The sequence below is a fragment of the Capra hircus genome, chromosome 29, assembly GCF_001704415.2.
Source record: "Capra hircus breed San Clemente chromosome 29, ASM170441v1, whole genome shotgun sequence".
Classification (NCBI taxonomy): domain Eukaryota; kingdom Metazoa; phylum Chordata; class Mammalia; order Artiodactyla; family Bovidae; genus Capra; species Capra hircus.
In genome coordinates, this window is record NC_030836.1 from 47274581 (window position 1) to 47332706 (window position 58126).

Genomic DNA, 58126 nt, shown 5'->3' on the forward strand with positions numbered 1-58126 from the left:
TGTTCTGGACATTTCACATGCATGGAATCATACTTTGTGTAGGCTTTGGGGCCAGCTTCTTTCACTGAACATACTGTTTTTCATGTTCATCTGTGCGGTAGTATATGTCAGTATTTAATTCTTTTCTATGACTGAATACTGTCTCACTGTATGGATATACCGTGTTTTTTAAAAAATCCATTCATCTGTTGATGGATATTTGATTTCTCCCCACGTTGGGGCTATGCACCATTTGATACTCCCATCAGCAGTACATGAAGTTTCCACGTTCTCCCTGTCCTCAGCAATACCTGTTACTACCTGTAGGTTTGATTATAGCCATCCTCGTGGGCGTGAAGGAGTCTCTCATTTTGGTTTTGACTTGCTAAACAGTTCATCTTTTGGCTGATTTTTTTAAAGAAGATTTTTTCCTATACATTTATTATTGTTTTATGGCTTCTGAATGTTGACTTAAAGAAAAAAAAATTGTCTCTACTCTAGGATCACAAAGAAGATTTCCTATATTCCCTTCTAATACCTTTATATTTTAAAGTTTTACGCTTGAGACTTGGATCCATTTGGATTTTATTCTGCCATGTGCTGTGAAGTATGCATCAGCTTCTTTCCCTTTTCCAGAAGTTATACTGTGGCTTGTCACCTGTGGGGGGTGGAGAGAGGATTTTGATCAGGAGGCTGGGAAGCCCAGTGTAAGGAGGTGACATTGCATGAAGACCTGGATGAAGTGAGGAGAAGCGAGATCAGCATGGCTGCAGGTGGTGGGGAGGCCACAGGTATGAAGATGGCTAGGTCATGTAGGGCCTTATAGGTAACCATGTGGAATAGGATTTCATTTGGAGTTTAATAGTACTGAAGAGCTAAAGGTAAGGTCTTTATAGCTGTTTACTTGATAAAATAATACCTGGAAAGGAAACTTGAGTCCAAGGTGGTGTGCGTGCCTGCTCAGTCATGTCTGACTCTTTTCAACCCCATGGACTGTAGCCCGCCATGGCTCCTCTGTCCAAGGAGTTCTCCAGGTAAGAATACTGGAGTGGATTGCCATTCCCTTCTCCAGGGGATCTTTGTGACCCAGGGATCGAACCGGGGGCTTCTGCATTGCAGGCAGATTCTTCCTCATCTGAGCCACCAGACGCCACTCTCCCTTCCCCCTAAGTTTATGTTATTTTAATACCGTTTGCCATTTTATTAAATATTTTTGAAACATGGTTTAGTTACTGAATTAAAAAAAAAACCTAATTGGGGGATAGTTGACAAGTAACTGGGGCTTCCCTGATGGCTCAGCTGGTAGAGAATCTGCTTGCCAATGCTGGAGATGCTGGTTTGGTCCCTGGTTCAGGAAGATCCCCTGGAGGAGGAAATGGCAACCCACTCCAATATTCTTTCCTTGGAAATCTTATGGACAGAGGAGTCTGGCAGGCTATAGTCCATGGGGTTATAAAAGTTGGACATGACTGAGTGACTGAGTATATATATATGTGTGTGTGTGTGTGTGTGTGTGTGTGTGTGTGTGTATAAAACAAGTAGCTGTGAAAACTAATAAAGGGAAAGCTTACTTAAAATGGAGTCCTGGGACCTCCCTGGCAGTCCAGTGGGTAAGATTCCAAGCTTCGGACACAGGGGGCACAGGTCTGATCCCTGGCCAGGGAACTGGGATTCCGCATGCCACACGGCATGAATGGATGAACAAAGAAATAGATAGAATGAAGCTAACTCTCCAAGTGTGGCTCAGATGTCTCTGCTTGGAATAAGGGCTGGCTGTTCTGGGGAGGTACGTTTGTGGCCGTGAAAGCAACAAGCGTTAACCTCTGATGGGATCGCCTCTTCGGTCGGCCCCGAGGGTACTCTGTACCTTGGGAGGGTCCCTCCCAGAGGAGGCTGTGATGGCACCAACAGCCCTCCTCCAGCCATGCCCCACCCTACAGAATTCTGAAGATGTCTACCCCAAGGATGGCGAAATAAAAACCGTGGATCAGCTTTCTGGAACTCAAGAGACTTCTCTCATGGAGTCTGGGCCTCCAGGTATAGGGTCCTCCGAGAGGCTGAGAGCAATTCTGAGGCAGGTGGAGGGGAGAAGCAGGCTTGAGGGCGTGAGACAAGCCACCACAACCTAGGTTTATTGGGCTTTTGAGTTATTTTGACCTAGAAGCTGAAGCTCCCATCCTTTGGCCACCTGATGTGAAGAGCTGACTTATTGGAAAAGACACTAATGCCGGGAAAAATTGAAAGCAGGAGGAGAAGGAGACGACAGAGGATGAGATGGTTGGATGGCATCACCGACTCAATGGACATGAGTTTGAGCAAGCTCTGGGAGACGGTGAAGGACAGTCCATGGGGTTGCAGACAGTTGAACACGACTGAGCGACTGAACAATAACCAAAGCCACTGAGAACCATCAGACACAGAAAAAGCTCTAAAAAGCTCTAAAGACAGGGCACAGGTTTTCCTTTTGTAAAGAAACTTTATGTTATTTTATACCACACTGCTTAGCTTTCAGGATCTTAGTTCCCCAACTGGGGATCAAACCGGTGCCCCGTGCAGTGAAAGTACCTAGTCACTGAACTATCAGGGAATTCCAGAAATTTTTATTTATGAAGGCAATTTCTTTTTGTAAAGAATCTCCCACTCCCATCTAGGAAGCAGGGGACTAGAAACTCTCATCAATGGAGAAGGTAAAACTTAAACCTGCAGAGCAAGCCTCACTAAACAACCCTCGATTTTCATTCTTTTCCCAGTCACCTTCTTACAATTTGTATTCACCCAGCCAAAAGCCCAAATACTCTTTTCTTTGGCTTTAAGCTTGGATAGCATTTAAGGGCAGGTTCTAACCACCCCAATGGGTTCCTCATCACTGGTGCTCCCTTCGGTCCCTATGAGACGCCCAGGCTAATAAACGTCTTTTTGCTTTTTCCTTCTCATTCTCATGTTTCTGGCCCCACTGCACGGCATGTGGGATCTTAGTCCCCTGTCCAGGGATCGAACCCCTGGTAGCACGGAGTCCTAGCCACTAGACCACCAGGGAAGTCCCACCCTTTTCTTATTAACCTGCTTTTGGTCCATCTCACTTATAGGGTCCCAGCTGGAGAACTAATAATGGCTAGAGGAAAGCATTTTCTCCTTCCCTGCCAGCACAAACCTCCCCAGCTTGGCTTGGGACCTAGGCCACCTGGCCTCAGGTCCAGGCACCTCTGCGGGTGCCTATGCTAGCAGTGTGGCCTTGGCTGTGTTTCCTAGCTTCTCCCAACTTCTACTTCCTTATTTGTATTGATAATTAGAGGATAATAAAAGCCTGCCTTGTAAGATTATTGTGAGAATTACATGGGTGTGATGGTTAATTTTAATCTGTCAACTTGACCAGGCTGAGGGATGCTGGTGAAACATTACTTCTGGGTGTGCCTGTGAGGGTGTTTCCAGGAGAGCTTAGTGTTTGAATCACAGAGTGAGTAAAGAAGGCGGCCTAACCCCCACCAGTGAGGCAGCGCCATCCACTCTTTCAGTTCAGTTCAGTCCAGTCGCTCAGTCATGTCCAACTCTTTGCGACCCCATGAATCGCAGCACACCAGGCCTCCCTGTCCATCACCAACTCCCGGAGTTCACTCAGACTCGCGTCCATCGAGTTAGTGATGCCATCCAGCCCTCTCATCCTCTGTTGTCCCCTTCTCCTCCTGCCCCTAATCCCTCCCAGCATCAGTCTTTTCCAATGAGTCAACTCTTCGCATGAGGTGGCCAAAGTACTGGAGTTTCAGCTTTAGCATCATTCCTTCCAAAGAAATCCCAGGGCTGATCTTCAGAATGGACTGGTTGGATCTCCTTGCAGTCCAAGGGACTCTCAAGAGTCTTCTCCAACACCACAGTTGAAAAGCATCAATTCTTTGGTGCTCAGCCTTCTTCACAGTCCAACTCTCACATCCATACATGACCACTGGAAAAACCATAGCCTTGACTAGACAGACCTTAGTCAGCAAAGTACACATCTAGGATTATTATGTCTTTCTGATGAATGGGCTTGTTATTATAAAAGCTCTCTCTTTCTGCTAATTCTCCTGTTTTGGGTATATTCTGTGTGCCACCATTATAGCCATTCCAGCTTTCTTCTGATTAGTATCTGTATATTATACCTTTTCCATCTTTTGACCTTTTTTATAAACATTGTTAAAAAAATATTTATTTTAGTACAGTCTATCGGCTCAGATGGTAAAGAATCTGCCTGCAACACAGAAGACCTGGGTTCGCTCCCTGGGTCGGAAAGATCCTCTTGAGAAAGGAACAGCTATCCACTCCAGTAGTCTTGCCTAGAGAATCCCACGGACAGAGGAGCCTGGTGGGCTACTAAAGAGTTGGACATGACTCAGCAACTAAACAACAACAACAAAAGCTCAAAACAGTTGGTTCAGGCATTCTAGGATCTGCACACCCCTTAAATACCAGGGAAATCACAAGAGGAAGAAAGCCCCAGTGGTTGGCAAACTGGCTTCCCTTGAAAAGTTTTTTTTTCTTTTTTAAAAAAGATATGTATTTATTTGGTTGCATAGGCCTAGTTGCCTCCTAGTTGCCTCCTAGTTGAGGCATGAAGGATCTTTGTTGAGGCACACAGACTTTCTAGGTGCAGTGCACAGGCGTAGCGGCCCCATGGTGTGTGGGAGCTTAGTTCCCCAACCAGGGATTGAACCAGCATCTCCTGCATTGCAGGTGGATTCTTAACCAGGGGAGCACCAGGGAAGTCCCCATCCTTTTACTTTTAACCTACCTGTGTGTTAATATCAAAGTGCATCTATTGTAGGCAGCTTGTAAGCTGCAGTCTTGTTTTTTTTCCCACCACGTGACCATATCTTTTAAATGGCATGTTTAGTCTGTTTATTTTTAATGAATAATTAATATAGCCAGACAGAAGTCTACTAGCTAACCAGTTGTTTTCTCTTTGTCTTATCTGTTTCTTGATTCTCTTTTCCTGCTTCAGCAAAAATAATACTATCATGTTTGCCTTAAACAGACAATTAGAGGGCCTGAATTGAACAAAAAGGCAAAGGAAGGGCAAATCTGCTCTCTGCTTGAGCAGGAACATCTTCCCTGTCCTTGGACGTCCGTGTTCCTGGTTTTTACCTTTGGATTGGGGCTTACAGCATTGGCTCCCCTGATTCTTGGGGCTTCCCTGGTGGCTCATACCGTAAAGAATCTGCCTGCAACGCAGGGACCAGGGTTCAATCCCTGGGCTGGGAAGATCCCCTGGAGAAGGAAATGGCAACCCACTCCAGTATGCTTGCATGGAAAATCGCATGGACAGAGGAGCCTGGTGGGCTACAGTCCATGGGGTTGCAAAGAGTCAGACATGACTCAGCAACTAATGCCCCTGGTCCTCATGCCTTCAGGTTTGGGCTAGAATTATACTCTTCTGGGTGGCCAGCTTGCAGATGGCAGATTTTGAGGCAGACTCCATAATAGTGTGAGCCAGTCTCTCATAATAAATCTCTTTCTCTATATCTATATATATCTGTTCTGTTTGTCTGGATAGCTCTAATACAATGGGATTATTTTGGGGATTTTATTGTTAACCTAAAACAATAAAATAGCCAGGTATTTATTTATTTATACCAGCAAACAGGTTTATTCAAGAGCAGCAATGAATTGCAATACAGTGGGACTATGGCAAACCACATACAAGTCCAGACCAGAGGAGAGCAAAGTCTTTTATAGAGAACAGGGTGGCGTTGGGAAGAACGGTTGTAAACAGAAAGCCCATTGGAGAAAACTGGGGGCTGGAAGTGTAGTGTCTTTTCATTGGCTGAGTTATGACAGTCTCTCATTGGCTGAGCTGTTGCCAGGCGAGGAGAAAATCTTTGTTCCTCGGTCTGGAGGTAGTAAGCAGTGTCACTTCCTACCCAGAATCTGAATTGGGGTCAAGTGGTGAGTGCTCCCCCTTGTGGCCTCCTGAATCCGTTTTTAGTAAGGTTTCCCTTTATTGATTTTCCCGATGTGGAAGCGCATGCAAAGTGCCTGGCGCAGCGCCTGGCCTGGAAGGGAGTGATGGAGTGGGCTCAGCTTGGCTCGAGGCAGAGTCAGACACCTTGCAGAGGAGGAGAGAAGGGCAGGGGGTGTGTAGGGCCGCTCCCACACCTGCTGTGGGCCACTAGGCAGTCCACCTACAAACTGACCTCCCAGCGCCCTCACCCGCCAGGTCGTCTCCACTTCCCAGAGGTGGAAACTGAGGCTCAAGACCCATAGCCGTAGTAGTCGGTATAGGCTGGGACCCAAAGTGGTCCGGGTGCGTCCGGGCACGGGGTGAGATGACTTCCCTGGCGGCCCAGCAGTTAAGACTCCACCACCCCACTGCAGGCCCATGGGCTCAATCCCTGGTTGGGCAAGTAAGATCGCACATGCCCCCAGGCGCGGTGGGTGTGTTTCTGTGGGGCGGACACATGCGGTTTCGTTTTCGCAGTTAGGTATCTGTTTAACGGGCTTCCCTGGTGGTTCAGACGTAAGGAGTCTGCCTCCCAGTGCAGGAGACGTGGGTTCGATCCCCTGGAGCGGGAAACGTAACCCACTCCAGTGTTCCTGCCTGCGAGATCCCCCGGACAGAGGGGCCTGGCGGGCTGTGATCCACGGGGTTGCAAAGACTCAGACATGACTGAAGTGACTTACCATGCATGTGCACAATAGCTTTACAATAAGTGAGTAATTTAATAAGGAAACTGTTTCCCTGTGTTCTGTGAGCTTTGCCAGTGAACTGTGGACTCTGAGGATGGACTTACAAGAAACTCCTGTTTATTGCTGTTGGTCAGAAGCACAGAAGCCCTGCACTGGCCACGGGCTCTGAGGTGGGACTGGGTCAGGGGTCTCCCCAGGCTGGTGGCATCGGAATTCAGCTGTCGGACCCCCAGCTGGTGTCCTGAGTCTGAGGACTGCTTGGTGTGGTGGGAGCTCCGCGCCCCGTGGCCAGGTGTGCCGTCCTGAGCGGACAGCCATGTGATGGTGCGGCGGAGCAGAGAATCAGAGAGGGGTTTCTTCTCTCCCAGGCCTGTTACTTTTTTTTCTCTGTGCATTTGGTCGTTTACTTTCTACCTTGGCATTGTATTCTCAGAGGCATAGAATTTCACTTTTTTTTTTTTTTTTTTTTTGCCTCACTGGGCGGCTTGTGGGATCTTATTTCCCCACTCAGGGATCAAACCTGTGCCCCTGCAGTGGAAGCTTGGATTCCTAACTGCTGGATCAGTGGGAAGTCCCAAGATGTCTCTTCTTGGTGCTTGCGTTTAGTTGCTCAGCCGTGTCCAACTCTTTGTGACCCCCTGGACTGTAGCCCACCAGGCTCCTCTGTCCATTGGATTTCCCAGGCAAGAATACTGCAGTGGGTTGACACAGGGATCAAATCCATGTCACCTACTTGGTAGGCAGATTCTTTTTTTTCCCCCTCACTTGAGCCAGTAGATTTTTTTTGAGTTTCATTAATTCTCTCACACGGGCAATACTTGCCCCTGGCAAAAATTCCAAAGATACTAAAGGGCAGATGCTGTCACTTCAGACACGTAGGACTCTTTGCAACCTGCCATGGGATTCTCCAGGCAAGAACACTGGAGTTGGTTGGCATGCTCTCCTCCAGGGGATCTTCCCAACCTAGGAACCATGTATCTCCTGCACTGGCAGGAGGGTTCTTCCCTGGTTCTTTGCCACCAGGGAAGCCCAAGAGTTCCTGAGAAGACCAGAGAGGACACTTTCATCCCCAAAACATAGGCAAGTTCTTCCTAGGATGACTTAGTTTCCCCTTTGTTTAATATTTACAAGCCTTTGAAGATAAACAGGGAGGGCCTTAGGAGTGGCCGAAGGATCTCGGGAGCCACCGTCCTGGTCCTGTAAAGACTGCATTTGTAAAACAGGCACAGTTTTGTTGTTTAAAAACAAAAACACCCCTCCCCCCAAAACAAACAAACAAAAAAACAAAGGCAGGTCAGTTCAATTCAGTTGCTCAGTCGTGTCCGACTCTTTGCAACCCCATGGACTGCAGCACGCCAGGCTTCCTTGTCCGTCACCAACTCCTGGAGTTTACTCAGACTCATGTCCATTGAGTTGGTGATGCCATCCAACCGTCTCATCCTCTGTTGTCCCCTTCTCCTCCCGCCTTCAATCTTTCCCAGCATCAGAGTCTTTTCCGATGAGTCGGCTCTTCACATCAGGTGGTCAAAGTATTGGAGCTTCAGCTTCAGCGTCAGTCCTTCCAATGACTATTCAGGCTTGATTTCCTTTAGGTTTGACTGGTTTGAACTCCTTGCTGTCCCCAGGGTGACCTCATCTTATCTAAAGTGTTAATCACTCAGTCATGTCTGACTTTTTGTGACTCTTTGGACTGTAGCCCGCCAGGCTCCTCTGTCCATGGGATTCTCCAGGCGAGAACACTGGAGTGGGTTGCCATGCCCTCCTCCAGGGGATCTTCCCGACCCAGGGACTGAACCTGCGCCTCTTGCATCTCCTGCAGTGGCAGGCGGGTTCCTTACCATTAGCACCACCTGGGAAGCTAGTCCCATCTGCAAATGGCCTGCCTCCAAACAAACCTCATTCTTTTTTCTTTTTAATATTTATTTATTTATTTGGCCGCACCAGGTCTTCGCTGCAGCTTGGGGGATGTTTAGTTGTGGCATGAGAAATCAAGTTCCCTGACCAGGGATCGGACCTGGTCCTCCTGCACTGGGATCTGAGTCTTAGCTGTCGGACCCCCAGGAAAGGCCGAAAGTCACGTTCTTAAGTTAGGATTTCAACGTGCACGTTTTGGGAGGATACCCTCCAGCCCGCCGTGGCCACCCACCATTCTTTTAGCCAGGCTGTCTGATTGGGCTCCCTCGTCCACGCCCGCCCTGGTGATGTGCCCAGGCTTCCTCCCAGGCACGGGCTGTGGCGGGCTGCAACGCCCAACTGGAACTCCCTGACAAATTGGCATGCCACTTCCCCTTGAGGAGCCAGAGGCCTTGGACTTGGGTCTCGGGTGATTGGAAGACACTTGGGCTCTGACCCCCTGGCATAGCGGGCAGTGCCCCAGGGCACTGGCTGCAGTCTAAGAACCACATAAATCTTTTGTCTTCTCACCTGTGAGGCCGTGAGCAGAGTTCAGGAGACTCAGCAGAGAGGCTAGCTCACCTGCCCACAGCTCTTGGTTCCAGAATGTGAACAGAGAGGTCAGATATCCTTCCATTCCTGTCTGCACACACCCAGGCCTGGATGATCAGCAGGCATGCATTGTGAGTCCTCCGCGTGGGCAGGCCCAGCTTCACCAGGAGCTGGGAGCCTCTGGGTCCCACCGGGATACCTCGCTGGGCTGTGCTCCGGGAGGCAGGCCCCAAGCTGTGCCTTGTCCTGCACGAGACTCAGCATTTTATTGAGGTGCTCCCTAAGCAGAGGTGTCCACGAGTCACTGCACATTTGCCTGAAAGCCCGTATTTCCCGCTTCCACTAAGAGATTTTGGCCCTGCTGGCGGGGGATGGAATTGGCGCTCCTTGCGGTGACTGCCAGGGGAGCCCCTAGATTTCCTTCTGTGAGTCGAGGTTTCAGGATGGCCATCTCTCAGGCTGTCTCCTGAAACTCTCCTTCTCTCTGCAGCGGCTGTCGGATGGACAGTTCCGAGGACATGTGAGCTTTTTCCCGCCTCTGGAGCTTGGGGAGCTTTGCGCCTTTTACTCCGTGGGTGGTGTCATGTTAGTGTCGTGAGGCTTCCTGGTCCTCCATGGGGGGTGCTCCCTTCTGGTCAGCCTCTGTTCCAGCTTCCTGTCTGCTGCTGCTGGTCTTAGCGCTCCCCGAATTACCTTGTCCGTTCTGTGCCAACCGCTTACGTGGTTGATGCCAGGGCCCCCAGCACAGCCCCGGGGGGTCCACAGGAGGACTCTGGTATGTGGGGGTTGGGGGGGCTGGTGGATCCTGACATAGGTTAGAGGTGTCGCCCAACCTGCACTAGGCTTTGTGTGAGCGGGAAATAGAACCCCCCTGTGCGGAGCCCTGGAGGGAGGGGCTGATTTGTTGTGGTGGGTGGCAGAGTCTGTGCTGGCAACGCTGGACCGTTCTGCGGCGCAGCTGGTGTCAAGACCTGCCATCGGTCTTCTGTGGTTGACTTGCTTCGTGTGTAAAGTGGTGAGAAATGACGGTGCCCACGCTGCGGGGCTGCTGCTGGAGACACAGAGGAATCAGCCCCCGTGCCTGGTTCAGCGCCCAGAGCAGCTCAGCAAACATCACCACCGTCAGGGTCTGGGCACAAGTCTCCTTGGGGCAGGGGCTGCGTCTCACCGCCCCACTTTCAGAATTTCCATTCTGGCCTGCTGGCTGCAGGCAGGCCCCGCGCCAGGTAATTGCACTTGAGCACGAGTCTTCACGACGTGCTCTGTGTCCCTCTGCAATTGTTCCAGGACGCCCTGATAATGGCTCTGCCAGCCCTGGGCGCTCTCAGACCCTGGGGTAGGGCAGGGCGGGGGTGGTAATGTTCTGCACACGGAGGCCTGGGCACGTGGCCCGGGCTCTAGGGCATGGTTGGTCTCTGGGAGGAGGGAGAGGACCAGATGGCAGGAGGCTCTGTCTTCCCCCATCGCTGCCACCATGCCTCCCAGGAAGTGGGTCAAAGGGCACCCGGTGGCCGGGTGTGCCACCCTTATCTCCCTGCGGGTTTGTGTTCTGACTCAAGAGGAAGTGGCCCCAGGGATCCGAGGTCCCCCAGGGTCCTGACAGCTGGGCTCCTCGCCTTCAGGAACCAGAGCAGCAACCACCCACCCCGCACCCCCCACCTGGCATTGCGATGTAATTTACAACTTTTAATTTTTTAAAAAAATTTTTGAGCGGGCTCGACCTGGTGCTCTGTGGCAACCTAGGCGAGACGGGATGGGGGATAGGGGAGATGCTGAAGGAGGAGGGGACACACACACCCTCATGGCTCATTCATGTGGCTGTGTGGCAGAACCAACACAGCGTTGTAAAGCAATGATCCTCCAATTAAAAAAAACCTTTTTTATTTTGGCTTCATTGTGAAGCATGAAGGATCTTAGTTTCCCCACCAGGGATCAAACCTGTGCCCCCTGCAGTGGAGCACAGAATTCCAACCACTGGGCCACCTATGAATTCCCAGCCATTTATATCTTCAACGCTCGTCAGCTGTGCCTGAAGGTGGCCCCGCCAGACACCAAGAGCCCCAACTCTTCCATCAGACCACCGGCCAGCGGCCTCCCTGACGCAACTGGGTGGGCTCCCCCCAGCCCCCATGCCGCCCTCCGCACTGCCTGGAGCCCAGCCTGGGACCCACTGAAGGTGCCACTTCAATGCCTCCCTGTCAGCAGCCGCATGGAGTCAGGGGTTCTGACGGAGACATTGCTGCGTTTACCTCTGTCCCTGTCTCGGGTCAGATGCTGGGTGTCCCTTAGTGAATAAAACAGATGCCTCCCCTTTCTAGAGCCGGTGGTCTGGGCTGGGAAGGGGAGAAACCCGGACAGGGCAAGACCTGTGCTGACACCAGGCGGAAGACAGGGAGCAGAGACAGTGACCGGGGAGCGGCCTGCTGAAACAGCCCCTCTGAGCTTGCGATATGCTGCAGCAACGGCCAGGCCCGCTGGGCAGGGACGGGCTGAGTCTGCTCAGAGCCTTCGTGCCCTGTCCCTCGGCTGCCCCGCGCCCCGTCACCTCCTTTCATGCCCTCCTCACGCTCTCACCCCTACTATCTCGTGGGACCCACTGGGAGGTTCTGGGGGGATCACCATCTGGCCCAGAGAGGGTGAGCCCCCTGGCTGGTGGACGAACTGAGGCAGAGGACGGAGGGGCAGGCTTTGAGGGGCAGGTGGGCAGGGTCAAAGTGGTGCCCGGGGGTGGGTGGCTGGGTTACCGGTGGGGAGTGGGGGGGAGAGGCAAGCCGGTGCTCGGAGGCCAGGGTGGAGCCCCTACTGCTGAAGGAAGCGAAGTGAAGATGCCAGTCGCTCAGACTCTTTGTGACCCCGTGGACTCTAACCCACTGGGCTCCTCTGCCCATGGGATTCTCCAGGCAAAAGTCCTGGAGGGGGTAGCCTCCCCTGCTGCTGACTGAAGAGCAAAGTGTTCCTGTCAGAAAGGGAACAGACACTGTCCTGGGAGGCGGTAAGGGTGGTGCGGCCGGAGCCTCCTGCCAGCCTCAGGCGACCCAAGGCTGCAGTGTCCAGGCACCGCTAAGAGTGTAATAGCTTAGTCATCAAAGTCACGGGGATCCAGTTTTTGTTCCTTTTTTTTTTTTTAGTCAAGTGACGTGACTCATTAACCTAGTGAGGTTGTTTTTTTTTTTTCCCCCTATTTTGAAAGAATTGTGATGAAATATATACATAACACACAATTTGCCAACTTAACCACTTTTAACTGACAATTCATCACCATTAACGACATTCACAACGTTGTGCAACCATGAAACTCTCTACTTCTGGACTTTCTTATGACCTCAGGCAGAAACTCGGTGTCCTGGGAGCAATAATCCTTGTGTTCCCCTCTCTCCCAGCCCCTGGTGACCTCAAGTCTACTTTCTATCTCTGAATCTGCCTATTCTGGGTATTTCATATAAGTTGCTGTTGCTAAGTCATGTCTGACTGTGACCCCATGGACTGCAGCACGCCAGGCTTCCCTGTCTTTCACCGTCTCCTGGAGTTTGCTCCAATTCATGTCCACTGAGTCAATGGTGCCGTCCAACCATCTCATCATCTGTCATCCCCTTCTCCTCCCACCTTCAGTCATTCCCAGCATCAGGGTCTTTTCCAATGAGTCAGTTCTTCGCATCAGGTGGCCAAAATACTGGAGCTTCAGCTTCAGTATCAGTCCTTCCAACGAATATTCAGGACTGATTTCCTTTAGGATTGACTGGTTTGATCTCCTTGCAGTCCAGGGGACTCTCAAGAGTCTTTTCCAGCAGCACAATTTAAAGTATGTATTCTTCGGCACCCAGCCTTCTTTATGGCCCGGCTCTCACATACGTGTGTGACTGGAAAAACAGCTTTGACTCTACAGAACTTTACTGGCACAGGGATGTCCCAGTAGAACCATACGACGTTTGTCCTTTTGTGTCTGGCTTCTTCCACTCAGCAGTGTCCTCAAGGTCATCTGTCCTGTAATGTGTATCAGAACCCCATTCCTTTTTTTGGCCATGCTGTGTGGCTTGTGGGATCTTAGGTCCCTGACCAGGGAAGCCCCACCATTCCTTTTTATTGCTGAGTAATATTCCATCGTTAGAATTAATATTGCATTGGAGAAGGAAATGGCAACCCATTCCAGTATTCTTGCCTGGAAAATCCCATGGATGGAGAACCCTTGTAGGCTACAGTCCATGGGGTCGTAAAGAGTCAGACACCACTGAGAGATTTCACTTCACTGATATTCCATTCCAAGTATAGGCTGCATTTGTTTATCCATCTCTGGATGGACGTGAGTCACTTCTGCCCTCTGGCTGTTGTGAAGGATGCCTAGCCTGGTTCCTAAAAGGAGTAAACTTTCGCCAGTGCATCGCCGGAGTCAGTGCCCCGTAAGCACAGCACCAGCTCCCCAGAGCCCAGTGGCCTTGCCTTGTTCTAGATCACAAACCGGCCGAGTACTGGCTGGGCAGTTACTGTTGACCAGGGTCCTCCACAGGAGAGGGTGCCAGGCTGGCCCGGAGGACTGGGAGAGCCAGGCTCCAGGATCCAGAACCCTGACTCTCACAGAAGTCCACAAGAGTTATGAACTATGGTGTGTGGAGTCATCCCAGGTCCCGAGGTGCCTGGGTCAGAGGGACAGCTCTGCACGCGGAGGTGGACCCCCGCCCCTGCAGGACCACAGCGAGAACCGCCAGCCAGAATCCGGGATCTCCACACGCAGAACTGCTGCCCCCTGCTGTACAGGGAGGGCACTGCCGTGTCCCTCAGGGTTGGACCAGCGGGCATTCCCCAGTGCCGCGAGGGTGACCGGTACCTGAAGAGGGGCAGGGAGGAGGGGTAGGTCTCCTGAGGATGGGCCTCAGCCTTTCTCAGCCCCCCACCCCTCGTCACAGGGACGACCCTCCATGGACTTGCAAAGCCATCTTGCAGAATAAACTGTTAACTTTATCTGGCTTGATAAGGCTTTTTGTGCTGCTTGAAAGTCCTAACTTTGCTCTTGGAGCAAAGCCCGGTCTCTGTGAAGGACACAGAACCAGGGGTCTGGACTGTCTGGGAGCACCCTCCCAAAGTCCTTCCATCTGCCCTCCAGCCCTGGCCACTCTGGTTCGGGACCCCTCCCTTTGCACAGGGGTGAGCTGCCTGCCTGACCCACTCCCACAGGCCTGGGCAGCCCCCGCCCTCCTGGGATCCCGAAAGGCTGCTGTCAAGGTCTAGTCTGGAACTGCTCTGGCCGCTCTGCTCTGAAGTTCACGTCCAGCTCCCAGAAGGTGCTGTGCCGCTGCCCTGGGGCTCCAGGCGCACTGCCTGCCCCGGCCGCCTGCTGAGCTGTGCCGCCCACCGGCACCGTGACCCTCCTTCCCTGCTGGACCCTGCGGAGCTGAAGGACGAGGGTGGGGGCTCAGCGCCCAGACCCCTGGTTTGAATCCCAGCTTCAGAGAAAAGCAAACCACTAGCAGCAGTAATTGGATTACCCAGGAGATGGCACTTTGTTTCATTTCGCCCAGAAGCGGAATCCAGATCGTGTTTCTTGCAGTCAGCTCTGGGCCCTAGCTGTGCCCCACATCACGCCCGTGGCCCCGCAGTGCCGGGGGGAGGGCGGCTGGTAACGCCAGCCTGTCTTTACAAAAGCGTCCAAGCTCCAGCCCCAGGAGGGCCATGCTTGTGATTCTTCCCGAATTCCTGGCCTCTCTGGCTCAGGGAGGCTGCTGCTTACTAAGAATAAACTCTCAGTCAGGGCGCTCAGTCTAGAACCACCCACAACAGGATTTAGCTTTTCGTATCAGAGTTTTCTACAGCAAAACATAGAAACCTGGTCTCTTCAGAAAACAGATTTATTTTTACATTTCTATAAATATCAGCTGGACGATCAACACAGACAGGGAGCAATCTCGATGGTGTTTATCCGGAGGACAGTCTGCGGGTTCACGATGACTATGAGAGAGAAAAGGGCCGGGGCGTCAGCGTAGACCTCGATGCTGTGAACGAGCTACCGTGAGACCAGCCACCGACCGCTCAGCCCACGGCGGTCAGACTCAGCGAGGTCCTGCGTGGTTTGTCCCTGGGCACGCACACCACAGGCCTCACCACTGACTCCCCGAGCCCCGTGAGACGCACCAGGGGCTGTGACACCCCGGGAGCCCTTGCCGCGGCTCCTGGCCTCGCCCCTCCATGTGCCTGGAGACCCCCGCATGGCATGGTGCAGGGGAGGGTGGTGGCATCTGATGACCCGAGGCTGCTGGAGGAGAGCTTTCCTAATGAGCTGACTCTAGGAAAGCTGAAGCTACATTGCCAGTGCGTTTTGCCACCTGTGACTGAGGACTGGACTGATGCACATCTGCAGGGGGTGGGCTCCTGAGGATTCCAGCACCCAAGGATGCTCCAGGCCGTCACACTAGATGGCGAAGTGTCTGCGTGTAACCTACACACTCCCTCCCGTACACGCTAATCCATCTCCAGATCACGTGTACGGCCTAACACTCCATAAACGCCCATGTGAATAGGTGGAAACACAAAGGAAATTCTATGTAAGTAGCTGTGATTCTGCTGGTCTCATTCCTCTGTAGAAACGAGCCATTGTGCAAGCATGCGTGTACCCGTGTGGATGCGTGTGTACCCGTGTGGATGCGTGTGTGCCCGGCAGCACAAGAATGAGCTCCGCCCACCTCGGGGCTGTAGGAGGCGGTCTCACCCTCACGCTCTAAGATCGCCCCCTGGGTGGAGGCGGGCACTCCCTGCACTCCAGGCAGCACCCACCGACAGGGCGTCCTCTGCCTGCATGTCCATTTCCTGGGGGGACTCCGGACTTGCTGCGGGGGTCTCAGCAGCCGCTGATGCTTCCAGCCGTGCCTCCCAGGGCCGCACCCTCCAGTGGGCGGCCTCTTCCCACCCCTGGTCAGAGTGGGGACAGGGCCGCGCCCACCCACTGGCCTCGCTGGTCTCCGGGCGCCTCAGAGGGCAGGTGCCTGTCCGACTCGCCCAGGGCAGGACTCGGGGCAATACCCGGAGGACGGGAGCATGGCAGCTTCCTCCAACTTACTTCTCTTCCTCTTGTAGTTTTTCCTTTTCTGAAACCTCATGTTGACTCTCGGCCACGATTCCGTCTTTTCGATGACCGTGGCTTCTACTCGGACGAGATCCTTTCTAGAAGACAGGAGAGTGAGCAGTGATGCACCTTCTTATTTCTCCATTTTCCTGGCACTTCACACACGAGAACTTCTAAAATAAAACTTCCTTTTCTGCTGCTCATCAGTGTCCCCCCCCGGCCCCCGCCGACACTACACGGTGAGGGACAGGGTCGTCCCACAGCCAGTCCTGAAAGGGCCAAACTGCAGCGAAGCAGTAACAGGCCAGATGTGGTCAGGACGCTCTGCACGTGGGGCACTAAATGCCCACAAACCACAGTGTCCGCGTGTCGAGCTTGGGGCTGACCGGGTGTGACGGAGCCCCCGCCCCCCCCGCCCCCCCCCGCCCGGCCCTCGAGGGCATGTTACCCAAGCAGGGGTCTGCCAAGGAGAGTGAAGTCATCAGCCCCAACCAGCAGGACCTGGAACCAAACAGGTGTGTCACCAAAAGATAACACAGCCACAGAACAGAGTCGCCCGGACAGGCGAGACGGAGACAGGCTGGAGAGGGAGGCGGCTCGCCGTCTCCCTAGGGACACAGGCCCGTCTGACTGGCACAGGGGGGCGTGGGGCCTGGTGCCACGACCAGTCAGCAGATCACCTCCTCCGGAAACGGACTTAAACCTTCTCACTGCAGTATATACACCCAGGGAAACATGTACAAACCAGACAGTGGGGGTCTTTAAGCCGTTGACAGTCCTGCAGATTCTGTGAAGATTTAGGTGCAAGGGTGTTCTTTCAATGACTGCAAAACCCTGCCCGCCCCTGGCAGCAGGAGGGCAGCCGTGCCGCCGGGGCTGGCCTCAGATGGAGACAGCCCTGAGACCCGAGTGCAGGGCGTCTTATTAGACGCTGGGAGACTTGTCTGGAATTCTACAGATCAGAAGAAAATTCGATCACATTAAGCCTAAACGTAGAAAAACAGAGCCTATTTTGTAACAACATCCATGGACTATGTATGTTAGGCAATGACAGAGAACCTTGTTTCACTCACTCTCAGCCTGACATGGTCTCTATTGCTGGGTTTCCTATATTATGAAAATCTTCTTTACTGGGTGGGGCTTCCTATGCTTTTGTTAGTGTGAAATGTTTCAAAAGAATGTCTTTTAAGAAACCCTTACAGGTATGGTTCTGAAGTGTCCGATTTTAGACGTAAGAAGGAAACATGCTCTTGTCCGTGAGCTTGTGATGGAGCCCCAGAGGCCCCACGGGGAAGGCGCTGTGCTGACCACGGGTGTCCCCATAGCACCCTCATTCAGCTCTGAGTCAAGTGGTCCTGCTCAGACCACAGGCTGTGGGCGGACCACCTGAGAAAGAGGAGCGTGATGCTGCCCTGGGTGTAAATACACCAAGCAGCTGTGGTCGCAAAGGAGGAGTTTCAAATTATAAAGAAAACCATCTGTCATATTACATCATGTCAATAGTTAACTATGTCATAGAAACAGGATCTGGTGCGGAGATCTCATATTTTATCTACAGCAGAACAGGCAAAAGCCAAGCAGGTCCCTGAACACAACAAACAGAACCCTAAGTGGAAGCCTTCACCCATGGCTAAGAACAGCACAGACCACAGAGTGGTTCGAGAGGCCAGAGTGTGACCGGGGTCCAGGGAGATGGCTCGAAACCAGCGCTTGCTGCTTAGGGCAGCAGCGGCCGCCGCACCTCACGCCAGGGGAGTGGGAGACAGACCCACAGACACACACTCCTCCTTGGGGAAACGTGCTGAGTGTCTCCCCGTCGGGCCAAGTAAGGGCCGCCCTCGGGGGCATCTCCCCTCACCCCCAGGCTCCTCTGCGCCCGCCCAGCCAGCCTGCCCAGTCCCAGGAAGGGTGCTGGCCTTCTCCACCAGAGTCGACCCTGGGGAGCAGGGACCGAGTCCCAGGTACACTGAGAAACCCACGGTCTCACCTTCTCCAGCCGAATCCGCTCTCCGCAGGCAACGTCTAACTTGTTCTCAATTAGAATCAGGTCTTCAGAGGTGACTTTCCACTGGTGGCTGGCGAAGTGCACCACGGCGAAGAGCCTGCCATACTGGCCCCTGGTGATGAGCTTGTTCACCTTCTCCACGACCTCTGCAGGGGGAAGGACGGTCAGGGTCACAGCTCTGCCCCTGCCCATGTGCCCTGCGCCCCCCAGAGCTGCGCGACCCTGCGCATCCATGGACTGGCGGCAGGGCGCGTGCCGGGGGCTCCTCCCTGCTCTGCCACCACTGCCTTCAACCATATCTAAAACCAGGAAGAGTCCACGCGTTGCTATGGATTTCCAGGTTTTAGAAACCGAGGACCCTCCCTGCCTCCAAGCGCTGGGCACGGCCGGTACGCTGCCCTCCTCCCGGCACCTGCGCTGGGGCCGCTTCCACCAAGGAGAGTGCTCCTTGTTCTCTTTCCCTGAACACCCACGTTTCTACCAACAGCGGGGAGCCCGGCCGCCACCTGTGTCAGCGGCCTGCTACTCAGCCGGTGCCCTGGGAGGCTTTGCTAAGTGAACGAGGGTTCTGAATCCTGGTGCTAAGTAAACTTCAGCGTTCCTGCCTTGCTGCATCCTGTGAACAGGAACGCCCACATTGTGCCTGTCTCGGGTACCTAGAAACGGGAGGCCCTGTTCCGTGGCCAGGCCACCCCTCCCCCTCGCTTCTGCCCCCCTCACCTGCGTGGTGTCTGGCCTCCTCCACGGGGTCTGGCAGCACAACTTCTGGCCAAGGTGGTGAACTCAGTGAGGTTTTAGGAACGTATCTGTAAAAGTATTTTTTTGCACGCAGGTCACACACACGTGAAAAGACAGTTCCAAACCTGTGAGCCAGGGCTGTGCTCGGCACACCAGAAAGGACAAGGGTCCAGCATGTCTCTGACACTCGAGTGGCTGACAGGGCAGCAGCCCCCACATTCGTGGGGGAGCAAACTCTGCCCCCCAAGTGTCTCTTAGGCGTGTGGATTACTTCAAGCTGAAAACAGTCAAGGCCCAAGACTCCGGAAGAAAACTCTGGCAGAAGGCAGGCAGGCCTGGGTCTGCACGCAGCTGCCTGGAGATGGCGGGCCTGTCCTGACACAGCTTCCCCAGAAAGGATGCGGGAACACGCGGGACCAGAGGATAGGGGCTGCTCCTGTCCCGCGGTCTCTGCAGGCCCCGCAAACATTTGTCCACCAAACACTTGCTTTTCCACCTCCACGTGGACTGCCTTCTCCCCCTCCTGAAGTCCCAGACCCCTACACTCAGCATCCTCTTTCGTTTTTAGCTGAAGGAGCTGTTTCAGCAGAGGGCTTCAGCCGTTCTGGCGCATGACTCATTTCTCCCAGGTCTCTCCCGTGTGTGCAGGTTATTAAACTCGGGTCTGATTTTCTCCTGTTAACCTGTCTCACGTCAACTGAACTCTTTGACCAGCCAGAAGACCCTGGACAACTGGGGAAACTGCTGCTTCCAGCACAGGCCCAGGCCCCCCGGCACAGTCACAGCAGGTATGCTGAACAGACGTCCCTGTTGGAGTCAACGGGCCCCCAAACTAGGCTGTGCTTTAAAGTTGTGCATCGTGTCTGAGGCTCAGGACCCCGGGGGGCCCAGCAGCAGCAGCCAGGAAGAGGGACAATGCTGCAAGGGGGCCGGGGCAGCAGTGACTGCTTGGGGCAGCACTGGGGAATCAGCCGGGCTCATGAAAGTGCCCGCTCAGGGTTTCTGCCTCCAGCCTCACCTGGGGAGCCCACTGCTCCTTCAGGGAAACAGCAGGCCCCAGGCCCCCCGCTGCTGAGACTCTCGCTGCAGGAGTGCAGGCGGCTGTACTGAGAGCCTCCTAGTGCCAGGCGCTCGCCGAAGCGCTTTTGTAAGGCATTTACTTACCGAGGTGCAGCTGACTTATAACGGTGTTAGTTTCTGCTGTATAGCAAAGTGGCTCAGTCACACACGCATATGTACAATTTCTTTCGCTGGTGCTCTATCAGAGGATACTGATGTGGCTCCCTGGGCCACAGAGAGACCTCGCCGTCTACCCACGCTGCGTGTCACACCGTGGGGCCTCATGCTGATGTGACGGTTTGTAACTGCTAATCCAGTCTCCCAATCCCCCCCTCCTTCCCTCCCCCCGCTTGGCAAGTCCATCTAACGAGCTCTCTGGATGCAGAAATTCACTTGACTCTCATGAAAACCCATTGCGATGCAGCCTGATACCGCTTCCATTTCTCGAAGAGGAACTGAAGCCCAAGGACGACCCTGTTCCTGGACCCGGGCTGCAAGGGCTGGCACAGGACCCTGTATATTCCTACTCAAGTGTGATTTTGTTAAATTTACCTTTTTTAGTTTATATTTTTATTTATTTTTTTAATCTAAATATACAGTTTAACACTAAACATGCTCCTTCAAATTACATAAGGCCCTCCAGAGAGTCCGTCCTGTGATTCAACCTTCCTGGTTAGAAATTTCCCAATTAGGAGTTAAAAACTTTTCCTTAAAAAGACACAGCCATGCCTGGCCCAGAACACCTTCTCTTTGGACTCTTGAGGTTCCATCTGTATTTCTATGTGTTAAGGGTCTGAGTAAAATACTGTCAAAACAGTTAAAACTTATATATTCTTAAAACCTAAATGTTCGAAGTTTTGACTACAGAAGAAAAGAAAGGAAGAGAGTCAGCAAAACCCACATTTTGATATTACCCTTGTGGAGATGAAGCGCTCTGCGAACTGAACCTCTGAGAAGCGGACCACAGGGAAGCTGAGGAACGAGAGAGACACACTTGGTTACTAGGACGAAACACAAACTGCCCCTTATGATGCTCAATGCACAGCTGCTGCTAGTGTGGCTGGCACCCGACTCAAACCATCACAACACACCTACAGAAGCGCCCAGAAAGAGAACTAAGACCATCACTCACTCACAGCTACTGGCTACTACCATAAGCATCAAGGGGCGTTCACCACACCATCGAGAAGGGCCTGAAACCGAATCATCTACCTGCTAACTCATTCCTTGACGCCAAGTGCCCAAGTTGAGGCCCGTTTGGCACCCGAGTGGGAGCAGCCTCCAGGACACCCCTCCTGGGGCTCTCGGAGCCCTGAGCCCTGCTCCCCCCTCCAAGAGAGTGGCTCTCAGTGACAAAGAGCGTACGGCAGGAGTGACAGGCCAGCCCCTCCAGAGGAGGTGGTCAGAGGGCAGCTGCCGGCCTGGCGTCCTCGCTGCAGCAGGACCACTGTGCTGTGAGCGGCCCAGGGAGGCCCCTGGGATCCCACCTTCCCAGTTCAGGTCAGTGGCTCAGTCATGTCCGACTCTCTGCAACCCCATGGACTGCTGCACACCAGGCTTCCCGGTCTGGGGAAGCCAGGAAGCAGCTTCTGCCGGCCCTGCTGATTCTTAACCTGAAACAGCCTGACTTGAATCTAACGAGATGGGGAGCCAGCTCAGCTGCCTGCATCCTGACCCTCAGCGATGGGTGACACAGTACACGTTATCTTAAGCTGCTGGGTTTAGGGTAACTCAGGACACAGCATCAGATAATAATACACCTAGGGACAAAGGCACCCACAGCCTGCTGAGAAGGGCCCAGAGACAAAATGCGCCATGCTTAGGTGCTAGAAGCAGAGGGCAGATCTCTCAATAACTACTGTTGGTTTTTCAACTGAGCTATAATTTATATGCCATGAAGTTCACTCTTTAAAAGCTCACTCATTAGCAGCTGCTCCCAATTCCTGGTCTCCTGAGCTGGTTTTTCCTGCCCGCCACCATCTCGGTGTGCTTGCGGTCTAAACCCGGGTCTTTGTGCTCAGTCGTGTCCCACTCTGTGGCCCCGTGGACTGCAGCCCGTCAGGCTCCTCTGTCCATGGGATTCTCCAGGAAAGAAGGCTGGAGTGGGTTGCCCTAAAACCTGGTCCTTACCTCTTCTTTATGTATGGCCTTTCCTCTGGGATTACATCTATTTGAATGGATTTCAGCGTCATCTGTACACCCCTGACTCCCAAGTGGATACCTGCGGCCTGGACTCAGACACAACAGGCCTGTCTGCTGACATTACCTGGTCGTCACCTGTCTCAGAACCTAACAAAGGCTCCTGATCTGCCCCTCCCACCTGCTTCTCTCACACTCCTCCACATCTCACATGATGGCGACTTCACCCTTCCAGCTGCTCAGGCCAAAAGCTTCAGTCATTTATGACTTTTCTCTCTCACACCCCACAGCTACCAACCTGTCAGCAAATCCCCTGCCTCTTTTTGAGACATCCAGGCTCTGAGCACTTCAATCAGCCAAGCTGCCTGGCTTGTAACTGATACCCTGCTCTCACCCTTGCCTCTCTCTCTGCACAGCAGCTAGAGGGCAGGGGACTTCCCTGGTGGTCAAGAGGTTAAGACTTCATGTTTCACTGCAGGGGGCACAGGTTCGATACCTGGTCAGGGAACTAAGATCCCACATACCATGTGGGTTGGGCAAAAATCCCCCCAAAACCAGAAAAACAAACTGAGGACAGTTTGTTACTCTTTATATGGCATATAACTTTATGGCATATAAATAGGACAGTTTGTCAAGTTACTATTTAGGGTAACCCTCCAAGAGTGTCTCATTTCATTCTGAGAAAAAGGCAGTCTTCACAGTGGCCAGCACAGTGGGCAGCTGGTAGTGTGACCCCATCTCTCTGGGCCTTGCCTCATGAGCTTCCCCTTGTTCCCTGCACACCTGCCATTCGGGCCTCCTGGTTATTCCTGGAAGATGCCAAGTACAATGGCCTATGCCTTGACTGCTCGTCCTCGGGACAACCCCAACCCCAGGAGGCCCCCTAGGTTAATCCCCTATTTCCTCTGGGTCTCCACTCAAACACCATCTCACTAGAGAAGGCTCCCCCAACCATCCTATTTAAAATTGAACACTTTCCTCCCAACTCGTGCTTTATTTTTCTCCATAAGACTTACCAGCTTTGGACCTGCTACGTAATTTGCTTCTTCTTAGGCTTCAAACATACTATGTAATTTGCTTCTGCATAAAATTGCTCATCTCTCTGTAAACGCCTCCCCCCGTTAGAATGTGAACTCCGTAAAAACAGGGGTTTGTTTTACGAATTTAACTGATGTATTCACCATCCTGGACCAGACTGACTTGTAATGGATGCCCAATAAATGGCAAATGAATGAATGAATGAAATCTCTTCTAAGCCATCAAATGAAGCCCCTGCGGAATACCCCACAGTTGGGAACTCACGATTGGCCTCTCTTGAAAGCCAGGTGGCTCAGTAGTAAAGAATCTGCCTGTCAGTGCAGGAGATGCAGGTTCGGTCCCTGGGTCAAGAAGATTTCCCCGAGGAGGAGATGGCAAGCCACTATGGTATTCTTGCCTGAAAACTCCCATAGGGAAGCCTGGCGGGCTATAGTCCATGGGGTCACAAAGAGTCGGATACAATCAACAGACTGAGCGTGCCTGGGAGCCATCTCACTGGTGAAAGCTCAGAAACTTTCTGCACCTGATCTGCCTCCCTGTCATTCCTGCCTATGGCCTTAGCTTAGCTCTGACCCCACCAGGAACAAGTGTGCACCCTCCTGTCCCCCAGGACCATCCTTCAGTCCCTGTGAACTGTGACGGTGTCCGTCCCGATTCCTTCACTGACTCTTCAAGATCCTGCCTCTTCACCGTTTTGGTCACCCTCTCTTTACTCAGCTCACTTCACCTGTGTTTCTATCTGAAAACGGGGGTGGCGGGGGCGGGAACTGAGCACAGCATTCTAGAGGTAGGTCTCTGTTGGTAGAACAAAGTAAGTCCCACCGCTTTTTATAAAAACTTCCCTGCCTGCTTAAACCCAAGTTTCATTATGGAAAATGATAAGCACACAAAAGTCAAGAGAATAGGGAGTCCTCCTGTATCCCTTCCTAGACTCAACAGTCATCAACTCATAGCCAAGCCTGACTCATTCACAATGTCTCTGCTCCAACTCTGTGGTGTATTTTTAAGGAATTGTCAGGGTAACTTCTACGAAAGATAAAGCATCTTAAAAACAAACAAAGATAACCACAACATCATTATCATACCTCAACGAGGGAAAACGTCTCTACATACACAAACATTCCTTCACACAAATATACACTCCAACCATTTTGAGGAGAGGTTTATAGTGTTTTTGACCAACAAAACCTTGCTGAGCTTCATGACAACTCAGTGCCTAAAATACAGGTGTAGCTTTTGCTGGACTGGTTACCTCTGGGCAAGGGCATTCGCCACCGTTTTCCAGATGAGGACAGGGAAGCTTAAAGGGTGGCTTGCAGCCTGGGGAGTGATGGTTAAAGCATAGGCTTTGGAGCCGGACCAAGCTGTCTGATTCAGTCCTCTCCCACTTCCCCGCTGTATGACCAAGGACAAGTTACCTAACCATTCTGAGCCTCAGGTTGCTCCCCAACTTAAATGGAGCGTATATGGAAGATGGAGAGCTATCATCAATATTTAAGCTATTAACTAAAGGAACCAGGGTCTGAACCTAGGGTTTCCACGACCGGTAATCACCGCCATCAAAAAAAGCGATTAACACCGGTCAGACGCAGACACACGTGGCAGGGCGCCCCGTGTGCCCAGCTTCCTCCGTTCACCCCGCGGGGCGGGCCTTACCGGCTCCGGGTCCCGACGCTCTCAGGACGCTTCGGCTGCATGCAGACGCCAGCCGCCCGAAGGTGACCGGCAGGGCCCAGGCTACCACGGCCGCCGCCATCTTCCCGCAGCCTCCGCCGAGAGCGGAAGCGGAAGTGGTGCGAGCCTGGTGCGTCGACGCACCGGGTCCGGCCGGGAGCAGCGCCGCGCGCGGCAGCCGGACCTCGGCGGCTCTGGGCCCGGGCCGGCCTGCGGCCATGGCCTCGACACCTGTGGAGAGCTTCGTGACCAAGCAGTTGGAGCTGCTGGAGCTCGAGCGAGACGCGGAGGTCGAGGAGCGCAGGTACGGCCGCCGGCCCGGGCCTCTCGGTGTCGGCCCGGCGTCTCCCCCAGGGTCCGCCCCTCTCCCAGCTGAGACCACACAGATGAAGCCTCCAGGGGCTCGGCCTGACAAGCTTAGGGCCGGGATTTGCCCTCCTGACTGTGAAGGGGGCTCGGCCGCCTCCAAGGATGGAAGCCTCTTCACCCTCCGGGGCGGCCCGTTCCGTTTTGGGGACCCCCCCCTTGGGAGGGTCTTCTCCCCCTGAAGTGCCCCTCTGAACTTTGCCCCGTGGGCCCAGCCTGTCTCCCCACTTCCATCCCCATCGTGTTCTCCGCCCTCTTCCCTCCTCGGCCCCCCGTTAGTGTTTGCGCCTGTTCCTTGCCGGGCCTCGAATGAGATGCAGTCGTTGATAATGGGCCCCGGGCGACCGGTGTGAGCGGAAGGGCCCGGTGGGGGCGCGAACGGCCCGCTTCCAGCCTGACAGGTGCTGAGCTGTGTGTGCAGGCCGAGTGCTGTGGAGGGGTGGGAGCAGGACCGCCGACCCTGCGGAGCCTTAGTGGCGGATGGCTTCCTGGAGGCGGTGGTGCCTGAGCACAGCTTGCAGAAAAATAAGGGTTAAAGAGTTTGCGGGGAGGAGTTTCCTGGAGAAGATGTGGGAAGGCAGCGCACCCCTGCAGCCAGAGCTGGAGCCCTGAAAACGTCGGGCTTTCACCCCTAAGGCTGAAACTGAGAGCTGACATTTATTGAGGGGCGTAAAAACACTCCACAGGCATCAGTCGCTTTAAACCTCACATCAGCTCTGCGAGATTGGTTACTGCGGTAACCGATTCTCATCTCAGGTCTAAGCAGGCTGGGACAGAGAAGTTAAGTCACTTGCCCCAGGTAACACAGGGTGAACCAGGATTTGGGGTCACGCGGGCTGATGCTAGAGTTTGTACTCAACCACTGTGCTGCCTACGTGGAGAGGATTTGCTTTAGAAGTTTTTGATTATGATGGTTGAGAGTTGGGAGTCCTGTTGCCCTCAGTGGGATCCGCGCCCCACCATTTATGGCTGGGTGACTTTGCAACCTTAGTCATCTTGTCTGTAAAATGAGATCATCCTTACAGCAAACCAGTGAGGTGGGAATGCAGTGATCTAAAAGTCAAGGGCTCAGCACCGTCCGTAGTACAGAGTAAGCACCCATGGAAAGATGCACAGGGGTCCGATTGAGAAGGGCCTGGGGAAGAAGCTTGTGTTATAGTGCGTGTGTGCGTGTGTGTGCGTGTGTGCGTGTGACGAGCTGCATGTGGGATCTTAATTCCCCAACTGGGGATTGAACCTGTGCCTCCTGAATTGGAAGCACAGTCTTCACTGCTGAATGGCCAGAGGGGTCCCTCTTATTTTATATTCTTGGGCAGAGGATGGCCCTTGGCAGTGAGGGTGCAGGGGTGGATTCTGGGTGCAAATGGGGGGCCCTGGTGGGACAGTGACTCAAAGGGCCCAGGAGAGAAGGCAAAGGTGAGTGCGGGCGCTGTGAGGAGGGCATGGGGGTCTGTAGGAGGAACAGGTTTGAGAGGAGGCAGGTTTGGAGTTTCCCGTGCATAGACTTCCTCTGTTCCTCCTGCATGTTTGGAAGTAAAAACTGGTAAAATATAAATACTGAAGTCTCAACATTGGGTGTTTCCCAGATCCTGGCAGGAAAATGTCTCTCTGAAGGAACTCCAGAACCGAGGCGTCTGTTTGCTGAAGCTGCAGGTATCCAGCCAGCGGACCGGGCTGTACGGACGGCTGCTCATTACCCTCGAGCCCAGGAGATGTGTGTCTGCGGCTGTTCTTCCCAGTAACAGCTTTACTTCCGGTCTGTACCTTGTCGACAAGGGTGTGCGTGGAATATTGCAGTCTTCAGATGTGGGCTGTAAAGATCTGGTCACATAGGACCAGCTGGGGAGTAAAGCTTTGCAGTGGAGAACTCTCACTTAGAAATCCAGCAGTTACGAGGCTTTCTGGTAGGTTAGATCAGCACTCTCCAGACAGGCAGACACCAGCTGAACACCTGAAATATGGCTGGTGATTCCTGCTCATGTAAAATGCACAAGAGATTTTGAAGATTTAGTACTGTTAAAAAAAAAAAGAGTAATTTCTATGACTACCAATTATGTTTTGAAATGAAAATATTTTTCACATATTGGGTTAAGTAAACTACTATTAAAATTAGCTGTTTCTTTTTGGTTGTTGAATGTGGCTTCCCAGGTGACTTAGTGGTAAGGAACCAGCCTGCCAAAGCAGGAGACATGGGTTCGATCCCTGGGTTGGGAAGATTCCCTGGAGAAGAAAATGGCAACCCACTCTAGTATTCTTGCCTGAGAAATCCCATGAACAGAGGAGCCTGGCAGGCTACAGTCCATGGGGTTGCAAAGAGTCAGACATGACTGAGCTCACACACACAACAACACACAAATGTAGCTACTAGAAAATGTAAGGTTACACATGACTCTCATTTCTTGTTTTGTTTTTTTTTTTCCCCATAATATCACAGTATATATATATATTTAAATTTTATTTTTAATTGGAGGGTAATTACTTTCTAATGTTGTGTTGCTTTCTGCCATACATCAGCATGAATCAGCCATAGGTATACATATGTCCTCTCTCTCTCGAACCTCCCGCCGCCTTCCCTCCCCATAGCTCTGGACCAGATGGTTCGTTGTACATAGCTATGTAGTCCCAGACCTTCCTTGTACTAAGAACACTTTGGCTAAGCTTATGGCAGCCCTGTTGGAAAGAAGGGGCAGTTCGAAGAAGCTTCTTAACCTCACACCTGGGACTCTCGTTTTCAATCAGACCTGGAAACGGAGACAGCAGCACCGCCAAGCACTCCGCGTTCTCTGGAAAAGTCTCTCAGCCCTGATTTGATGATGGCAGGGTTTGTTGGTTTCATATTTTGACTTTCTGGCCTCTTGCCCCCCGCTTGTTGGAATCCTGGCTGCGTTTGGAGACAGATGGGAGGAGGGGAAGCTGATAGTCGGAGTCAGATCTTACACACTGTGTTGCTGAGGGGCCAAGAGTCAGTCACCTGTCCTCTAAAGACAGTCGAGCTTTCGGCCTTACCATCAGGATTAAGTGGGCAGGACCGAATGTCCCTGCTGGGTGTTTGTAAACTCTGCAAACCAAAGGCAAAATGTATTATGTTCAGTTAGGAAGTGCTGTGGAGGGCAGGACCTTCGAGGTTGATGAATAACTGATAAACAGAAAGTTGGAGGAAGGTGGTCCTTTAGGTGGAAAGGCACAGATCTGAAATCTGATGTGTTGCAACAGCTCCCGATCAGACATAGGTGGGGTTGGTTGTTAGGTTTCCATCTTCTGAAGAGCAGTTTTAAGGCTGTGTAGCTTAGAGATGTGAACTCTGCCATGTGGGCCCCACTCGGGGCAGCTGGTGGGGAAGGCACAGTGAGGTTGGAGCCCCCGGCACTCAGCCCCATGGAGACTCCCCCACCCCATGCACAGAACCAGACCTTGGGCCCAGGCAGGGGAACTGCTGCCACCTTCTCTTTGTCTTTAAAAGTTGGGGAGGGAGACAGGAAAGATTCAAGGTACAGATGAAACTCGTTTCCTAGAAGGATAATAGGTCAGAACTAAAATCACGTCTGGTGCCTGGTTGATGTGTGGTGTGGACTCTGACTCAGAATAAATGGGGTGTGAGTACGTGGGGGGCTCTGGCTGAATCTCCACGTGGACTCTGGTTCGGGCAGAACTGTTGGTGTTCAGGGGACAGAAGCAGTGAGCCTGGCGGGCTTGGGCAGGAAGGGGCACGTGGGCTGCGATCACTGGCAAGTGGCCCTGGGCACAGAGGGGTCGCCTGGGCCTGGGCCTGGCGGGCTTGGGCAGGAAGGGGCGTGTGGGCTGCGATCGCCGGAAGGTGGCCCTGGGCACAGAGGGGTCGCCTGGGCCTGGCTCCTCTCTGCGTCTTGGCTCCGCCCTCTCCTGGGTTGGCTCCTTCTCAGGCCCCATGGGGTGGCAGCTCCAGCCTGTCCATCTGCCCTGGTTTCTGGTCTAGGGGGAAGGGTGAGGGCCTCCTTCCAGCTTGCCCGGGCAAAAGTCTCAGGCTCCGATTGGCCCTAGGCTCACCCCCGAGGGGCTTGTGAAGCCCTGATTCGCTTGAGTGTGGGTCGAGTGCCCCATGCCCCTCAGACTTGCCTGGTGGAGGGTGAGTCACCAGAGCTGTCACAGGGGCGGGAAGCCCAGCTGAGTGGCAGCAGCCCCTTCCCTCCTTCAGCAGTGGTCACTGTCCACCTGGAGTGCCCGCCCCCAGGTGAGCTCCTGTGGCCACCCTGTTCGGGGCCCGCCCTGCTTACCTGTCTCCCCGCAGAGCGGCCCGCCCCACATGCCCTGCAGTGACCCTGTGCTCACGGCCCTTCTCACTGACGCCCTTGGCGCCAACCCCGCCAGGTGGTTCGGTTTGCTCCCCTCCTCCCAAAGTGAGGGCAGGGACTGTGATTTATTCCTGATACAGACCAGCGCCCAGAACAGTGCCAGGCGCAGAGGAAGACTTTAAATATTTCACTGACTGTCATGTTTGTGTTAAGCAGTTCATTCTGTGCAAGTGAATTTAATTATGTAATGTGAGTTAGAAGCTTCTTTTTTGCTGCTACCGACTTCATTTCTAATGAGAGTAACAGTTACAGTGGTTGAAATGTGCTGGCGTTTGTTGAATGAAATAATTCTCGTTTAACTTTGTTCAGCATTTATGTAACTGGTCTTTGCTCCTGCAGGTGACATCGTGGGTCTGTATGATGAAAGCGGTCAGCTGGCCACTGGGATCCTGACCCGCATCACCCAGAAAGCGGTCACCGTGGCCTTTGATGAGTCCCACGATTCCCAGCTGAGTTTGGACCAAGAGCATTCCTACAGACTGTTGAAGCTTGCCAACGATGTGACGTACAAGCGACTGAAAAAGTAAGTGTACGTAACTGGAAATCACACGTGCTGCTGCCGCTGCTAGGTCGCTTCAGGCGTGTCCGACTCTGTGCGACCCCGTAGACGGCAGCCCACCAGGCTCCCCGCCCCTGGGATTCTCCAGGCGAGAACACTGGAGTGGGTTGCCATTGCCTTCTTTGGAAATCACACGTACCATTTTCCCTGAACGTATCTCATTCCTACTGGAGAAGACGGCAAGCACCTGGGGTCTGGGGTTGGTTGCATGCCCCTTGAGACAGATGGTGGGCTTTCCTGGTGGCTCAGATGGTGAAGAATCTGCTGGCCATGCAGGAGGCCTGGGTTCAATCCCTGAGTTGGGAAGATCCTCTGGAGGAGGAAATGGCAGCCCACTCCAGTATTCTTGCCTGGAGAATCCCATGGACAGAGGAGCCTGGGGGGCTCCAGTCCACGGGGCCATAACAAGTTGGACACGACTGAACGACTAAGCACTATCACTGTGGGAGGTGGGTGGGCAGGGGCGGCAGTGTTGCGGGGGCCTCAGGCGCCGTGTCGATCCTGGTTGTCACTAAGCTCCTCGTTTTCCCTGTCCCTTGGCAGAGCTCTGATTTCCCTAAAGAAGTATCACTCTGGCCCTGCGTCCTCGCTCATAGAGGTCCTCTTTGGCACATCAGACCCCAGTCCTCCCAGCGAGATGCGTAAGAGCTTTTGATTTTCCTTTCCCGATTGAAGTCACTATGGGTAGTATCGTGACCGGTGTGACCGCAACCAGGGTGATCTTGGGCGATTTTAACAAGAGTTTGCGAATGTGCAGGGAGAAGTCTAACTTAGTGTCTTTATAAATTTCTTTGTGTGACTTGAACAAGTCAGTTACCTGCACACAGTGTCAAAGAAGTGGCTCATTCCATTGTTGTTGTTTTTAAATAATGCTGTTCCTAATGTATCTGAATATTTTATTTTGAAGTGGGAGGATATTTCTTCTGTGTCAGTGACCTGAGAGAACAGAGGATGTCCGATCTTACTGGGTTGGCCAAAAGGTTCGTTTGGGTTTTTCCATAAGGTATTCCTCATTGACTATGCTAAAGCCTTTGACTGTGTGGATCACAACAAGCTGTGTAATAAAAATTCCCACTCTTAAAGAGATGGGAATACCAGACTACCTTACATGCCCCCTGAGAAACCTGTATGCAGGACAAGAGGCTACAGTTAGAACTGGACATGGAGCAACGGACTGGTTCAAATTTGGAAAAGGAGTACGTCAAGGCTGTATATTGTCACCCTGCTTATTTAACTTATATGCAGAGTACATCATGCGAAATGCTGGACTAGGTGAATCACCAGCTAAAATCAAGATTGCTGGGAGAAATATCAAGAACCTCAGGTATACAGATGATACCACTTTAATGGCAAAAAGTTAAGAGGAACTATAGAGCCTCTTGCTGAAGGTGAAAGAGGAGAGTGAAAAAGCTGGTTTAAAATTGAGCATTCAAAAAATGAAGATCATGTCATCCAGTCCCATCACTTCATGGCAAATAGATGGGGAAACAATGGAAACAGTGACAGACTTCTTCTGGGGGGGGTGCTCCAAAATCACTGCAGATGGTGACTGCAGCCACAAAATTAAAAGACTCTTGCTCCTTGGACAAAAAGCTATGTCAGACCTAGACAGTGTTTTATAAAGCAGAGACATCACTCTGCCAACAAAGGTCCATCTAGTCAAACCTATGGTTTTCCAGTAGTCATGTATGAATGTGAGAGTTGGATCACAAAGAAAGCGGAGTGTCAGAGAATTGATGCTTTCAAACTGTGGTGCTGGAGAAGACCCTTGAGAGTCCCTTGGACTGAAAGGAGATCCAACCAGTCAATCCTAAAGGAAATTAACTGTGAATATCCATTGGAAGGACTGATGCTAAAGCTGAAGCTCCAGTACTTTGGTCACCTGATGCAAAGATCCAACTCATTGGAAAAGACCGTGATGCTTGGAAAAATTGAGGGCAAGAGGAGAAGGGGGCAACAGAGGATAGGATGGTTGGATGGCATCACTGACTCAAAGGACGTGAGTTTGAGGAAACTCAGGAGATAGTGGAGTGCAGAGGAGCCTGGTGTGCTGCAGTGCATGAGGTTGCAAGGAGTCGGACACGACTTAACAGCTGAACAATAGCAACAACACAAGGTGTTACGGAAAACAGAACATCCGCGGTCTCCCGAGGTGTCCACTGCAGAGGTGACCACGCTGACTCCATGGGCCCTGGGTGCTACCTGGACAGATTGGACTGAAACACGCTTGTGTGAGAGCCTCTGAGCCAGAGCTCCTGCATGTGCCCTGCTCCCCTGGATGCCGGCTACAACCAGGGCCCCTCGTGTTCCCTGAAACGGCGGAGACGGTGCTAGTTTCCACCACACCTGTGGGATGTTACGGAAACATCTGAACAAACCTTTTGGCCAACCCAGTGCTATATGCCTGATAGTGGTTTTTTATGGTTTGAAGAATCTCAGTCCTCAATACCTCTGATTGTTTTTTCTGTGTCCTTCAAATTGAGGAGAGATTGTGACATGTGTTAGTCACAGAACGTTTGGGAATAAACAAGGGGAGGGAAATCACTAAAACACTTGTCACGCAGAGTTAGCCTCACTGATGGGTGTGTGTATTCAGATAGCTGTTTTTCCGCATCCATGTAGAACAGGGTGTCTCTTTCACTTACACACACACCGCCCCCCCCCCCACACCCACTGTTCTCACTCACGTTGGTCTGTGCACTCTCTTGTCTCCTTCAGTGTCTGGGAAAACCTCATTTTGAGGGGTTTGTTACCTCATCAAGCAGCTGCCCTTCACTGAACGGTTCTCCAGACGCTGGACTTGGCAGTTTATGCAACATCTCTTCAGGGGTTCTAACACAAGGGCCACCCCACACCCTTCTCCTGGCACACTTGCGCTGACACCCTGGCGGTGTTGTCTGTACGCTCAGGGCTGCTTCCTATGGGGTTGGCCAAAAAAGTTGTTCACGTTTTTCTGTAACATGTCACTAACTTTTTGGCCACCCCAATACTTTCTCAAACTCTGAGAGCACATGCAAATGAGATTTTGTTTCTGGGCCTCCCTGGTGGCTCAGCGGTGACACACCTGCCTCCCAGTGCAGGAGATGTGGGCTCAGTCCCTGGGTCGGGAAGTCCCCTGGAGGAGGGCATGGCAACCCACTCCAGTGTCCTCGCCTGGAGCGTTCCATGGACAGAAGAGCGTGGAGGGCTACAGTCCGTGGGGTTGTGAAAGAGTGGGACACGACTTGGCAAGCAAACAAGAGCCACACATACACAATTACAACCTGTCAGTTTTCTCAAAGAAGATTTTCTTTCTGCCAGCCAGTTAGTGAGAGGCTGCTCTGAGCTGGGAAGGAGGTGAGCGCCGTCCTTGCTGCGCAGCGTGCCCTGAGGGTATCCGGCGTCCAGGGCAGCAAGGGCACCGCGTGGCGGCCAGGCTGCACGCAGGAGCTCTGGCTCACAGGTTCCCATGGTGCCTGTAAGTGTCTGTCTCGCGTGTCCGCATCAGCCGCCTGTGCCCGTGCGGTCAGCCAGCACAGCCGGCTCCGCAGTAGGCAGCGTGGGCTGGAGGCTGCGGACTCGGGGCTGGACCCAGCGGCACCGGCTCTGAGCACAGAGCTTACGAAGCAGATCGTCAGTCTCGCTTATGGAAAATTCAGATTGGAAATACCATCCTGGATCTGCTAGTGATTCTTTTCATTGTTTGCTTTTGTGGTTTTAAGGCCACGTAAAAAGGAACACTAGGGTGGGAACAGATATGTTCCAAGAGATATTTACTTCCCAGGGATCTGTTTTTCTGGAGCGTGAGTTGGCTGACTTTGTCAGTAAAGGGACAAGTGGTGAACACTCTAGGCTGTGTGGGCCGGGGCAGTGGTGAGCGGCTGGGGACGGTCCCCCAGGGAGCCTGCACACAGGACCTGCGGATTCCTGTCCAGGGGAAGACTTCTGAAAACCAAGCAGGTTGACTTCGTGTTGTCTGCTGACCCAGGGGAGGGCCAGCTCTCTCCCTGTCTCATGACATCCTGTATTTCCATCGGGGTGGGGTTGAGGGAACGGCACCGGATCACGGGGAGCCGGAGCCTCACTGTTGCTTGTCCCACAGCCCCGCTGACCTTCTGCAACCCCGCCCTGGACGCCTCCCAGCAGGAAGCGGTCCTGTTCGCGCTGTCCCAGAAGGAACTCGCCATCATTCACGGGCCCCCGGGAACTGGGAAGACCACCACTGTGGTGGAGATCATCCTTCAAGCTGTGAAACGGGGCTCAAAGGTGGGCGTGGGCACCACGTCCCCGCAGACACCCGTCACTCAGGTCTGCCGTGCTTGCAGGCCCTGAAGGGCCCAAGCCCAGTTTCCAGGCCTTGGGTAGGAACGTTCCCACGCGTTTACTGACTTATCGCTAGGCTGCACCCCTGTTGGTGTCTGACAGCGCCAGGGGTGTGGGCTTGTTCTCGGGGCTGTGGGTCTGGACTGGGGAGGCCTGGGGCACTGTCTGCCGAGCCACAGTCCAGGAGCCACCCGCTCAGCACCCGTGCTGTGTGCTCAGGCCCCTGCTGGGCAGGCAGGTGACCCGGCCCGTCTGTGCTCTTCAGGAGAAGGCCCTGCAGCCAGTCACAGGAGACAGACCTCTTTTGGTTAATTCAAGGGTCCCGTTTCCCGGTTCCTGAGATGTGGGATGGGATGGTGTGTGTTACCGTTCACTTAGACTGTTAATGGTTGAGAGAGGCTCTTTTACCCTCAACACGAGTTATCGTGGATTCTGAGCATGTGAAGCGGTTGTTACCTTTCTGGGTCGTAAGTGTTGGATAAGGATAAGAACTGGAGCAGTAACAGTCAAGATCTGTAGGTCGACGTTCCCTGGGTCCTTATGAACCAGGCACCCATCTAAGCCTTTGCAGCGTTTGCTCCTTCAGTCCTCAGAGAGATAGGTGTCCTGGCCCTGACCATCCCAGGACACGTCGAGGCCTTTTCCTTCTGGTTGCCAGTCAGCCTTTCTGGTCTTGGGAGCCCTGTAGGTTCTTTCAACCTGAGGTCTAGAACCCAGATGCCGTGTGCAGTAGCGTGACCATCAGGCCGTCTGCACCAGTCCTCACAGCTAGACGTTTACTCCATAACATCACCAGCTGTACACGCTCCACCCTCCTCTCTTTAACTTCAGGACTTCCCACTTGTTCTAATGTAAACTTAGGTGATTTTGTTTAGAAACCCCCAAGCCGAGCTTGAGCTGTGCCCTCCAGGTTCTGTGCTGTGCGCCCTCTAACGTTGCTGTGGACAACTTGGTGGAGCGGCTGGCCCAGTGGAAGCAGAGGATTCTCCGCCTCGGCCACCCAGCCCGCCTCCTGGACTCCATCCAGCAGCACTCACTGGACGCGGTCTTGGCACGCAGCGACGGCGCCCGGATCGTGGCCGACATCAGGAGGGACATCGACCAGGCCTGGGTGAGTAGCTCTCTGCCATGTCTGCCCCTCGTGTGGCTCTCTGGTCTGCAGTCTTTGCCAGGAGCAGGTGGCATCCTCCAGCGTTTCTCTGGCCTTCGCCGAGTCACAGACTGGGCTGAAACATTGGGCCTGCCCATGTCTGCTGGAGACCTGTGCTCAGCACTGAATGGGGACTCACTGTCTTCAGGGCGGTTTCATGAAGAGGCAAGCAGTTGTCTTGCAGGAAACATTGCTCTTAAGGGCTCCCTGTGTCTGGCATGTTGGCTGGATAATGATGGCAAGGAAAAAAAAGCAGGCCAAAAGTAAAAACTCAGAAAATACGCGTCCTCCCTAATTTTTCAGTCCATTAACATAAAACACGATGTCGGGGCTTCCCTGCTGGTGCAGTGGTGAGGGATCCACCTGCCAGTGCAGCGGACGCAGGCTCGACCCCTGACCCGGGAAGACCCCGCTTGCCGCGGAGCATCAGGCCGTGGGCAGCACAGCTGTTGACCCCGTGTTCTCGAGCCCGGGGCTGAGCCCTTGAGCTCCCCAGCGAGAGAAGCCACCACGGTGAAAAGCCCGCGCACAGCAACGGAGACCCAGCTCAGCCAGAAAGAGAAACACAAAGTGGAATGTAATCCTCGTGAGAAGGAACTCGGTAGCTGATAGGTCAGGGGGAAGTGCAGTTTCTAGAACTTTCAAGCTCTTTGGTTCTCTAGTTTACACATCCCCCCACACCCCGATTCCCTCAGTTGCACGTCTGCCCTTTGCTCACCACCAGCCCACCTCCTTGTGTCCGGGCCTCGCAGGGCTGGTGTGGAGACTCGGCCTTCCCCGAGGCCCGCAGGGGAGTGGGGACTCCAGGGGCAGACAGGACATTCGAAGGCTCACTCAAGGCTGAAGACGCTGGAGGGCTGCACCGACGTGATTCATGCCACCGCGCGTGTGCATGGCTTCATTGTCTTGTTCCTGATTATTTTTTAATTTTTTGGCTGAGCTGCAGGGCCTGTGGGATCTTAGTTCCCCAACCAGGGATCAAACCCGTGCCCCCTGCCCTGGGAGTGAGCACAGTCTTATCCGCTGGACGGCCACGGAAGTCCCCCTTGTTTTCAAATCTGTGCTTTGAGGGTTCTCTTCTCTGTAAGGCAGGCGTCCCGCTTATTGCTCCTACCGAAATACCTTTCCAAGTAGAAACCACAAATAAGGAAGGGGTTATGTGTCTTTTGCATCTGGAAGTAAGTCAAGGTCTAGGTGAACATTTAGGGGCTGGAGCAAATGTTTTCCTCTCCCGACGAGTGTGGAATGCTGAGAGGAGCTCCGCCTCCCTAGACCGCCGGGCCCAGTGCTGCAGCAGCAGGCACCGTTTCTTCCCCGGGAGCGCTGCTGATGACTGTGGGGCAGGGCCGGCTCCCCGGGCTGAGTTTACTGCTCTCTGGGGCCCCACACTCTCCCCAGCCTCTCCCTGCACAGCTGACAGTGGCCTTGAGGGCCCTGAGGCCAGTCAGGGCATCACCTACGTGGATCTGTTGCTCTTTCAAGAAAGACTTAAAAAAAAAAAAAATATATATATATATATATGTATATATATAAAGTATTTATGTATTTGGCTGCACTGGGTCTTAGCTGAGGTACAGGATCTTTAGCTGTGACATGTGGACCCTAGTTCCCCCACCAGGGACTGAAGCCAGACCTGCTGTTCTGGGCACGCAGAGCCCTGGCCCCTGGACCACTAGGCAAGTCCCAAGACTTTTGACTTTCTATCACCTTCAAAGGACCTTAGGGAAGCGGCCCAATTGATGATAAGTAAAAGTGCTTTGTGAATTAAAAAGAGCTAAAAACAAAGTCGAGTCAGAATTATTATCTTTCCTTTTCTTTGTAGGCGAAAAACAGAAAGACCCAGGATAAGAGAGAGAAGAGTAATTTTCGAGATGAAATCAAGCTGCTGAGGAAGGAGCTGAAGGACAGGGAGGAGGCAGCCATGCTGGAGAGCCTGGCGGCAGCCAATGTAATCCTCGCCACAAACACAGGTGAGGGGCCCGGCGTCCACCGCCCCGCCTGCCTCAGCACCCCGTGGAGGTGGGGAGCGTGCCCGCTTGTCCGCTTTCTGGGAGCGTTTCATAGAGGTGTCTTTAAGATCTGGTAGAATGCACCAGTGGAGCCCCTCTGGGTCTGGAGTGTTTTCCTCAGGAGTCTTTTTTTTTTTTTTTTAAATTTTTATTTTTACTTCATTTTGCTTTACAGTACTGTATTGGTTTTGCCATACATTGACATGAATCAGCCATGGGTGTACATGAGTTCTCAATCCTGAACCCACCTCCCAACCCCATATCATTTCTCTGGATCATCCCCGTGCACCAGCCCCAAGCATCCTGTATCCTGTATCAAACATAGACTGGCAATTCGTTTCTTACATGATAGTATACATGTTTCAATGCCATTCTCCCAAATCATCCCACCCTTTCCCTCTCCCACAGACTCCAAAAGTCCGTTCTAAACATCTGTGTCTCTTTTGCTGTCTCGCATACAGGGTTATCGTTACCATCTTTCTAAATTCGACATATATGTATTAGTATACTGTATTGGTGTTTTTCTTTCTGGCTTACTTCACTCTGTATAATAGGCTCCAGTTTCATCCACCTCATTAGAACTGATTCAAATGTATTCTTTTTAATGGCTGAGTAATACTCCATTGTGTATATGTACCACAGCTTTCTTATCCATTCATCTACTGATGGACATCTAGGTTGTTTCCATGTCCTGGCTATTATAAACAGTGCTGTGATGAACATTGGGGTACACGTGTCTCTTTCAGTTCTGGTTTCCTCGGTCTGTATGCACAGCAGTGGGATTGCTGGGTCATAAGGCAGCTCTATTTGCAATTTTTTAAGGAATCCCACACTGTTCTCCATAGTGGCTGTACTAGTTTGCATTCCCACCAATAGTGTAAGAGGGTTCCCTTTTCTCCACACCCTCTCCAGCATTTATTGCTTGTAGCCTTAGGAGTCTTTTAATTGCAAATTCAGTTTCCTTAATTGTCGTGGAATATTCAGGGTGTCTCTTCTCAAGAGAGCTTGTGTCTTTCAAGGAATTTGTCTGTTTAATCTAAGTCTTTGAATTCCCAGGCATAAAATTGTTCATAATAACCCCTTATCATTAAAAAAAAAAAAATCTGTAGCATCTGTGACAGTGTTACCTCTTTCACTTCTGAGATTAGTGACTTGCATCCTAGTTTTTTTCCTCTGATCTTCTGGCAAGAGGGGTATTAATTTTATCGATCCCCTCAAAGCGCCAGCTTTTGGTCCCGGCAGCTCTCTCTGTCGTTTTCCTGTTCCCTGTTGCACTGACCTCGGCACTGGTTCATGTGGGTTCCCTCTGTCCGCTCACCTGGGTTTAATTTGCTCTTCAGTTTCCCTTTTCTTCCGGTGGACGTGGAGGGCTTTGATTCGTATTGATTTGAGCCCGTCATCTTCTGTGCTGTAGGCGTTTAGTGTTGTACGTGTTTCCCCGTGCACTATTTCCACGGCATCCCGTAACTTCTAACGTGCGTGTTTGCATTTTCATTCATTGTGAAATAAACCGTCTCATTTCCCTTTTCTTTTTTGACCCACAGTTATTTAGAATTGTGTCATTCTCTTTCCATGTATTTGGGGGTTTTCCAAATATCTTCCTGTGGTTGATTTCTCATTGAATTCCATGTGGGCAGAGGATACACTGTGTACGACTTGGATCGTTTCATCGAGATTTGTTTCATGGTCCAGAATGTGGTCTTTGTGAGTGTTCCGTGCACACTTGAAAGGAACACCTTCCCTGGTTCTGTTGAGGTTTCCTGTCATGGTTGATACTGTGGTTCAAGTCAGTATCCTTACTGATTTCCTGTCTTCTCATCCTGTCCCTTACCGAGAGAGGGGTGTTGAAATCAACTGTAATTGTACATCTGTTTCTTCTTGGAGTTCTGTCAGTGTTTGCCCCATGTCCTGCGTAGCTCTTTTATTAGGGGCTTGAATGTTATGGTCTCTTTATTAATTAACCAATTTATCATCCTGAAACGAACTTCATTATCCCTAGTGTGTTCTCTTTTTTGAAATATTATTATTTAGTTGTTCAGTTGTGTCCGACTCTTTGCGACCCGCCAGTCCCGCGAGGACTACAGCCCCCCAGAGGACTGTCCGTGGGATTCTCCAGGCAAGTATCCTGGAGCGGGATGCCATGCCCTCCTCCAGGGGATCTTCCCGACCAGGGATTGAACTCTTGTCTCTTGTGTCTTCTGCACTGTAGCGGATCCTTTACCCCTGAGCCCCTTGGGAAGCCTTCTGAAGTCTGCTTTGGTAGAAAAACAGCCATTCCAGCTGGAGACCACGTCTGGCGGCTTTAGGCCTTTCTGATGTGGCCACTCGGTTCTTAAAAGCCAGCGAGTAAAAGAGTGTTGTAGCAAGATGGGTTACACTCTTTGGTAACATCGCCACGACATGAACCCCCCTGTCACCTTGGCCGTATTCTGTTGGCTCAAAGCAAGGCCCAGGTCTGACGCACACTTCAGGGGAAGGGGCTACACGGGGTGTGACTGCTAGGAGGCCAGGATCAGGACTGGGTGGGCGGCCCTGAGGGTCGGTCTGCTGCCGCCCCTCAGAGGGGCTGCTCTCAGGAACAGAGCCCAGCTTCTGATTTACTCTGTAATCCTTGCTTTGTCCGGCTGTCTTTTAGATCAGACAGGATGGAAACAGGGTGCACTAATACTGTCATGCTGTCTATCACACCCCGTGTCGCTGCCTCTTCTGGCGCCTTTTGCTTCTTCTGTAAATTTGCGTTCCTCTCTGGCGTCCTTCATGTCACCCTGAAGGACTCTCTTTAGTCTTTCTCAGCTTTTCTTTACCTGGGTGTACCTTTTCTCTCCTCTGTTTTCGAGGGACTGTTGTGTTGGAGGCAGAGTTCTCGGTTGACAGTCTGAGTTGTACGAACATGCCGCCCCTGCCCTCTGCCTCCATGGTTTCTCACGAGTCGGCAGCGTCAGTCTCTCTGAGGATCCGCTGCATGTGATGGAGCGCCGCTTTCTCTGTCTTCCGGCAGCGTGACTGTGACGAGTCTCCCTGTGGCTCCCTCTGGGTTAGCCCTGTGGAGCTTGTTGAGTCCCCTAGGTCTGGGCGCTGTTGTTTTCGTCAGATCGCGAAGCTTCCATACTCCATTACTGTTCCAGTGCTCCTCTGGCCCCTTTCTCTCTCCGTTCCTTCTCGGGCTCCTGGGATGTGCTCGTTGGTGCCCTTGACGGTGTCCTGTGGGTCTCCGAGGTGCTGGGCATTGCCCTTCGTTATTTTTCTGTTCTGTTTCTCCGACTGAATAATTCAGCTGGCTTGAGTGCTGGTTCCTCTGCCTGTTCAAATCTGCTGTTTAGCTCTTCCGGTGAATTTCAGCTATCGTACTTTTCAACTGCAGAGTGTATTTTTTTTCTATGGCTTAAATCATTTATTTTTTTTCTTTTTATTTTATATCAGAGTACAACTGATTTATAACGTTGTGAGTTTTGGGCTTTTTTTAAAAGGTCATTTCTGTCTCTTTATTGATAGTCTTGGTGGGACATCATTCTCAGACAGCCTTTTATTTCGTTAGACGAGGCTTCCTTGTTCTCTTCGTACACGTTTAAAGTAGCTGATGGTAAAGTGTGTGTTTGGTAAGTCTGCCATCTGGGCCTTCTCAGGAATGGTTTCTGTGGATCGCTTTTCATCCGTGAGTGGGCCGTACTTCATTTCCTTGTCTGTCTTGTAACTTTTTGCTGGAGACTGACCACTGTAAACGGTGCTGTGTGGGATGCTGGAGGTCAGGTCGTCTTCCATCCCCTGATTTGTTTCTTCTCCTTGTGGTCATGTCTGTCCAGCGATTTTCCTGAGCGGCTCCTTGTCCTGGGCGCTGCTGCAGCCCTGCTCCCTTAGCTCACGGGCAGGTGATGGTTGGATGGAGGCCCTCCAAGTCCTGGGACCACCAAACCGTCTGTGTCCAGGAAGGAGGGACTGGCTGTGGTGGTTTTGTGTCCTTGGGTACATGGTGATTTTCGCCCAGCAGTTAATTGTTCTGTGTGTCCAGGAAAGCACCTAAAAAGGGAATTAACTAAGCTCTAAATTCAGAAAATGATATAGAAGCAGTATTTACAATTAAGGCAGCCTTCTCTGGGGTCCCAGCCCCAGAAGGGAGAGTGACTGTGGTGAACGAAGTGCTGCGGTGGCCCGTGGCTGGGGCTCACCACTCCACACCCGAGCGCGGGCTGGGGCCACAAGCCCTGGGATGTCCTGCTGACCCTCATTCCAAGAGGTGCTTATTCCAAGAGTGCTGGGGTGGCCCGTGGCTGGGGCTCACCACTCCACACCTGAGCACGGGCTGGGGCCACGAGCCCTGGGACGTCCTGCTGACCCTCATTCCAAGAGGTGCTTATTCCAAGAGTGCTGGGGTGGCCCGTGGCTGGGGCTCACCACTCCACACCTGAGCACGGGCTGGGCGCACAAGCCCTGGGATGTCCTGCTGACCCTCATTCCAAGAGGTGCTTATTCCAAGAGTGCTGGGGTGGCCCGTGGCTGGGGCTCACCACTCCACACCCGAGCACGGGCTGGGGCCACGAGCCCTGGGACGTCCTGCTGACCCTCATTCCAAGAGGTGCTTATTCCAAGAGTGCTGGGGTGGCCCGTGGCTGGGGCTCACCACTCCACACCCGAGCGCGGGCTGGGGCCACGAGCCCTGGGATGTCCTGCTGACCCTCATTCCAAGAGGTGCTTATTCCAAGAGTGCTGGGGTGGCCCGTGGCTGGGCTCACCACTCCACACCTAAACATGGGGCTGGGGCCATGAGCCCTGGGATGTCCTGCTGACCCTTATTCCAAGAGGTGCTTATTCCAAGAGTGCTGGGGTGGCCCGTGGCTGGGGCTCACCACTCCACACCTGAGCACGGGCTGGGCCCACAAGCCCTGGGATGTCCTGCTGACCCTCATTCCAAGAGGTGCTTATTCCAAGAGTGCTGGGGTGGCCCGTGGCTGGGGCTCACCACTCCACACCTAAACATGGGGCTGGAGCCACGAGCCCCGGGACGTCCTGCTGACCCTCATTCCAAGAGGTGCTTATTCCAAGAGTGCTGGGGTGGCCCGTGGCTGGGCTCACCACTCCACACCTGAGCGCGGGCTGGGGCCACGAGCCCCGGGACGTCCTGCTGACCCTCATTCCAAGAGGTGCTTATTCCAAGAGTGCTGGGGTGGCCCGTGGCTGGGCTCACCACTCCACACCCGAGCGCGGGCTGGGGCCACGAGCCCCGGGACGTCCTGCTGACCCTCATTCCAAGAGGCAAACGTGCCACGCAGGCCTTAATGCTTAGCCAGACTGTGAACCAGTGGCTCGTCGGGTCTCTTCCGGGGTGCCTGCAGCTGTTAGCGCCTCTGTGAAGGCTCACAGCTCCGGTTCCCACCAGGCGCCTCTGCGGACGGCCCGCTGAAGCTGCTGCCCGACGGCCACTTTGACGTGGTGGTCATCGATGAGTGTGCCCAGGCCCTGGAAGCCAGCTGCTGGATCCCCCTGCTGAAGGCCCGGAAGTGCATCCTGGCCGGAGACCACAAGCAGCTGCCCCCCACCATCGTCTCCCACAAGTGAGACCCCTCCGTCCCTCACCTGCCACCCCCTTGTGCGTCCCCCCAAGTCCAGCTCGGAAGCCCAGGCTCACCCAGAGGCCCTGGACCAGTGGGGAAGCCCGGCCCATGGACTGAGTTAAGATTGTGGGGGGCAGGTGGCTCCCTCAGCATCTGAGCCCTGACTTAGGGGAGGGAGAACCCGGGGGTCATTTTGATTGAAGGTGCAGTTTCAGTTACACCCACACAGAGGAAGTAGGCTCTCACGATGTGTGACTTACAGACCCCAGAGATGGCGAAGGCAGGGTGCAGCGAGCGGGGACGGGCGGCTGGCTGGCCTGGGTCAGCAGCGGGCAGGGCTGGAGTGCTGTTGGCAGACCTGTCACCTATAAGAGAGACAGTCTCATGCGCCTCCCTGAGGGCACGCGGTCCACACAGAGGGCTGGTGCACAGGGCCCCTAAGGCCTCCTCAGGAAGCAGCCACTGAGCCGAGGCCCCCGAGCCCTCCTCCTGGACAGCATCCATGCCCACCTGTCACCTGTCACCCCAGGTTCAGGTGGTGGGGGCAGAGGTCACTAGCCTTTCCCTGGCTTTGGTCTCTATGGGGATTGTGGGTGGGGCCCCGGGTGAAGCAGAGCGGGAGCTGACGGTGGGAACTCTGAGCTCAGGGCCTTCTCTGGACGTGCAGATGCTGGTGTGGGCCTGTGGTCACGCTGTGACACCCCCGGGGCCGCAGCTCCGAGAACAGAGCTGTTGCTCACCGCTGGGTGTGCCATCCACCGTGTGCCCATGCTGGCTCCTTCAGATGCCAGCTAGGTCAGACCCTGAGCTCCTTGAGGGTGGGTCACCTGGTGTGTGCTCAGATCCCGCCTGTTGAGTGGATGTCCCCTAATGTGGCAGGTGGAGGTGTGAGGCTTGGGTGTGCGAGCAAGACTGTCGGTGGAGCTGGCAAGAGGGGAGCAGGGACCCCAGAACTGAGGGGTGTGCAGGTCAGGGTCCCACAGAGAGAGGGTGTCTAGCCGCCAGAGGCTTCAGAGTAAGGATCTGGAGGGGACTTTGGGCTGGATAAAGGGGGGACGGGAGTGTGCTTTGGAGAAGTGTCCTGTGGGAGCCAGATGTCCGGGTAGGGGTGGGTGTGGATGCTGTCCAGGAGGAGGGCTCGGGGGCCTCGGCTCAGTGGCTGGTTCCTGAGGAGGCCTGAGGGGCCCTGTGGAGCAGCCCTCTGTGTGGACGGCGTGCCCTCAGGGAGGCGCACGAAACTGTCTCTCTGGGGGATTTTGGGGGATTTGGGGGGATGTGTGGGGTGGGTCGAGCTGGGTGTTTCTGGGTTTGCAGTTGGGACTGGGTCCCTTCACCACTCATGCCCATGGCCCTGCTGTTGGTAGGTGCCTGTACTGAACAGTGGTAACCCAGGGAGGTTAGGAGGGAGTGCGGGGCCTGCAGCAGGCCCGGACACCGTCCCTTGGTGGGCCGAGGTCGGCTCTGCGCCAGGCGGCCCGGCTGGGTCTGGCTCCGTGGCTCGCTGGTAGACGTGGGCACTTCCAGGGGGCCGTTCCCTTAGTTCTGGGAGGGAAGTGGGCTGAGGTTTGAGGGCTGCCTCCCGCCGGCCCCTGGTTGAGGCTGCACTCGGGACTCGGGCCCCTCGCTGCTCTCCCCGGGCAGGGCCGCGCTGGCGGGGCTGTCGCGCAGCCTGATGGAGCGCCTGGCGGAGCGACACGGAGCCGGGGCGGTGCGGATGCTGACGGTGCAATACCGCATGCACCAGGCCATTGCGCGCTGGGCCTCGGAGGCCCTGTACCACGGGCAGCTCACCGCCCACCCTTCCGTGGCCGGGCACCTCCTGAGGTGAGTGACTCCGCTGTACCCTGCCCCGTGTCCCCTGAGCCACACTCCGTAAAGATGTGGGTGTGGAGGTCGCCTCTGAGACCGGATTTCTGGCCAGAGCACGGGTCAGGCTTCTCCAGGGTGAGGTCCTCCGACCGCGATGACTGTGCTTCCCTCCCCCTGCTGTCTGGTGCGGGGTCAGGGCTGGGGAGGGCGCGGGAAGGGCAGCGGGGCCCTGCCTGTCGCCGGGGCCTCCCGTGTTCAGTGTCGGCCTGTGTGCAGGGACCTTCCAGGCGTGGCGGCCACCGAGGAGACGGGCGTGCCCCTGCTGCTGGTGGACACGGCTGGCTGCGGGCTGCTGGAGCTGGAGGAGGATGACGAGCAGTCCAAAGGGAACCCCGGTGAGCGGGCTGGCCCGGGCCCCTCTCAGCCGCCTGTGTCAGAGAGGAGCCGCGTGAGAGCAGGGGCGTGGGTCCTGAGCCAGGCGCCCTGGGCAATGGGGCACCGTGGGCGTGCTTGACGGACGGGCGGCCCCAGGTCAAGGCAGAGGGGGCCCCAGGTCAAGGCAGAGGGGGACCAGACAGCAAGGGTCCCCCCTTGGGGCAGCCAGGTGGACGGGATGCACACCTGCTCCTCACTGAGAAGGGAGGCCCGTCCGCGGGGGCCCTGGGCCTTGTGTGTGGAATCCGGCGTCCCCTCCCAGGAGGCCACCACAGGCTGAGCATGAGAGCTGCCTGTTGTCACAGCTGGAAAAGTGCTTAGGAAACCAGCGCCGGTGACGGGCGTCCGTGGAGAGTACCCCTCATGCTGAAAGGCCGTCTGTTCCCCCCTCAGGTGAAGTGCGCCTTGTCGGCCTGCATGTCCAGGCGCTGGTGGACGCAGGTGTCCGGGCCACCGACATCGCCGTCATCACTCCGTATAATCTGCAGGTGCGTGTCAGGGTGACTCCCCGCCGGAGGGGCTGGTGGAGCAGGCTGGTTGACGGACTCTGGTGGCCGAAAGCTGCAAGCTGAAAGCTGACCTCATCGCAACTGCATCCAGGGCTCAGATGGACTCAGCAAGAGCTCCGTCCGTCCACCCATCCATCCCCTGGCAGTGCCTTCCCCACCCCGTCCCAGGCTCTCACTGGCTCCCCGTGGCAGCTGATTGTCGGGCCTGTCCTTGGGGCCAGGCAGCCTCAGGCTAGTGTCCGTTCACGCACTCCCGGGGATGGCCTGTCTCACGGTGTCCCCACGGGAGCCTTGGCTTGGAGTCTCCAGTCTGGCTCAGGTTGCCCCACACCCGAGCTGGTGGCTGTGACCAGTCGCCAGGTTCTTGCTTCCTCTCGAGTCAGCTCTCTGGCTTGTGGAACACCGCAGGGCTGGGCGTCTCCGGAGGCTGCCTGGGGAAGGTTGGGGGCACCGCCTGGTGAAGGGTGCGGTGGTGGGCAGCAGACGCCCTAGACGTCTCCTCCCTTCTCTTGGGCCTTTTTCCCATCTCCCCTCTCAGGGCTTGTATGCTCATGAAGCAAGGCCCGTCTCCTTTGGTAGGAAGAACTCACCTGCTTCCCAGATCGTGAGGTCTGGGCATGAGATGCCATCCCGGTTTAGAGGACACGCCTGGGGGTGTCTGAGCCCACGCCGTGGTGGCATGAACGTCCATGCTGGGGTGTGGGTCACCCCACCACGTCATGCCATCCCGGTTTAGAGGCACATACCTGGGGGTGCCTGAGCCCACGCCGTGGTGGTGTGAGCGTCCGTGCTGGGGTGTGGGTCACCCCGCCACATCATGCCATCCTGGTTTAGAGGACACGCCTGGGGGTGTCTGAGCCCACGCTGTGGTGGCGTGAACGTCCGTGCTGGGGTGTGGGTCACCCCGCCACATCATGCCATCCTGGTTTAGAGGACACGCCTGGGGGTGTCTGAGCCCACGCTGTGGTGGCGTGAACGTCTGTGCTGGGGTGTGGGTCACCCCGCCACGTCTGTGCGCTGCTTTGTTCACGCGCACGCCCGTGGGAAGGGAGGTGCTCGGAGGCCGTCATCCCAAGGCTGCTGCGGGCCCCCTGGGCCAAGCGGCTGTGCGGGGCCAGGCCTCCGCCGGGTTAAAGGGCAGCGTGTGGGGCCCCCCGATGTGAGCTGTGATGCGAGGCCTGGCTCGGTGTTGCAGGTGGACCTGCTCAGACAGAACCTCGCGCACAGGCACCCAGAGCTTGAGATAAGGTCCGTCGATGGCTTCCAGGGCCGGGAGAAGGAAGCTGTGATCCTGTCTTTCGTCAGGTCCAACAGGAAAGGTGCGGGGCTGGGGCTTCCGCGTAGTCCAGTGGTTAGGACTCGGCGTTTCTGCTGCCCAGGGCCTGGGTTTGATCCCTGGTTGGGAAACTAGGATCTCACGAGCCTCTCAAAGTGGTTGTGGAGATGGCCCCCGAGAGCCCAGAGCTCATCTCCTGGCCCCAAGGCCAGTATAGCTCAGGGCCTGGTTTCTGCAGCCAGGGCTTATGGATATTCCATTGGGTAAGAAATTTTTCCCCAGAAACAGTTGTTAGTGAATGGGCTCTGTCAGGTCGAAAACAGTAAAGGAGGGGCAAAGGGAAGCCAGGAGGCCCACCGGAAGGCCCCTCGTGTGTTGGCCGTGGCTCCAGGCTGTGTCCTGGTCTGCGCTCTGGCAGAGGACTCTGTACTGACTTGGGGACGAGTGGCAGGCGTCACTGCCAGAGCCCCAGGCAGGACTAGAGAACCGTCCTAGACAGCAGCCAGGGGGAGCCTGTGGACGGGACCCCACGGCTGTGGGGTGGACGGAGCCCGGGCGGTCCTTTGGGGGAGGGCGGCGGACGGGGGAGCCTGCCTTCCTGTCCCTTAGTCTCTGCCATCCGTGCACCCGGGCTGGTGTTCAGGTGAGGTGGGCTTCCTCGCTGAGGACCGGCGCATCAACGTGGCGGTCACCCGCGCACGGCGCCACGTGGCCGTGGTCTGTGACTCCCGCACGGTCAGCAACCACGCCTTCCTGAAGACCCTGGTGGACTACCTCACGGAACACGGCGAGGTGCGCACGGCCTTTGAGTATCTTGATGACATCGTCCCCGAGAACTACTCCCACGAGGGTGCCCAGGCGGGCGGGAAGCCCCGGGGCTCTGCTGCGACAGCCAGGAGGGCCCCCGGGGGGACCGGGCCGGGCCAAAAGAAGCCGAGCGGGGCGCCTTTGGGCTCCTCCGAGCCGCAGCCTCAGCCCAGCCTTGATGGAGGCGGCAGCCGGGAGGGTGCCGGGAGCAGAGCTGGTGCAGACGGCTTCAGGGCCACGATTGTGGAGTTCATGGCGAGTGAGAAGACGCAGCTGGAGTTCCCTGCCTCCCTGAACCCACACGACAGGCTGCGGGTCCACCAGATCGCTGAGGAGTTTGGGCTGAGGCATGACAGCACCGGGAAGGGGAGGGAACGCTTCATCACGGTGAGCAAGAGGGCCCTGCCCACCCCTGCGGCGCCAGGCGGCAGAGCCCCTCTGTGTCCCGAGACCCCCAGCTCCAAGCAGCCGGAGCCACCCGAGCAGCCGGAGCCCCCCGAGCAGCCGGAGCCCCCTGTCAGGGAGTCGAGCGGCTGGGACCAGCCGGACCTGAAGGCGCTGCACCTGGAGAGGCTGCAGAGGGCGGGGGCCCAGCAGGAGCAGCGGGCCAAGGAGGGGCCCTGCGCCCCGGGCCCCGCCCCCCGGAAGTTACCGGAAAAGAAGAAGAAGAGAGATGCGAGAGGTGAGTTGGTCGGCTCGTGGGAGCACAGGCGTGGCGTCCCCTCCACTGGGAGTGTGAGGCCCACCTGCCACCATGAAGAAGAAGGGCGCCTACTGCGGGGCCCCTGCCTGGGTCCTTCATCTTGAACCCCAAGCCCCTGCAGACCACGCCTGCCTCAGCGGCCTCTGTTCCTCAGGCTTCGTGTGGGGTCCGGCCGGGCCACCAGAGCTCCTCCTGCAAGGAGAGGGCCGGAGGAGCAGCCGCGGTGGGCAGGGCCCGGGGACACAGAGCCAAGGCGGCCTGCACAGCCGCGGCTCCTTCCACGGGCTCGGGGGCCCCTGGCAGGGCTGTGCGCGCCACTGTCACGCCTGTGCCGCCTCCGCGGGCGCCTGGGGGCTGCTCGCTCCGCCCGCCACCGGCCCCCATGCGGTGCCACGCTGAGGCTGAGAGTCCAGGGCGCAGCCTGGCTCTTCTGGGTGACCCTTGTCACAGCCGCGTTCCTCCAGGAAAGGCCATGGGGTTGGTCCTCTTCCCTGGGCCCCCGAGCCCTGGGGAGCACAGCCCAGAGCTGTCTCCCCGCCTCGGGCCTGTCTGCGCTCGCTCCATGTCGTGAGCTAAGCCGGGGGACAGGGGACGCCATCACCCCCACGGGAGCGGACACCCTACTTCTGCCTCCACCACGCTCAGAACACGTGACTGCACGGGTGTGGCCGGAGGATGGTCCTCCTTTGAGGGGGGTGTGGGTGGCGGCCACGTGAGAACAGTGCCCCTGGGAGTCGGCGCCCACGCCAGGGGAGCTGGCGCCGCCGGAATTAAAGACGCCATTTAGGGGTTATAGTCATGTCGCCTTTGCCCTCCTGAGCGTTTCCCTACAACTTTAAAGGATTTCCACACAATTGTCTGGTTACAGATGTTACGTTTCCTTACACTGGGCTGTGAAGAAATACACTGTGTTTCCCTGGAGGGCAGGGTTAGTCTGGGGATTTGAGTTTACAGTCAGCAACGTAAAGGACATGATCATATTTAAATGCTCTTCTGGATTTGTGTGGGTGAGCTTTGAGGAGCACGCGCCCTGCCTGCCGGTCCCCTCCGGACGCTCCCGGCTGCACCGTCCGGTGAGGGTCACTGGGCTCGTGAGGGACCCGCTCCATCAGCGTCTGCTCACGCGCGGTGGCCCTGAGGGCAGGAGTCCGGCTGGCTGCGCGACAGGCAGATGTGGGCCCTGCGGGGAGTTGGCGTCTGACTTCCTTGTCCTTGCCTGTTGGGGTGACTGACGCCTGTCTCCCCCCAGGACCCGTGGCCATAGAGCTGCCCGCCGAGGAGGACTTTGACGCCCTGGTCTCGGCCGCCATCAAGGCAGACAACACCTGCGGCTTCGCTAAGTGCGCGGCCAGCGTCGTGACCCTGGGCCAGCTCTGTCTGCACTGCGGCCGCCGCTACTGCCTCGGCCACCACCTGCCCGAGGTCCGCGGCCCTGGGGGACCTGGGCTGGTGGGCTCCGGGCAAACCATGGGCCTGTGTGTGTCTGAGAGAGAGAGACGCGCATACAGGCTCTGGGCTTGTGTGCGCACCCCACACAACCCGTGGGCCTGCGCATCTGTGTGTGTCGTGCGTGTAGACTGTGGGCCTGTGCGTGTGTGTGTGTGTGTGTGTGTTGTGTGCGTAGACTGTGGGCCTGTGCGTGTGTGTGTGTGTGTGTCGTGTGCGTAGACTGTGGGCCTGTGCGTGTGTGTGTGTGTCGTGCTTGTAGACTGTGGGCCTGTGCGTGCGTGTGTGTGTCGTGCGTGTATAGACTGTGGGCCTGTGTGTGTGTGAGTGACCCCTAAGTGGACCCTGCCCTGCCGGGGAGGCACGGGACCCCGCCCCGCACTGCCGTGTGCTTGGAGGAGGGTCTGTGCTGAGCCCAGGGCAGGGGGCCAGGAAGGGTTTGGGGCTCTTCACCAGCCCTGCCAGGGCGTGGACCCTTCCTGCCGCCCCCAGCCCTGCACTGGGAGCCTGTGGGTGAGAGTTAGCGTGTGGAGAGAGCAGGGAGCCCCTCCGAGGTTGACACTGGGGGTCCGTGGCTCCCGAGTGCTGCATCGGCAGAGCTGGGGACTCGTCTGTCCCCACTCCCGGCCCAGCACTGCCTGTTGTGACCCCCAGGTCCATGGTTGTGGGGAGAGGGCTCGCGCCCACGCTCGGCAGAGGATCAGCCGGGAAGGGGTCCTCTACCCCGGCAGTGGGACCAAGGACAGGTCCCTGGACCCTGCCAAGCGGGCCCAGCTGCAGAGGAGGCTGGACAAGAAGCTGGACGAGCTGACCGGCCAGAGGCGGAGCAAGAGGAAGGAGAAGGGCAAGTGAGGCGGGCGCCCTGCTGCCCCCGTGGCCTCTGGGACCAGTGGGACCTGAGCGCCTTTCCCTTCCTGGTGGTGGACCCACGCGGCTGCATGGCAGCCAGACCCACATCGTCCCCCGGCCACGGGGCGAGGTGCCTGCCAAGGACCCAGTGATGAGCTGCTCTGACGAGCTGGGACAAGGTGGAGAGGCTGGGGGACCCCAGCCCAGGCCGCTTCTCAGGGCTGCTGTGGGGGGTGGGAGCCCTCGTGCGCACCCCACCCCCGCCCCGGCGTCTCCTGCGAGCCTGCCATCCGGGGTGCGTCGTGGGCTGCCGCTGCCGGGTCGTGCACTCCCCTGAACTTGGGCCTGGGCCTGTGACCCTGTGAAGGTGACGGATAGCCTCATAGCCCAGGGCAGCAGCTCCCAGCCCTTCAGGTCAGACAGGACAGAGGACATCTTGGAGCCAGCGCTTCTCCCAGACGTCCCCACGTGCGGCTCGGCCCGCAGCGGGTTTGTGACCTCACTGGAGCTGGTTCCCGTCTCTCTTCCCTGGGGGCCACAGTGACTCCACCCTGACCCCAACCAACGCAACTCTGGCCATTCTGGTGCCCTGTAGGTCGGAGGTCATGTCCGGGCGTGCTTTGGGAAGGCTCCCTGCCACGCCCACCGACCCGTGTCACTGTCCACAGTGGTGGTGTCAGGGAAGAGCCCCCTAGAGCCCCAGCGTAGCCGAGCCTGCAGACCGAAAGCCCCTGGAGGGCTACCTCAGGGTCCCTTCTTGAAGACAACCTCAGATGGATGTTTTATTTTATTCTCAGAGCTTTATTTGTTTCAAAGGAATATAAATTATTTAAAAATTAAATGAAAACCTGCATACGGCTGCAGTATGTTTTTCTCTGATGACGTTCTTCCATTTTTTCACTTTGGCCTGGTTTAGATGGGTTTACACCCCCTTTCCCAAGGTGGCTGAGAGCCCGCTGAGCGTGCAGGGCCTCAGGAGGAGGGGGGGACACTTGCCCCAGGCACAGCTGACGCTGGAGAAAGCATTCCTGCTCTGCTGGACATTTCTGCCAACCAGGAGGGAAGTTTCAGATTGGCACGTGTAGGGGTGTAACCTGGACAGAAGCACACGGGGCCCTGCTTGGAGGAAAGAGGTGGGTGAGGAGGAGGGTGGTCTCTGGAGCTACGCCTGGGGGAGGAGAGGCCTGGCCAGTTTGGGGGGCTCTGCCCTTGGTTCATCGCCTCCTTCCCCATCACTGACTACCTCACTGCCACGGACCACGCCTCCCCACCGCTGACCACATTCTCCCGCCACCTCTCATGCCCACCCGGGGCCTGGGGGGCTGCTGATCAGGTGTCTTCTGTTGACTGCCATCACCCTAGGAAGTCCCGTTTTTCTCTTTTTGCACCCTCGGGCCCTGGAGGCCACTTAGCCAGCACCTCCATGGATCCTGACCTCCCCCCAGACCCACAGGCTTGTCTGCCCTGCTTTTGACAGTGCTGGGCCCTGCCCCCGGCCTGACGGCCCTCTCTGTGCCACCTCCTGTGGGGATGTGCCCCCTGCCCTGCCAATGCCTCCAAGCACATGGCACCTCCCCCTCCCCATTCCAAGGATATCTACCTGCACACGGCCTCTCCTGCCCCTCCCCTTCCATGGATGCACGTGGCCCCTCCCCTACTTCCGTGGATGCACACGGCCCCTCCCTCTCCCCTTCTGTGGATGCCTTCCTTACTCGCTCTCCTCCCGTGGCTTTAGGACTGAACTTTCCGGGAAGAGGAAGGAGGGTCTCCAGGGGCCACACATAGTCTGAGGATGATCCAGGTCAGCAAGGAGAGTGCTGCTGAGTGCAGAGCCGCCATTTCTGCTGCTCGAGCGCCCTGGCTGTCGGGAGACCTGGACAGGGCGACCTGGTCACAAGGTGTCTGCGTCAGAAGCATCCTTTTGTGGTTGCTGAGGGCCCCGTGGCAGCTCTCTCCCCGCGAAGGGTGCTAATCCCTGCCTCTGTGTTAATAAGCCCTGATCCTCTTGCCACAGGGAGGCTCTGGGTCCTCGGCTGGATCAGAGAACACACCTGAATGGCCACTGCAGGGCCAGGTTTGGTGATGGGTTAGAATTCAAGCAGGATCCACCTGGATCTGCCCCCTGGGTCCACAAACAGGTGCTGAAAGAAAGATGGGGATGACCCGCAGCCACCCCTCCTGCCACCTTGAGAAAGCCCGTCTGCAGGATAGAAGGAGGCTAACACAGAAGCAGAGTCAAACCTGGGCATGGGGGAGTAACCAGCTCACGATGTCTGAGCACCTGATCCCCATCCCATTCTTCTCAATGTCTCAGACTAATACATCCCCTTTTCTAGATGAGAAAATCTGCCCTTGCTTTGCATTCCTTGCAGCTAAAAGGGTCTGCGCTGATCCAGTTGTGCCCACGACTGTGTGTCTTACTGGGTCTGTCCAGTCCTGGCACAGAGGTGGTGCCAAGTCAGGGCCCCTCCCCTCATTAGGGAAGGGGCGGGCCTGTATCTTCATCTGTGTGCTCCCCCAGTGGGCCAGCCCACTAGGAAGAGCTCCAAGCAGAGGAGGAAGGCAGCCCTGTGGGGCGGGGGTGGTGGGAGCCCCGAGCTGAGCCCTGAGTGTGGATCCAGCTCCGTTTGACGTGGCTTCGGCACGTGGCTCCCCTTTGAGCCCATCTGCTCCTCCGTCACAGGGACCGGGGAATGGGCCACCTTGCCAGCTATGCTGATATGTCCACAGAGAGGCAGCGGGCAGTGTATCAGTGAGGTCTGGGCCACGCTACTGGGCTCCATGGCAGGAACCCCCAGCCCCACGTGGGGTCCTCATCTCTGCCACTGCCCTCCACTCAAGCCGGGTTTGATGCATGGTTAAAATGTTGTGAGTTGAAACAGCACAGAAGCTTTCCATTTCTCATCCCAGAGAGACTTTGTTCAGAAAGTATTTGTAGCTTAAAAAATGTCGTGGAGTTCCCTGGTGGCTCAGATGGTAAAGAATCTGCCTGCAAAGTAGGGGACCTGGGTTTGATCCCTCAATCAGAATGATCCCCTGGAGAAGGAAATGGCAACCCACTCCAGTATTCTTGCCTGGAGAATCCCATGGATAGAGGAGCCTGGTGGGCTACAGTCCATGGGGTCTCGAGGAGTCGGACAAGACTGTGATTAACCCTCAGCCTGGAAAGGGTAGCCCAGAAAAGGAGAGAACAGCCCAAACCAGAGGAGCGTGTTCTGCAGCTCCAGCAGGCTCAGGTCTCCTGAAGGAGCAACTGGTGTGGAGTCCCTTCTGGGTGATGGTGCGTCTTCTCCTCCGTGGGGGGCACCCTTGTGGGGGCCCTGCTGTTTCCTTCGTTTTGGTGTGGGGGTTATACAATACAGCCTGGAGCCCTGGCTTTGGAGCATGTCAGCCCTGGGGCACACGCTCAGATCTGCCTTGTACAGGCTATGTGGCCGTGGGCCTGTTTCCTCATCTGTCAAATGGGGACATAACAGGACGCCTCACAGGGTTGCTGTGGAGTGGAAAGGCTTTAAACTCACGAGGCCCTTGACACGTTGCTTCTGTGCTCAGGAAGTGTCTGCTGTCCTTGGCATCTTGTTGCAGAGCTGAGATGGCACAGGTGGCTTCTCCTCCAGGTTCAGCAAGTGGTGTTTCCTGCGCTCGGCCAAGGCCAGGGTGCCTGGGGCCCCAGGAGCCACCAGCCGACATTGCTGTATGTCGAGCCCCGTGCCTGGGGTGGGGGGCATCTTGAGCTTCCTTCCACGCAACAGGGTGCACCCTCCTCCCCTGCTGGTGGGCTGTGGGCAGCAGTGGGCCCTGCCCTGCCCTGCCCTGCCCCCTGTTTACCTGGGTTTGTTTGGAGCGTTACCAGGCGATCAGAGAGGGTTGATGGGCACCCGGCTGCTTTGGGGATGGTTTAGGGCTGACTTACAACCTGGCATTGAACAGGAACTGTGTTCCATGCCAGGAGCATTGCAAAGCTGCAGCCTTATTTGGTCTGGAAACTTCTCTGCTCGGAGGAAAAGTGGAGCCAGGGAGCCGATCTGGACTCACCCTGGGCGGCCAGAGCCTTAGTGATGCCAGCTTGGGTTGTCCGGTTCATGAGTTCTTCTCATCTCTCACTTCTCTCTTTGTGGTGGGCTGCCTGCCCTTTTCAGCGACGGTTCCCCTCTTTTCCATCAGAAGCACCGCTCAGCTCTCTCTCCCCTGCCCACAGCTGCCGATGACTTATTTTGCTGCACAGCTTTAGTGAGGTGGGGTGATCGTACCATGAAATCCACCCATCGCCAGCGTACGACACAAGTTCTAGTAAGCGCACAGGACCGTGCCACCCTTCGCACTGCCCCCCCCCCCCGCCCCCGCTCGTGTTCCCTAATGCAGTATTAGGGCAGGAAGTTCCCGTCCATCCTTAATCTGCTGGGAATTTTTGTTGATTTATTTATAAATTTTTATTAGTGGTTTTATTTTTAAATCACACATGGTTTTGGACTTTGTCATAGGTTTTCTGTGCCTGTGGGGATGACCACGTGGGTATACATAGCTCTCTGGCGGCTGTTTGTCTTTGAGTTGCTAAGTCGTGTCCGACTCCTTGCGCCCCGATGGACTGCAGCACCACCAGGCTTCCCTGTCCTTCACCATCTCCCGGAGTTTGCCCAAACTCATGTCCGTTGAGTTGGTGATGCCGTCCAACCATCTCATATGGTGGATTGTGTGAATTGAATTTTGAATGTTAAACCGACCTTGAATTCCTAGGGTAGATCCCACTGGTCACAGCATACAAGTTTTGTATATGTTGTTGATGGCGGTATGTGATCAGAAACATTTGGAAATCACTGTTTCAGCATCTGTTGCAAATCAGAACCGAGTCTCCTTAGGGCAGTGTCCCCAGTCTTTTTGGCACCAAGGATCGGTTTCGTGGAAGACAGTGTTTCCGAGTGTCAGGGTGGGGGATGGGGTCAGGACGATTCAAGTGCATTACATTTTCGGGCATTTTAATCTAATGGTACCACTGATCTGACCAGGAGGACGGGTTGGTCTGTGGTCCAGAGGCTGGGGCTCCCTACCTTAGGGGGAAGCCGTACTTGGATTCTTTTCATGAACTCAGTTAGAGATTCCAGGACACAGAGAGAGAGAAACCCAGCGGAGGGCTGCTCACGCCCGTCTTTCCCTCTCAAACATATTCTGAGGTTGCTACGTCGCTCGTTTTAGCCTTCAGCCCCACAGATTCAGCAGTCAGAGGGGCCTGCCCCTGGGGCTGGCCCGCTCACCTTTCTCGGGGTGGATGGAACTGGCTTTTGGGGTGAGTTGGGGTTGAAACCCATCTGTGCCCAGCCGAACAAGTCTGGTGAAACCAGGTGTGGCCACACAGAGGAAGGGCTTTCCATTACTTTTTTTTTAGCCGTGCTCTACAACATGTGGGATCTTAGTTTCCCGACCAGGAATTGAACCCAGGCTCTGGGCAGTGAAAGCACAGAGTCCTAACCACTGGACCGTCGGGGAATTCCCTTTTTTTTCAAGTTTACCCAGAGATGCTGCGGAGGCTGCTGGTGAACCCGGACAGACAGAGGCTGTGAGTGGCCATGTGGGGCTGCCCAGGGCTGGCTCTCACAGCCAAAAAAAGGGCAGGGAACTTCTGGTTGATCTTCTTCAGTGAAGGGAGCGTCCTGGTGTCTTTTATACCCTTTCCTGGAGTGAGAAGACAGAGGTTATGGCTTGCTGGTGAGCCTCCTCCCTGGGTTCAGCATGTGGAGCCCCAGTAAGCCCCTTAGGGACTGCTGCCCTACCCCGAATGTCCGGGGAACACCCCTCCCTGTGGGAGCCGGCAGGTCCCCCATCATCTGGGAATGAACGTATCTCTTGCTCCCCCAGCACAGAGCCAGCCCTCTTCTGGTCCTCGGCAAGCCTGGGGACAGTGATCATTCCTCTCTGTTCTTTATTCCCCCTGGTGAGGCCCCACTGGGTCCCCCGGCCCCCATCACGAAGGGCGAGGGGTACAGAGCTCAGGCTTCTGGTCAGGATGGCGTCACAAGTTAGGTCTCAAGTTGGGGCAGGACCCTCACCCCTGATCCCTGACCCAACACTCAGCAGTCCTAATAAAATGGAAAGAGGAATTCTAAACACATGGAGCCACACCCTCCCAAAGATAAACATCCCCGTGTTCCAGAAAACAGACAGAAAGTGGGCAGTCGGAGGCAGGAAGCCGTGGGCCTGCTGGGCTCCTGGTCTGGTTGGGGCTTTCCTGTTCGTCAGAGGCAGAAAGGCTGCTCCCGTTGCTATGGCCACATAACAAAATTTACCCAAAACTCTGTGGTATAAAACCACCGTTTATCCTGCTCCCTGTTCTGGGCTCAGGAATTTGGACAGAACTCAGCAGGACCCAGCGATTCAAGATGCTGGCCCGTGGCTCAAAGTGGGAGGACTCTGGTGAAACTGGCCCCTGGCACATTGGGATCAGGCCGATGCCTGTCTCCAGCCAAGACCTTTTTGCTCGGCTTCCCCTGAGCCCACCTTGTGTCCTCACTCTCTTGCCCTGAGCGGCTGTTCCCCATAAGCCAGACTCCCGAGTCCTGAACCCCTGTGCTTCTGGGAGAAGGGGCCTAAGCCTTAATGTCAATTACATGCCAATTTCATGCTGATGGCTCCCCAAGGATTATCTTCCCTATGATCTTCCCTAGCTCCAAATAGAAGTCTGCTCACATCTGCCCTTGGTATTTAGAGGCATCCTGAACTCAATGCATCCCTATCTGAGGGCCTGATCAGCCCCTGGGCAGTGGGCTGGATGGTGGCCCCCAAAAGCTATGCCTACATCCTGATACTCAGAACCTACGAATGAGATCTTTTTGGATAAAGGGTATTTGTAGATGTAATTAAGGATCTCAAGGTGGGATCATCCTGCTGGCTCATGGGCCCTCAAGCCAATGACAGGTGCCCTTATAAGAGACGAAAGAGGACAGACGGGAGGGAAAGAGGGGGAGGCCACCTGGGAGGGGGAGGCCACCTGGAGGAGGAGGCAGAGGCTGGAGGGATGTGGCCCAAATTCAGGAGCACCTGGAGCCCCGGAAGGTGGGACACGCAGGAAGGCTTCTTCCTCCCCTAGGGCGCTGGGAATGATTGCAGCCCTGCTGACCCCTTGATTTTGGACTTGCGGCCTCCAGAGCCAGGGGCAAAACAAGTTTCTGTGGTTTCAAGCCGCCCCAGGACACTGACATGCCTTCTAAAGCTGCAGCGCTGTCTTTCAGGTCACCCTCACAGCCATCCTGTTCACCTCT

The 58126-nt window shown here is 55.1% G+C and overlaps 2 protein-coding genes across 2 annotated transcripts; one reads left to right on the forward strand and one right to left on the reverse strand.

The window, feature by feature from the left end:
• Positions 14901-24894, reverse strand: MRPL21 (mitochondrial ribosomal protein L21). Its single transcript, XM_005700038.3, has 7 exons — positions 24765-24894; positions 20846-20903; positions 18855-18940; positions 18117-18280; positions 16578-16630; positions 16124-16227; positions 14901-15018 (listed from the first exon to the last, which is right to left on the reverse strand). The coding sequence occupies exons 1-7, from the start codon at positions 24862-24864 to the stop codon at positions 14954-14956; spliced, it is 630 nt and encodes a 209-aa protein (XP_005700095.3). The 5' UTR covers positions 24865-24894; the 3' UTR covers positions 14901-14953.
• IGHMBP2 (immunoglobulin mu binding protein 2) lies at positions 24930-53221 on the forward strand. Its single transcript, XM_018043276.1, has 16 exons — positions 24930-25086; positions 26735-26904; positions 29816-29999; positions 30579-30676; positions 34117-34280; positions 35248-35448; positions 37310-37457; positions 42868-43042; positions 44684-44866; positions 45128-45246; positions 45680-45774; positions 46991-47114; positions 47715-48560; positions 49831-50003; positions 50682-52009; positions 52612-53221. Exons 1-15 carry the CDS (start codon positions 25001-25003, stop codon positions 50877-50879), a joined length of 2964 nt encoding a protein of 987 aa, XP_017898765.1. The 5' UTR covers positions 24930-25000; the 3' UTR covers positions 50880-52009; positions 52612-53221.

Excerpts from the sequence above, each read along its gene's own strand:
- MRPL21 (XM_005700038.3), bottom strand. The coding sequence starts at position 24,864 with ATGGCGGCGGCCGTGGTAGCCTGGGCCCTGCCGGTCACCTTCGGGCGG. Across the intron at positions 16,631-18,116 it reads AGCGGATTCGGCTGGAGAAG|GTCCTGCTGGTTGGGGCTGA; the intron begins GTGAGACCGTGG and ends GTTTGGTTCCAG. Across the intron at positions 16,228-16,577 it reads CTTGGCAGACCCCTGCTTGG|AAAGGATCTCGTCCGAGTAG; the intron begins GTAACATGCCCT and ends CCTGTCTTCTAG.
- IGHMBP2 (XM_018043276.1), top strand. The coding sequence starts at position 25,001 with ATGGCCTCGACACCTGTGGAGAGCTTCGTGACCAAGCAGTTGGAGCTG. Across the intron at positions 30,677-34,116 it reads CAGTCCTCCCAGCGAGATGC|CCCCGCTGACCTTCTGCAAC; the intron begins GTAAGAGCTTTT and ends CTTGTCCCACAG. Across the intron at positions 43,043-44,683 it reads CCCACCATCGTCTCCCACAA|GGCCGCGCTGGCGGGGCTGT; the intron begins GTGAGACCCCTC and ends CTCCCCGGGCAG.